We start from the raw sequence: 70,931 nt of genomic DNA, 5'->3' as shown, positions 1-70,931 counted from the left end.
TCACCTGTCAAATTGGAAAGATCAAAGAGCCCATGCCAAGGGGCTGAGTCTGATTAAGATGATTCAATAAAGTACTTGGCATTTGTCTACAGCAAAGCTCTCAATAAATGTCAGGTCTCAGGAGTTGCAAATCAGTATTATTATTTGTATAATTACTTCAGAAGGGGGCTGCTATTTTGCGGTGGAGGGGGCTGTGGCAGGGAGCTGCTTCTTAAAGCAAGTTTTGAGGTTCCTCTGATGTGGAAGGAGAAGCCAGAATAAGAAGACACAGAGGTTGGGGGCCACTGAGCAATGGGACTAACAAACAGCCTCATGACACCCCTCACTGTTACCCAAGGGCCACACACACCACCAAGGAGAGGGTACCCCAGGCTCATCCCACTCACTCAGAAGAGGTCCGGGGTCACATCTCTGCCCTGGTGAGCAAAGCTGGAGCTTGACACCCCAAAAGTGAGTCTGGTTTTATTCTGACAGGTTGCCATGTAGAAATAAACAAAAACGTCGCCAAGAGCCTCTGACGTCTGGGACGATTTCCTTGGGTTGTCCTTCAACTATGTAGAATAAAAAAAGGACAGAAGATGCGATTAAAGCAACGTATGATTCACCATAAATAATAAATCAATAACCACCGGTGATGCACCCATCTCTCTTCAACTGGGTTTAAAACAAAAAATTAAATATAGAACAAAGGAAACTATAAAGGAAATACAAGAAGCAGCAGGAGAGAGATTTTCCTGCTGTTTCTTGCCTTAAAAAAAATACCCTCCAAGGAAATCTGTCTTGGCAGAGGGGGAGGGCCGGGGGGCTGTGTGGGGGGTCGCCATCCAGGCAGGCAGCCGGAGTAACCACTCCCCCGGCGAAGCAGAGTTCGTGCTGTACCACGAAAGGAGGGAACCACCCAGAGCGAGCCCAGCGGCTGCCCCGGGAGAGCCACAGCTTAGGCACCTGGAGTTGGACTCCATGCTCTGCCATGTCACCAGCCTGTGACCTTGGGCTCGGCTGCACCTCCAGGCTCTCCATCTGCAAAATGGGGGACAGTGTCTCCATCCTGCTGGGGCTGTTGGGAGGATGGAATGAGATCTTTCAGAAGGGTCTGGGACCTTGGAAACAATTAGTGAGCTCATTCAGGTCCAAAGCCATTCTGGTCTGAAAAGGTGCCCTCACTGTTGTTCAAAGCAGGCCCTGGGGTGGGCACTTCCCTCGCTGGGTCATACCAGTTTCCATAGCCCCCCACAGTGCACACTGGCACACTTGCTGACCCACAAGGGGTTAAACTCCCAGCCTGCCTGGCTGAGTTCTTACACTGGTATTTTGTTGAGCACCTACTATGTGCATGCCAGGTGAGGCCTCCGTTGGCCTTCTACGCTCTCAGGTTTTCTCTCCCAGGAGATGGCAGAGGAGGGATGGGAGGTGAAGGGGAAGAGAGGACTGCCCAGGGGTTCGGCTTCCCTCTCAGCCACACCACTGTCCTGGGCAACTTCAGCCCCTCCCACGATTTAAATAGCCTCACATCTCCAGTTTTGGATGCCACCCTCTTACTGGCCAAAATTCGTCCCCCTCCCGTATCTGTGCTCTTGACTAAGTGACCATGTAGAGCCCTCCCACACTGACTCCAGGCTCAGCCCCTTGTTTTGGTCAGTGGCATGCTAGCAAAAAGAAGCTTTAAAAGCACTTGCATGGCCCTGGCCGGTTTGGCTCAGCGGTTAGAGCGTCGGCCTGCGGTCCCGAGAGACCCGGGTTCGGTTCCCGCTAAGGGCATATACCTCGGTTGCAGTTTGTCCCCGGCTCTGGTCAGTCGTGCGGGTGGCAGCCACTCGATGTGTCCCTTCACGTCGATGTTTCTCTCTCTCTGTTCCTCTCTCCCCCTCCTACTCTACCTGAACAAAAAATGGAAAAATGTCCTCGGGTGAGGATAAAAAAAAATAAAATAAATAAATAAATAAATAAAAGCACTTGCATGATTATGATCGGGCTTGCTCTTCCTTTGCACCTCTGCAGAGGTCACGAGGACACGCTCGGGCTAGTCTGCTGGAGAATGGGGTGTGTACGGCTGAGCTGTCCCCTCTCACGCCAGGCGGAGCTAGCCTAGATCAGCCGCAGCCCAGCCCACTCCAGGACTTGGAATGAGCCCAGCCAAGATCAACCAAGCCCAGCCCCAGAGCAGCTAAACTCCATGGACGTATGAGCTGAATAAATGTTGACTACTGAAATGCTGAGCTTTAGCGGCTATTTGTTACTCAGCATTATTGTGGTCATAGATAACTGATATGCTCACCAGCTCCTTGGGCCCGACATGTGCTCAGCTAAACACACTTTCTTTGCCCTCATTCTGTCCACTGAAGCCCCATCTCATCACTGAAGGCTCGCACCTTCCACCCAGTGGCCCCAGCCAGAAATCTGGGCTTTTCCCTCAACTTCGTCCTCTTCATCACCCTTCCCACGCCCAGGTGCTGTGCCCTATTTCCACCCCCGAATGTGGAATTGGATTTGTCTCACTCGATCACCTGGTCTCACACTTGGATTCGTCCCATGGCTACCCATTCCTGAACTAGTCTTTCCCAGCCAGACTTGTCCCTGCCAACTGCATATCCACCCATCCCCCTGGGGAGAATTTTCTGAAAGGGAGTCTGCTTGAAACCATCCATGAACAGTGAGAAATGCACGCCAGCCTGGCTCGCATCTCCAGACACATACTCATTTTTTACCGCCTCAGGCAGCCTTCACTGCAACACAGAACTATCACACCCTTCTCCGCGAACACCGTCCTGTTGCAGGACTCTGTGCCTTTGCATATGCTGTTCCCACTGCCAAAATGCTCTTCCTTAACTCTTTTATGTTGGTAATTTCTATAAAACCACTTTATAAATTATTGCAAGTGTCACCTTCCTGGGAAAGTTGCAAGCTGCCAAAGGAAGAGACGCAGCCTCCCAGAGGAAATCCCCTTGACTGCGAGTGGGAGATAATCCACTGTCTTGTTGGAACCCAGGGAAAGCTTGGTTTGGGACTTTGACTTTTGACTTCCACAAGTCCACTGTGCAAAGCACACGCATAGCCCTTGGGGACACAGAGGACTGGTTTTAGATCCCAGCCGTCCCCTCCCTGGCTGGGACTTCAGCTCTCGGGGCCTCAGTGTCACCAAAGGTGCTGGTAGAATGTAAGGGCTGAGGATCCATCAAGCCACTGAGGAATACAAGGGCTCATTGGATCCTCCCCTGACCCCATTTTGCTGGGGAGAAAACTGAAGCTTCAAGAAGTAGAATGAGCCTGGCTGGTGTGGCTCAGTGGGTGAGCATCAATCCATGCACCAGGGGGTCACTGGTTCAATTCCTGGTCAGAGCACATGCCCAGGTAGTGGGCTCGATCCCCAGTAGGGAGCGTGCAGGAGGCAGCAGATCAATGGTTCTCTTTCACATTGATGTTTTTATCTCTCTCTCCCTTCCTCTCTCTTTAAAAATAAATAACTATATATATATATATATATATATATATATTTAATCCTCACCCAAGGACATTTTTCCATTTTTTGTTCAGGTAGAATGGGAAGGAGAGAGAGAGAAATAAAAACATAGATGTGAAAGGGACACATCGAGTGGCTGCCTCTTGCATGACCCAACCAGGGCCGGGGACAAACTGCAACCAAGATACGTGCCCTTAACGGGAACCAAACCCGAGTCTCTCTGGACCGCAGGTTGACGCTCTAACCGCTGAGCCAAACCGGCCAGGGCTAACAATTTATTTTTAAAAAAAGAAGTGGAATGATTTTCCCAAAGCCATGCGAGGGGTGCAGACAGGCCTGGGGTTGGAGATGCACCTCCCCCTCTCAGGAGCAAAGACAGAGCGGCCCCAACCCTCCTACCACCCTCTTTCCTCCTCCCCTAACAAGGTCCCCTCCCCCTGCCTCTTCCAGACTCCGACCAGATAGCCTCCTGTTTCATTCCAGCAGTGCCCTGACCCCGGTCCCTGGGGCCAGCGTTAGATTACAGATAAGGCCCCTGCCAAGCAGGCAGGGGCGAGCCCTCCCCCACACATGACCTCCAAGGGATGGATTCGGGGTGGGGGACAAGGCTGCTGAACTGAGGGAGATAAGAACATAAAAGGCAGCTGGGTGGTGGGGCCCGAGTCAGGAGCCAGCAGACAACCCGGAGCTGGGAACTGGGAGCCGCCATGAGGTGGACTAATCTCAAAGGGGAAATCTGAGGCCCCTGTGGGAAACTGACCAGTCCGCAGCCCACGGGCCCTCAGTGGCCAGTCTGGGCACAGACTCCAACCTCCAGACCCCTGATCCAGGGCTCCTGAGAGCGGTGAGAACAAGCCTCCTGTCCTCTCTACAACCAGGATAGGTGGGCAGCACAGGCATGACTAGACCCATTTTACAGACGGAGAAACTGAGGCCCCAGCCGTCACACCCAAGGTCTCACAGAGAGACAGTGGAGAAGGGCTGAGATATGACGCTGGCTATCCGTCTCCAGGTCAGGGTAGGCATGGACCTTCTTGGGTCCTAAAGCGGCAAGGGGAGAGGGCACAACGGATGGGCAGTAATGTTTGGTGGCACCTACCATGTCCTGGGCACTGGGTTACAAGGTGAGCAGAAGGGCGTGGTCCCCACCTTCTCACAGCTCACAGAGAGGTGGGGGACACAACCACAAGCGGGACGTTGCATTGGGTCTGGAAGGGACAGGGGACCCAGGAGGGTGAGGGTCAGAGAAGCTCATCTCTCTGCATACATCTTGACGGCAGCTCTGTGAGGCAGTCCATGGGCATCACCAGGCCCATTTCACAGATGACTCAGAGGAGCTCAGAGCTGGGGTGGCAACGGAGGCCCCCACCTCGGACTCCCTCTTTCACGCCTTACTGCCCTCCTCGTCCTCAGGACCATCCTGGACTTGGATTCTCTAGATCCTAAAGGCTGGCCCCACGGGAGATGGCAGAGGCCTGGCTGGGCCACCCAGGTCACAGGATGACCAAAAGGCACTAGTTGCCTGAACAGCTCTAAGAGGGTCTCCGCGTGGGGACCAGAATCCAGCTCCCGGGGACAGTGGGGAACTCTGGGTGTGCTGTGAAGGCCGGGAAGGGGGTGTTACCTATGGTGAGTGTGCACACAGTCACACGCGTACACGTGCGCACATGCAATCTCGCAGGCCTTGGAAACAGCTCGTGCTGCTAGACGTCAGGACCGGCACCAAAGTAAACACAGAAATCCAGTTTTCTCCAAAGCACTTGCGACAGGCTCCTGTGGGGCTGAGAAAGCCTCCCATTCCTCGAGCTGTGCGAGGCGCCGGCCCCACAAAATAGCGACTTTCTCAGGCAAGCGCCGCCCAGGCTCAGCCAGCCGGCTCCCACCGTGGTCCACCCTGGCCGCCTGGAGAGGCCTCAGACCGCGGCCCTGGCACGTTCCTTTTCTTTGCGCAGCGGAGACGGGGTCTGGGCGGGGAAGGAACTTGTCCAAGGTCACACAGCCTGCATGTGAATCAAACCCAGGCCCCAGATTCCAGCCACCTCCCGTCAGGCCTCTGGAAAATCATTTCAAGATCCTCCCCACTTCCCTCGACCCTGCTTGCTCTTTGTTGTTGACCTCTCTCCATTTTCTGTCTCTCCCTCCTTCAGCCCTGGGGCCCTCCCTGCTCCTTTCTTCCCTCTCTCCGTCTTCACCTCCTTCTCTGTCTTTCTCCATTTCTCCACTTCCCTGTCCCCCAAACGCTCGTCCATCACCCTCAATTCTCTCCATCTTCCCTTTCTCTCCTGAGACCTCCTGCCCTCTCCCCTGCGCCTTCCTTTCTTACCCACCCACCCCGTCCCCACACTCACCTTCGGAGGGTGCCCTCTGCCTCGCTACCCCCCTCAGCATCAGCCCGGCCTTTGCCAAATCCCCCGGCCCCAGCTCAGGGCCATGGGCCACGCCCACCCAGAGGGACCGGGACCAGCCAGGAAGCTCCTGGGCCTCCTGGGGGGACCACCAGGCCCAGGCCCCCTGGTGTGCAGCCACCACGAAGGAGCCCCCTCCCAGGGCGGGAGCAGCACCTGATGGAGCAGGGGTGAGGCTGGGCGGACATGAGCCCTGATTAAAGCCTGCTCCCCGGCGGCCTGGTTTGCATTACCTCCGCGGCGGCGGCAGGCTGACAGCCGGACGCACTTTTCCAGGGCGCGGGGAAGGGAGCGGAGCGTCTGTGCGCACACATGCGTGGGCTCCGGCCCGGACAGCCCTGTAATGGCTTTCGCATGGAGAAGGAAATAAGCTTCTCCAACCTCCAGCACCGATTTTCCTGTCAAGAGATTTTGGATTCCAAAAAAATTATAATCACAAAGAAAAGGGCTTTGCAGTTTGCACAAAAGGGCCTGGGCCATGTGAAGTCAGACTCTGAAATGGAACCAGAATCCACAGACAATGGGGAGGAAGGAAAAGGGGGCAGGGACCTGAGTGTCTGTCCGAGCAGTGGCCAAGCTCGAGGGGGCTGAAGGACCAACTCACCCCTGTGTCCACCCTCTCCCCAGGGCCCGAGCCCAGATTTTAACATTTGGCTCCTGATCCCAATCCCAGCTCCTTCCCTGTCAGCTGTGATGAGCCCACCAAGCCCTAGCCTCCTCCTGGGTGACGTGGGCCCACGGGCGTCCTTCCTGGGCTGCCGGCAGCACTTGCTGAGCTGAGACACACACACCACTTGGCCGGCGGCTTGAACACCTCCCGGCTGGAGTGAGCTCGTCCTACAAGCGCGCACCCAGATCCCTCCTGGTCTGGCTCTCCTGGTTCTGCTGGGTGACCGTGGGGCCTCCGATATGCAAAACGGGCAGGCAGGACGCTGAGCCCCTCGCCGGCCTAGAGCAGGTCCACAGAGGGGCTCACAGGATTTACCCAGCTGTTCCTGCCTGTTTCACAACTTTCCCTGCTCCTCCTGCCTGGAGGGACCTCCCCTCCCCCGCAGGCCCCAGGGGTATGACTCTTGCTGCAGAAGTCCTCTCTGACCCCAGTGGACCAGGGGCCTCAGACTGCACTCAAGTAGCCCTGAATATTCCCTTTCTGACCCTATTATTTCTATGAAGACTTGCTTAATATTGTCCTGGGACCTTCTAGGCCACAGGATCATAATGGCTGGGAACCCAACCTGCCATGTTTCCCCTGTCCCTGCTGGTGTCCCCAGCACCCCAGTGACAAGTCTAGTGTTAGGAAATTAAATATGCGTAGAGCACCAGTCATGTGCCAGGCACTGTGGCCAGAGCAGAGAATGAATGGATGGATGCGTGGTGGATAGATGGATGAATAAATGGAGGGTAAAAAATAGAAGCTTACAAGGCCCTCGTCCAGGCCTAGGCCAAGCCCTCTCACCAGCCACCTCACTGGAGTCCCACACCCACCCTAGAAGGTAGGCAGGTGCTGTTATTACCCCCATTCTGCAGGTGCGGAAGCTGGGGCCCCGAGAAGCTAGGGGACTTTTCCAAGGCCACGCAGCCAGTGTGGTGGAGGCGGGATTCAGTCCCAGGCTGGTTCTAGAGTCCGGGGGTGCCATCGCTTAGCTCGACTGGAGCCGGCGTGATGGAGAGGCGTGTCTCCCCAACCCCTCTGGACTGTGGGTCCCTGGGGGGCAGGGCTGGCTCCTCTCTGCAAGGGGCGGCGGGAGGGCGGCCGCAGACTCTGCGCGGGGTGGTGTGGGCCCATCTTACAGCTGAGAGGAGTTGTGGACTCAGAGCCTGCTTTGAACCCCCCTCTCCTCCACCCCGCGCAGAGGAGAGGACCACGCACCATCCGTGTGACCTTGGTCGGGCCAGCTCCCCTGGACAATGGGAAGAATGAAGCCTGCACTACAAATTAACGGCCGCAGGTTGCAAATGCACACCTGCCCGGCTCAGGGCTGGGCACACCCAGGGCTCAGCCCCGGGGACCATTTCCGGGGCAGTAGGGGCTCCGCTGGGGAAAGGCTGGCCTCCTGGGCCCAGCCGGCTTCTGGCCTGCATCCAGCCCGGCCGCAGCCGCCAGTCCTCTGGGCTTAATATCCTTGGCGGCTAGGCAGGAATAGCTGCCTTTCAAGAGGGGAACTTTATTTATTCGCCGATGCCAGTCGCGCTCCTGCTATTAGAAATTTCATCGGCTGCTCTGATTTAGGGCTTGCCACGAGCTGCCAATCGCGGCCGCCTCCGGCCCGGCCCGCGGCCCGGCCAGCTTGTTCCGGCTCACAGCGGCAGAAATGAACATTATTTAATTTCCCGCCAGCGGGCAGTGACAGCCGGGCTCCCCCTCCTGCTGGACGTATTTATTTAATCCTTTTTGAAAACAGTGTCTGGGGAGGGAACTGACAGGCAGCTCTGGGGACACTCCTAATCCCTGCGGCCTGGGCAGGTGGGGCCTGGGGACCAGCGCGGGGTGGGGTTCCCCTTGGGAGCATTCTGCTACTCCCCGACCTGGGAGACTGCTCGGGACGGGTCAGCCGTAGGCCCCGCGACCAGCACCCCAGGGTCAGTTTATCTGGGAGGAGATGCCAAGAAGCACCCCCAGGGGAAACCATGCATGTGGTGGTCCCATCAGCTTGCCCGGAAATGATGAGTGACAAGGAGACATGGGCATGAGACCAGCTTCATGAGGCTGCTCATCCTCCTTGCTCATCCTTTCTTCAGGCCTCTGCTCAAATGGCCCCTCCTGTGGGAAGCCCTCCTTGACCACCCCCAAAAAGAGACCTAACCCATCATCACTTGTCATTCAGATTCTTTCTTTCCTAACATTGTCCCGAGCCAAAATTATCCATGTGTTTGTTTGCAGGCTTATTGCCCACAACCTGCTCCCCAAAGAGACGAGAATCTTCCGGAAGCAGGAGGTCATGTCTAAGTCTCTAGTAGAGCCCTTGCACAAAGTAGGTGCACAGCAAATGTTTTTCAAATGGGTAGGAGATGCCTGGCTTATGTAACATTCCGGGCCCTGGGTCATGCGCCCCAGAACCTGGCACCAGGCTAGGCGCTTTACACGAGGCTCCTTTAACCCCACCCCACGCTGGTAGGAAGGTTCTGCGTCCCCCCTTGGCCATGGAAAGCTGGACGCACAGAGATGCCGCATCAGACCCCTGCAGGTCTGCCCGAAGGATACATCTTGCTCCATTTTCCCTGCATCCCCAAAAAGTGATGGAAAAGTTTGCTGGCCCCCACTTCCCAGCTGTGAACTGAGGCCCTCTAGGATACCCCAGGTGTGTGTAGGGGGAACAGATGGGGTCCTTGACCTCATGGAGCCTATTATCCCTTCGGTGCTATAGGAAATCAGTGGAGAAAAGTACTTGAAAGGGCTGAAGCAATCAGAGGGTGCTCCCTGGAAGAGGTGACTATTGTTTTCTTTCATAAACAGTCAAAACAAGATAGATAATAAGTCCCTTGGAGTTTGCGGGAGCTGGAAATTAAAACTATTTGACGACCCGTTAGCCCTGGCAGCATAGCACATAGAAACTATTATGCACAAAATACAAAGCGGACTGAGCATTTCCCTGGGCAACTAATTCAGCACAGAGGCGACTCCGGAGCCTTTGTCTGTGGGACGTGGTGGCAGCAGCAGTCCTGGGAGTGTTAATTGTCTGTGAGTTCTAATAGGTGTAATATTCCCGTGTGTTACATGAGCATTAATTAAGTAACACTGCATTTAGCTCCAAATCATGCAGAAGGCATGTATGGTGTTTGCACAGGCATAAATATCCGCTCAGTTAGCACGCGGCTGGCATGCTTGCTGTCCAGAGGCCCGGGGGGCATTATAGGAGAAATGGGAAGCAGTGGCGACAACGTGGGGGGTAAGGAAAGCCCGCCCCACCCCCTAGGACAAGAGGAAAGAGGAATTGAAGTTAGAGTAGAGCTAGTGGGCTGGGAAGTCAGACAGAGACAGTTTGAATCCCGATACTGTCACTGACTTGCTGTGTGACCTTGGGCAAGTGGTGTGGCCTCTCTGAGCCCCAGTTTTGTTATCTGGAAAACAGTGATCACGGTAGGACCCACCTTATGGAGTGGTTGCGAGAGGTTGGTGGGATGCTACGGAGAAGGAGCTTAGCACAAAGTGCTTCATGATGTGTATGGATGCTGGTGGCCAGGACAGTGAGGTCTAGCCTTCTTTCGTGATTAGATCTGATTCTCCGAATTGGGGTCTGACTCCAGGCGAACGCTCTGTGTGCAGGATGCTCCCGGCAGTGCTGAGCTCTCCCAGGTAGGAGGAGAGCAAGCAGCAGCCCACCAGGAAAGGTATCCTGGGCTTGAAGGGGGTGGAGTTGTCCCAGGATGGGGGAACGGACAAGTCATCCAGTCCCCCTTCCATCTCCTGCAGGGCACGATGTTGGCTTGGTCCCTCTCCTGCTCCGAGCAGCAGTCTGCAAAATGGGCTCATAACCTCAGGCCATCCTCAGACGAGCCGACAGCATGAGACCTTATGGATATAAGAAGGAGGCTGCCATGGAAAATGACACAGGGAATCTGCAGGGCAAGGGGACACCCCAAGGGTCCTCCTTGTCCCCATGGAGCCCTGCTGGGCACATCTGGTCAGCCTGGACAGAGTTCAGTGGGTCCCCCCACACAGCACCACCCCCATTTCAGGACATAGCATCATCAGACCTCTTGCCTCCCTCTCCTTCTGCAGATGGGGGAACGGAGGCCTCGGGAAGGGAAGTGACTCACTCTAGGACACCTTGCCATTTGGTGACAGCCTGAGCCTGGAACCCTCAACTCCTGCCCCGGAACCTCCACTTCATCCTCCTCAAAATCCCCAGGGAGACCCTTAGCCAGAGCCGCAGCCCCCCGCCCCCCACTCTTGGGCGACCAGAGCTATAGATTTTTCCTGTTTTATACACTCACATAGCCGTGTTTTCGCTTTTCCTTTTAAGGGCTTGGGATTCAGGAAAACCAACTCAACGTGCATAATTTGGTAATTATTTCTTGCGTTCATCCTCACGGCCGCGCCTGCATACAGATATTGGAATTTGCATAAAACAATCTTGCCACCAAGTCCACGGCTTCTCAGGAGCAAGACGCCCAGGCGGGGGAGGAGAGGTTCAGGTCGGGTCCACCTGTCCCCTTTCTGTCCTTGGCCGCGAAGGAAGAGAAAGTGAGCCCCAGGTGAGGGAGGGGGCTCGGCACCCACACCCAGGGGAGACAGAGGAAGGTGGGACCCGCTGGGCTTCCAGGGGCGGGAGAAACACCCCATGGCGGCCCGGAACCCTTCCAATTAGTATGCAGCAAGCATCTCGCGCAGAAAGGATTAATGGAGTCTGATGCTTAATATCCTGGAGAACAATTAATTTGCCCACAGTTTTGTCATGGTTGAAAGTCAAACGCTGGAACAGATCGATGCCCGCGCAGCGCGCCGGAGCCCAGAAACCTGGGGCAGGAGCAGAATTTTAATTTTCCCCTCCCGCCCCCCCCCCTCCCAGCACTCCCACTTTCTAATAGTTCTAAAAGCCACTTTATCCGTGTAGGCGCTTGTTGTCTTCGCGACAAAAGTCCGCTGGGAGCCTCCAAAAGCAGAATCCTCCCCGACTTCCATTATGGGATTAAAGCCGCCGGCCCTTCTTGGGGGTCTGACCTCATTTGATTGCAATTGTCCTCCCAGCCCCCCCCCCCCCAGCTGCCCCCTCCTCCCCTGCAGGGCCCCTGATGTCTCGACATTGTCACCAGGACACTTGTTCTGAAAAGATGCCGAGTGAGGTGGGATTTGGTGGGGTGGGGATCTGCTTATTTATTTATTTGCCAGGCTCTCCCCATTTGTTTACCGGAGACGGTGGCTTGGCAAGGAACTTGCCGGCGCGGCGGTGGGCTTGGGAACGCGGAGCGTCAATGGGCTAGAGAGGAGCGCGGGCTTTGTGCAGAACTCATTTCCAGCAGGGCGGGGTGGGTGAGGGGACTCCGACGGTGTGGTCCTGGCCAGAGGTGGTGGGCTTCCTAGGGGACAGGGTGCCGGGGGGAGGTGGCTGAGAAGCCCTCAGATCTGACCCTCCCGCCTTCCAGTTGGAGAGACTGACCGTCAGAGAGGCCAAGGGGGTTGCCCAAGTTCACATGGCGGACGGAGGCCCAGACCTGGTGTCTCCTGATGCCACTGAGCAGTTAACACACCCCCGGGCTGCCATTGAAACCCCAACCCAGGTCCTCACAGCGTGGCCCTGGGCCAGCAGCAGCCCCCTGGAGTTCGTTGGAAATACAGATTCTCAGGCCAGCTTCCTGGGCATGAGACCTGCACTGCTGGTCCCTCGGGGCCTGTGCTCAGAGGGCCCCGGCGCTGCTGTCCCTGTCTTGACATTCTCTCCACCAGTTTTTAAATATTTTTTTTTTTATCCTCACCCGAGGACATTTTTCCATGTTTTGTACAGATAGAGTGGGAGGGAGAGAGAGAGAGAAACATCAACGTGAAGGGACACATCGAGTGGCTGCCACCCGCACGACCATCCAGGGCCGGGGACAAACTGCAACCGAAGTACGCGCCCTTAGCGGGAACCGAACCCGGGTCTCTCCGGACCGCAGGCCGACGCTCTAACCGCTGAGCCAAACTGGCCAGGGCTCGACCAGTTTTTAAACAAGGGGCCCGCATGGTCGATTTGTACTGGGCCCTGCAAGCCAGGTAACTGCTGAATCTGAATCTGAATGTCAACTCTCCCCAAGTGGTCCTGGGCACACTGACGTGCCGATTTAAAGTCCCACGCGCTAACCCCCATTTCAGAGGGCTGGGTGATGCCGTCATCACTCAGAAATTACAATAAAGCCAACAGATGCCACCCACGCTCTCTGCCCCAGGAGAGAGAGCCCGGGCCTCTGACCGCCCCAGGGGGCCAGGCTGGGTCATGGCTGCACGGGCCCTTCCGTCGTGAGGCGACAAGAGGGTCTGTGCTTCGGGAAATTCAAAGTTTGCCTCAATAAAAGCATTCTTTAGAGGCTTCAGAGAAGTTTAGATATGAAAAGACTGTCAGGCTGTCGCCCCATGGCACCCCAGCTCTAGCTCCCGCAATGGCCCTACTGCTGGTAAACCCCTCATGACAAATGAACCCCTGAACCCCACCTGGTGGTCTAGGATCCCGAGGAACCCTGCAAACCAACATCATCTCATTCACGCATGACAATAGCACCCCCCCCCAGGCAAATGTCACTATGCCCATTTCTCAGGTGGGAAAACCGAGGCCCAGAAAGGTGCCGGGACAGGCCCAAGGTCGGACCCTGGACCTCTGTGGCTCCCCACGGCTCCGTCTGCGGTGACGGGTGAGTCACCAACCCCGGGTGAGGGGCATCTCTGCCGCTGGCAAGTCCTGTGGGGAGTGGAAAGGGCCTGTCCCTCGCCCTCCTCTCCTCTGCCTGGGCTGGGACAACCAGCGTGGGGGGGGGTCCCTTAGGTGCCTCCTCTCAGAGCCCCTGCCCTGGGACCGACTCCCAGGACCAGGAAATTGCTGATGTCACCCCGAAGGGGAGGAAGAGGAGGAAGGGGAGGAAGTGGAGGAAGGGGAGGAAGTGGAGGAAGGGGAGGAAGAGGAGGAAGGGGAGGAAGAGGAGGAAGAGGAGGAAGAGAGGAAGGGGAGGAAGAGGAGGAAGAGGAGGAAGGGGAGGAAGAGAGGAAGAGGAGGAAGAGGAGGAAGGGGAGGAAGAGGAGGAAGGGGAGGAAGAGGAGGAAGAGGAGGAAGGGGAGGAAGGGGAGGAAGAGGAGGAAGGGGAGGAAGGGGAGGAAGAGGAGGACGGGGAGGAAGAGAGGAAAGAGAGGAAAGGGAGGAAGGGAGGAAGGGGAGGAAGAGGAGGAAGGGGAGGAAGAGGAGGAAGAGGAGGAATGGGAGGAAGAGGAGGAAGAGGGGACGAGAGAGCAAGGGAGGAAGGGAGGAAGGGAAGGTACGAGGAGGAAGGGGAGGAAAGAGGAGGAAGAGGAGGGAAGGGGAGGACGAGTGAGGAAGAGAGAGGGAGGAAGGAGCGGAAGGGGAGGAAGGATGGAGGAAGAGGAGGAAGGGAGGAAGGGGAGGAAGAGGGAGGAAGGGGAGGAAGGGAGGAAGGAGGAGGAAGAGGAAGGAAGAGGAGGGAAGGGGAGGAAGGGGAGGAAGGAGGAAGGGGAGGAAGAGGAGGAAGGGGAGGGAAGAGGAGGAAGGGGAGGAAGGGGAGGAAGGGGAGGAAGAGGAGGAAGGGGAGGAAGAGGAGGAAGGGGAGGAAGGGGAGGAAGGGAGGAAGAGGAAGGGGAGGAAGGGGAGGAAGGGGAGGACGAGGAGGAAGGGGAGGAAGAGGAGGAAGGGGAGGAAGGGGAGGAAGGGGAGGAAGAGGAGGAAGGGGAGGAAGAGGAGGAAGGGGAGGAAGAGGAGGAAGGGGAGGAAGGGAGGAAGGGAGGAAGAGGAGGAAGGGGAGGAAGGGGAGGAAGGGGAGGAAGGGGAGGAAGAGGAGGAAGGGGAGGAAGAGGAGGAAGGGGAGGAAGAGGAGGAAGGGGAGGAAGAGGAGGAAGGGAGGAAGAGGAGGAAGGGGAGGAAGAGGAGGAAGGGGGAAGAGGAGAAGGGAGGAAGGGGAAGGGGGAAGAGAGGAAGAGGAGGAAGAGGAGGAACGGGGAGGAAGAGGAGGAAGGGGAGGAAGAGGAAGAAGGGGAGGAAGGGGAGGAAGGGGAGGAAGAGGAGGAAGAGAGGAAGAGGGAGAAGAGGAGGAAGGGGAGGAAGGGGAGGAAGAGGAGGAAGGGGAGGAAGAGGAGGAAGAGGAGGAAGGGGAGGAAGGGGAGGAGGGGGAGGAAGAGAGGAAGAGGAGGAAGAGGAGGAAGGGGAGGAAGAGAGAAGAGGAGGAAGAGGAGGAAGGGGAGGAAGAGGAGGAAGGGGGGAAGAGGAGGAAGGGGAGGAAGAGGAGGGAAGAGGAGGAAGGGGGGAAGGGGGAGGAAGGGGAGGAAGAGAGGAAGAGAGGGAAGAGGAGGAAGGGGAAGGGGAAGAGGGAGGAAGGGGAGGAAGAGGAAGAAGGGGAAGGAAGGGGAGGAAGAGGGAGGAAGGGAGGAAGGGGAGGAAGAGGAGGAAGGGGAGGACGAGGAGAAGGGAGGACGAGGAGGAAGAGGAGGAAGGGGAGGAAGGGGAGGAAGGGGAGGAAGAGAGGAAGAGGAGGAAGAGGAGGAAGGGGAGGAAGAGAGGAAGAGGAGGAAGGGGAGGAAGGGGAGGAAGGGGAGGAAGAGAGGAAGAGGAGGAAGAGAGGAAGGGGAGGAAGGGGAGGAAGAGAGGAAGAGGAGGAAGGGGAGGAAGGGGAGGAAGAGGAGGAAGGGGAGGAAGGGGAGGAAGGGGAGGAAGAGAGGAAGAGGAGGAAGAGAGGAAGGGGAGGAAGGGGAGGAAGAGAGGAAGAGGAGGAAGGGAGGAAGGGGAGGAAGAGGAGGAAGGGGAGGAAGGGGAGGAAGGGGTGTTCTAGAAACTGTGTGCTGCTATTGGCTCCATCTCTACATCCTCCAGAATCTGTTGTTCTACCCCAATCCACATAGGAAGAAACTGAGGCCACCTGGCTGGATACTGGCACAGCTGGATCTTGGCCTCACACCTGGCTGCCCCGATGACCGTCCTCAGCAGGTGGGTTTCCCCGTGAAGCTGAATTTCCACGTATTCAGTGTGGTCCCCGTGCCAAGGTCCTCGCTGAGAGTTTTGCATAACCCATGAGGCAGGAGCTGTAAGTAAACCCATTTTACAGGTGCAGACATTGTGTGTGGCTCTGTGTCCACGGCTGGGAAGGCTGAGTCAGGTGCGGACTTGTCTTCTTGGGCACTGGTCCAGGCCCCTTGGGGCCAGACAAACTGTGGGAGACAAACGATCCAGCCAGTCTGACTCCTCCTTCCAGATGAGGCAGTTGAGGACCAGAGAGGGTAAGTAACCTTCCGTGGTCACACAGCCAGTCAGCTGGGACCTCCTGCCTGGCCTAGGAAGCCAGCTCCAGAGTGACCCTGACATGCATGTGTGTCAGGGGACTGGAGAGAGGGGCTCGGGGGTGGGGGATCGCCCAGCTCAGGAAGATGAATCCAGAGGTTTCCTGCAAACACTCCGTGCATAAGTGCTTCCTGAGCCCACGCCAACCTCAGGCTGAGCTCTGTCACCAAGAGTGGACCTCGGGCTCCACGGGGCCAGCCAGGGATGCCTGCAGCATCCAGGGCCACAGCTGGGGCCTGCTCCGTGGACACCAGACATCTGGTTGCTGGCTTCTGGAACCACAGGCGGGCCGTGGGGAGAAAGGCCCTTGGAGGACGCCTCGCTCTGGTCTCCCCAGGAGGCCCCAAGCCTAGATCTGCTCACATGCGCAGGGAGGAAACTTGAACAGAGAGCAGGGAAGAGCGTGAGCGGCGGGTCGCTCTGGGGGCAGGGCGGGTGGTCCTGGCCTCACTGGAGGATGCCGGGCACAGGGTGAGAGCTGGGTGCACGTGGCTCCCCGTGTTCTGACTTCTTAGTAGAAATGCTCACTCTATGGCACAAGCTCCAAGCTCCACTTTTAACACAGAGAGTTTGAGGTCCAGATCAGTGGAGAGCAAACCACTAGGAACGAGGCAGCATGGTGTGCAAACTGAAAATACAAGGGCCTGGGCTCGGCTGGCTGGGGTTCGAATCCCAGCCCCGCCTCTTGCGATCCTGTGTAGTCAGACAGTCTCCTCCTGGACTGAGCCTGGGCTTGCACATCTGTGAAATGGGAATAGCACCAGCCTCACCAGGTCGCCTGATGATCAGACGAGGTGCTGACGGTCACCATTATTATTAGAATTTTCCTCATCCCTGCTGTTGTATTTAAATCGGGCTCTCAGCAGACTGCTGGACTAGGAAGGTCATCTGAGCTGGTCCTTGTCCTGGGGGGGGGGGCCCCAATTTAGCCTGGACTCAGTTTCCCCCACTGCCACATAGGGAGAAGGCCTTGGCCCAGGCGAGTGTGCCCGCCCCGTGAGCCCTCTCCAGAGCCTGCAGAAGAGAAGGAGGCAGCCCCCCCACCCCCCAGGGCAAGGACCGCATTCCTGGGGGAGGGGCGGACAGTCTGGACAGAGACGCCATCCATCTTCCGGGCCTGCCCCACGCGCCAGCACGGTTATTAGCACCGTGAACACCCTGCGTGGCCCTGCAGTCTGGGAGCCGTGTCACTTCCCAGCTGTCTCCCACCGTCGCCCCCAGGTCCCAGGAAGGGAAGCCGTAGAAACGGGGGCCCTGTCTGTCATTCACGGCCCTGGCACGGAGCGTCCCTGTCGAGGTTGTCCAGGAAGAACGTGGGACCCCGGGGTGTAGGTTCAGACCCTGCCTCTGCCTCGTCCTGGCCGCGGGGCCCTCATCTGTCAAGTACGGGTTGCGGTCGGTCTGGCTGGGCACACGCGTGTTCAGGAATCGGAAGGTGTCACGATGGTTATGGAATCGGCAGGAGCTCGAACCGCCACTTTGGTGCCCAGACCCGGGGCAAACTGGGTGTATCCGCTGTGGCAGGTGTCTCCCTCATGCCTCATTCCGACTCAGCAGCTTGGAGGCGCCCCCGGCTGGGCAACCCCAGGCAGAGGGGAGAAGTGGGAAGAACATGAATCCGGACCCAGCCGGGCCCGGGTTCAAGTCGCAGTCCAACCACTGCCAGCCTTGCGACCCTGACTGACCTCTGAGTCAGTGCAAAGCACCCCCACCGCGCAGAGTTTGGGGAACTGAAAGAGGAATAAATTTTTATTAAGTTAATGCATGAACTGTCCTGGAAAACAGCAGGAGCTAAATAAATGCTCACTTGCATCTCTTCATGGTGGAATCAGGCATTTCCTCTTCATTAAAGTAATTTATCTCCTTCTATCTGATAGGGGAAAGATGCACTTTACTCACAGATATTCAGCTTGTACTGTACCCATTTCACAGATGTGTCAGATGGTGCCCAAGTGGGAGGAAGAGGACATGGGGACTCGGGAGTCCCAGGCTGGGGATCCTGGCCCTGCTGTGAATTTGTTCAGTGATCTTGAGCAAGGTTCATCCTGTGAATTTAGGAGGTAGACGTTGCTAATCACGATCATATTCATGTGTGAAAACCATTCCTTGTTTTCTCTTGATTGTGGTCCATGGGCGTCTGAGCCCTAGGCCAGCCACTGGGGACCTCAGACAAATAGACAGTGGTATGCGGGGTGCCCTTTGCAGCCCCCCTCAAGCCAGAATACATGAGCCAGCGACAGAATTTGCGCAGAAACCAAGGATGGCCATGACCCCGGGCAGGTTTCCCTCGCAGATCCATGACTCCAAACGGTCAGCCGCCGTGTGACAAGGACTCACGCCTTCACTCCTTCAAGGGGACAGTGAAGACTTCCAAAGCCACTTTTAGGTTAGACCCCTCCTTTCGTGGTCCTTTCTGAGGGCATCCTGGGAGCGGGGGCTTCTGACGCGAAGCCGCAAACATGTGAGACCAGCAGCACCCCTGGGGAGCGCCCGGCAGAGACCCCTGTCCCGGGAGCTCAGGAATACAAAGCGAGGGGGCAGGTGGCCCCTTGAAGGATGAAGCCACCGAAACTAACACCAGCACAGTCCCATGCCAGATGGGCAGGCGCCCAGTGACCTGTCCTTGGCGGGCGCCCTCCCTCCCAGGCGCGCTTTGTCAGCACTGGGAAGGCAGATAAGGTTCATCTCACATGCCAGTTTCGGGGATCTACTGGTAATGTCTGCCAGGACCACGCGGGTTGAGCTAAGTTTTGCAGTAGGATGTCCAAACACCCTGGTCTCCCCAGGACGATCACACTGAGGCCTGTTGTTCAGACGGTTATTAACCACGTCCTTCCCCCTCTCGGGGGTGTCCTGGTTTGCAGGGTATGTCGTAGGGACACCTTATTTTGACGTCATGTTCAGCTCCAGGGAAATAATTCTGTGATCAACTAGCGATGCCTGCAAGGAGCATAGCCTGGGGAGCGGGGCACGGGAACAAGGCCGCGCGCCCAGGGTCAGAGGCTGCTCTGGGCAACACGCCAGGGGAGCACGTCTTCAGAGGTAGGCACCCCCCAGCCCGATTTCTCATTTCTGGAGGAGAGCCCTGGAGATGGTGCAGTTAAAAATAGGAAGGGAGAGAGAGAGAAATAGTGCAAAAACGAGATAAACTTAGCTAATGTCACTCGGCTTGGATTGAGAAAGCAAGTTCTAATTCAGGACCATTTGCGAGATTATAGGGATGGAAGTGGCTCGTTTTCCCTCGCAAAGGACCACTGGGTGGGCAGAGACTGCAGACAAGGTGCCTTCCAGGCGGGCATGGGCTGTGGGGCTTGCCCCAGAAATCCCAAAGGTATCTTGAGGTCCTTGGGGGTCCGCTTGAGTGGGTGTGAGGGGGTCAACTGTCCTCTTCGGGGAACCGAAATGTTTCCACTCTCAGGGCCCCAGGAACAGCACCCCACAGTCTCTCCTCTCCCCCGACTTCAGCCCCATGCCGGAGGCACCCCCTTGCCTACCACCACCCCAGGCCAGGCCCCAGGCTGGAACTGGAACCTCTGTGTGCAAGAGTGTGCCGCTCAGGTCTCCCGCCCGGGGACAGTGGTGGATCGGCTGCTGCACGTGGACTCTGTCCCACACGCACCAAGGTCACACTCCCCACCAGCTGCTTCAGCCGAGGGTTGAGCCTGTAGGGGATACTGAGGCAGTAACCTATTCCTGAAAGCAGGAGTCTCCTGCTGGGTAACCCCGACTCAAGAAGGCGCCATTGGTCTAGGTGACATTTTCTGAGAACTGCGCAGATGCCCGACACTCTTCCTGCGCGGAGGTCAGATGGCCATCGCCGCCAGGCAGCCCTCCCCAGCTCCTCCCTCTTCCTCCTCTTTCTAGGCCCATCTTTTTTTTTTTTTTAATCCTCACCCAAGGATATTTTTCCATTGATTTTCAGATAGAGTGGGAGGAAGGGAAGGAGGGAGGGAGAGAGAGAAACATCGATGTGAGAGAGACACGTCAATTGGCTGCCTCCCGCATGACCCTGACCAAGGCGGGGGACAAAACTGCAACCGAGGTACGTGCCCTTGACCAGAATCGAACCTGTAACTCTTGGGTCCTCGGGCCAACACCCTCACTGCTGAGCCAGACCACCCAGGCGACGGGCTTCTCAGAGGGTGTGACGGACAGCACAAGGGCGTCCCAAGGATGTTCACGCCCCGAATTCCCAGAACCTGAGAACATGTGGTCTGCAGGGCAAAGGGACGCTGCAAACATGATGAGATTAAGGGTCTTAAGAGGGGGAGACCATCCCGGATGCCATCCCTGCCACCCTCATACTTCTGCTCTCCCCCCTTCCTAGGGTGCTCCCCTGCATTCACCTGTCTCTCTCACACTGGCCGTGTATCTGCTATTGGCCAGGCCAGGAGTGAATGAGACATGCACCCCGCCTGCCAAACACTGGTGGGAAATTACAACTCAGAGAAAGGAAAAAGGGCGCAGTTACGGATAGCTCCCCGGGAAGGGGCTCCAGGCTGAGACTTCAGGAATGAGTGGGAGTGATCCAGAAGACAGGAGGAGAAAGAGTGTTCCGGGCACGGGGAGAGCAGCGGCGTAGGCTCCATGGAAACAGAGGAAGCGTGGTCTTCCTCTGGGCCCACATAGCCCCTGTGTTGCCCCAGTGACAGTGCTCCATCCGGGTTATAATTGCTTGTCTCATGATCATCCCATAGGCTGGGGACCCCTGGAATGGCTGACCTTATCTCAGCCACCTGGGAATGCCCAGTGCGTGGCATGTGGGCACGATTAGATGGAGGTGTAGGGGTGCATGGGACAGGTGAATGCAAGGTGAGTGGGTGGCTGGATGCATGGGGTGAGTGGGTGAACAGATATTGGATGGGAAATGGGTGAGTGGCTGGATGGGCAGCAGGGCAGTCACGAGGTGGATGGATAGATCGGTGGATGAGGAGAAGGTTACATGTTGGGTGGATGAAAAAGTAGGTGAGTGAGTGGATGGTTAGAAGGGACAGGAAAGAAACAGCTCAGTGAATGAATGAAAACCCCAAGGATGTGCTGAAGAGAGAGAACTCTTCTCTCCAAACCTCTCCGATCAGTGTCTCTGCATGCCCAGCATTTCTCGGGCGTACTCCACAGGTGGCCGAAGCGGGAATAAGCCTGGCTCCTCCACTGCTTTCTAAAGCACCCCATTTCCCACCCCACCACCAACAGGACGGGAAGCCCTGTCGTGCTCCCCATGCCTGAGGACCAGGGTCCTGACGCAGACGCCACGGCCACTTAAAATCAGCGGCCTGGGAAAGGACTTGCTAGAGGGTGTTCTCCCAAGCGCTTTCGAGGCAAAATGAGGGGCTCTGCAGAACCGAGGGTAAGGGAGCCCTCTCGGGAAACAGGCGGCAAACGCAAGGAGCCTGGCCCTGGGTTCGGGGATCCAAACCACCAGCCCAAATGGCTTCACCTGAATTTGATCAGTGATGCTCTGGAGCAGCTGTTCATCCAACCACTGACTTATTCATGCCATCAGCCATCTTTCTGTCTACTTGTTTTTCCATCCATCCGTCCGTTCGTCCGTCCATCCATCCATCCATTCATTTGTCCATCTGTCCATCTGTCTGTCCATCCATCTGCCTGTCCATCCATCTGTCTGATGTGTGTTTGGTGCCTGATCCATGCTAGGTGCTGTGCCAGGTACTGAGTGCCATAGAAATGCCATTTGATACCAAGATGCTAAGTCGTTAGAGGCCTATAGCCCAACTTGCCAATCATACCAAACGGGAAAAGGAGGCCCAGAGAAGGGAAGGGGGTGGGGTCTCTTGTTCTCCCATTCCTTCACCCTCAGCACCCCTCTGCCCTCCCACCTAGCAGGACCACCTCAGCTGGCTGGGCTGCCAGGCCACTCGCTGGGCCACTTCCTGTAGCATTTAGCACATTCACAGTCTTTCAACCCAGTTCCCACCAAGGTGTGAATGGCAGTGCTCCTGACCTGGGGTGTTTGCCATGGAAGGTGGAAGCTGCTGGACCCTTGGCCCCTCCAGGGCACAGCCCTCTAGGGTTTCAGACTGAGAAACCTAATTAAGGGAGAATTTGAGACAAGATCTCAGTAAGGGTGGCATGGGGAGGGGGGCTCTGGGAAGCCCCCTTTGCACAACTGCCCGTCTTGGAGAAGAAAGAGCACTGTGGGGTCGGAGTCTGCCACCCTGTGTTGGGCACAGACGTCTCCAGCTCATGCTCCTGTGCACAGCACTTAACAGTTTGCTCAGTGTGGCTGGGCAGACACCCTCATCCCAGCCTGCCATGGTGGAGCTGGCACAAAGCCAAGGCCGGCAGCCACCCTCCTCCCGTCGCCACACAAATCAGTAATGCATTTGTGGGACCCCTTCCTCCCAGAAATACACTCGGTCTGGCAGGACAAGCTTCTGAGATCAAAAGGCAGGAAAAGAGGAGGAAGGAAGGGATGAAGAACTCTGAGCGCCACTATGCATCTAGCTTTGAGCCAGCTGCTGCCACAGACATAACTGTCTTATTCCTCATGACAGCTCTGGGGACTGTTGACCGTGAGGCTGTGAGGAGACTGGAGTTTGGAGTGAAGTCACTTGGTCCAGGTATCACATGAGTTTGTGATCACAAGATCACACCCCCGTCGCCCACCGGACAACCTCAGCATCAGCATCTCCGCTGTGCCTGCACCATCTTCCCGCTCCCACAGACGTCCGTTCCCCACCCACACCAGGAGGGTCTCTGATGCTCCCCAATGGCTCCTTCCCTACTGAGGCCCACGGAGCCCACAGGGCCTGGGTCCGACCTCCATCTGCTCCATGTCCTGCTTCTTTTTCCCTCATTCTCCTTGCTCCAGCCATGTGGCTTCAGTCCTCAAAGGCACCATACTCCTTCCGGCCTCTGGGTCTTGGCACATACGATTCCACCCTCCTGGAGTGCTCTGTCTTCCTCCCACCCCACCCCATCCTATTGCTTATTTAACTGCTTCTCAGTAGTCAGATTTCATCTCATGCATCGCTTCCTCCAGGAGGCCTACCCTGACCACCCAGACGCTCCAGCTCCCCGATTGTGCACACGTGGGAGCTGTCCATGGTGTGCCATACCTCACCCTCTGGACCCACTGAATCCAGCACATCAGGAGTGAACACTACCTTGCCTGTGGACAGCATCTCCTACGTGGGCATCTCTGTTTTCCTGCTTCGGGGTTTTCGGAAGCTGAGATGCATTCTGTGTGCTTTCTCAGAATGTCCCCAGCAATGTTGTCCCCTCGTTGCCCCCTCGTTGCCCACAGTGATGACCAGAACAACAACACACCGTTACTGGACTTTCCTTCCTTCTCCATCTGTCTGTCTGTCTCTCTCTCTGACCCCTCACTTCTGCTTCTTGCACTCACATCTAAATAAATGTCCTGCCCCTACATCTGTGTCTCAGTTCCTGCTTTGGCAGGACCCGAGCTAAGACACTTGGTGAGCCAGCTTTTTCTCCCTGGCCATCCATACTTGCAGGTGCTTGAAGGAGGAGCCTGGATACATTTGGTCATTATAGCATCCCAGTGCCTAGTACTGGGCTAACAGGTGTCCTTGGAAAGAAGGGAGAGAGGATGGGAATAGGAGGGAAGGGAAGGGAAGAAAAGGGAAAGGAAGGGAAGGGAAGGGAGGGAAGAACAGGGGAGGGAAGGGAAGGGAAGGGAAGGGAAGGGAGGGAAGGGAAGGGAAGAGAAGGGAAGGGAACGGGAAGAAGGGAGGGGGAGGGAGGGGAAGGGGAGGGGAGGGAGGGGAGGGGGGGAAGGGAAAGGGAAGGGAGGGGAGGGGGAGGGAGGGGAGGGGAGGGAGGGGAGGGACGGGTAGGGAAAGGGAAGGAAGGGAGGGGATGGGGAGGGGAGGGTTGATTTTTGTGTGAAGTGGTAGATGGGAAGGGACGAAAGGTGTTGATTGGGAATTGGGAAGGGAGGGAGGGAAGGGAAGGAAGGGAAGGGAAAGGGAGGAATGGGAAGGGAAAAAGAGACGGACACGGAAGGGACAAGTAAGAGCAGGAAAGGGAAGGGAGGGGAAGGGACGGGAAGGGAAGGGAAGGGAGGGAAGGGAAGGGAAGGGAAGGGAAGGGAAGGGAAGGAAGGGAAGGGAAGGAAGGGAAGGGAGGGAAGGGAAGGGAAGTGGAGGGAAGGGAAGGGAAGTGGAGGGAAGGGGAGGGAAGGGAAGGGAAGGGAAGGGAAGGGAAGGGAAGGGGAGGGAAAGGAAGGGAAGGAAGGGAAGGGAAGGGAAGTGGAGGGAAGGGAAGGGAAGGGAAGGGAAGGGAAGGGAAGGGAAGGGAAGGAAGGGAAGGGAAGGGAAGGGAAGGGAAGGGAAGGGAAGGGAAGGGAAGGGAAGGGAAGGGAAGGGAAGGGAAGGGAAGGGGGAGGAAGGGAGGGGAGGGGAGGGGAGGGGAGGGAAGGGAAGGGAAGGGAAGAGAAGGGAAGGGAAGGGAAGGGAGGGAAGGGAAGGGAAGGGAAGGGAGGGAAGGGGAGGGAAGGGAAGGGAAGAGCAGGAAAGGGAAGGGAAGAGCAGGAAAGGGAAGGGAAGAGCAGGAAAGGGAAGGGAAGGGAAGAGCAGGGAAGGGAGGGGAGAAGGGAGGGAAGGGAAGGAAGGGAAGGGAAGGGAAGGGAAGGGAAGGGAAGGGAAGGGAAGGAAGGGAAGGGAAGGGAAGGGAAGGGAAGGGGAGGAAGGGAAGGGAAGGAAGGGGAGGGAAGGGAAGGGGAGGGAAGGGAAGGGGAGGGGAGGGGAGGGAGGGGAGGGAAGGGAAGGGGAGGGAAGGGAAGGGAGGAAGGAAGGGAAGGGAAGGGACGGGAAGGGAAGGGGAGGGAAGGGAAGGAAGGGAAGGGAAGGGAAGGGAGGGAAGGGAAGGGGAGGAAGGGAGGGAAGGGAGGGAAGGGAAGGGAGGGAAGGGGAAGGGAAGGGAAGGGAAGGGAAGGGAAGGGAAGGGAAGGGAGGGAAGGGAAGGGGAGGGAAGGGGAGGGAAGGGAAGGGAAGGGAAGGGAAGGGAAGGGAAGGGAAGGGAAGGGAAGGGAAGGGAAGGGAAGGGAAGGGAAGGGAAGGGAAGGGAAGGGAAGGGCCAGGCAGGGAAGGGAAGAAGTGTGCGGGTCTTGAACTCAGGGGTGTCCTGTTTTACATCTGGACATGCCACGCTCTCCAGCATAGCCTGTGTAGTCAGAAGCCCCTTCATGGACTTCTTCCCCATACTTGCCAGGTCACCATTCCACAGACTTTATCCCTGCTTCTCCCATCCACCGCCCTCCATGTACACGCTATGAATTATGTGCGCAGAAGGTCCTGCCTGAGTAGTTTTTGAAAGCCCGTGATAGAAAACTCCACCAGCCATTTCCCTCCGTCTTGACCCCATGAGCAGGTGCACAATGTAATGCCCCTGATTTCCGAGATCTGATTAAACTGTCATAGACGCAGGACAATCTCAATAACTCCTCCGCCTCGGTGAGGCCCAAATTATCCGAGACCCGTGCACACCCAGAGATGCTGTAGATAAGGGCCTGTCAGCATTTCCATTACTGGGCCGTGTTGGGGGTTTTGTTTATTTAAATTGGGTGGATTGGGTGCGCCAGCAAGTGATGGACGGGCTGGGAGCATGGGTGGCAGCTGAGTGAAGAAATGTCGCCTTCACGCCGCCACTTGTTGACGTCATGCATGTCTCGGGCTAGCGGGACGTGGCCTGGTAATGTATGGAAGATGGAGCATGACGTCAGAAGTGGGGGTGGTTGGCCGGAGGGAGTGGGCAGAGGAGCTGCAGGGAGCTGGGGTAAGGGGGAGTCATGGGGAAGACAGTGGGACTATGGGTGGGGGAAATGTCACATCCAAGCTGGGAGTGATTTTGAAGGGGAGTCAGGATGAGTGGCCAAAAGGCAGTAAGGAAAGGAAACAACAGGCTTTGAAAATAACCTCCTGCCAGGCATTTGGGGGCACGATATGTATAAATATGAGCTGGAGCTCACCAGCGGCTTCTCCTGGTTCATAGACCCAAAGTCAAACTCTTGACCATGGCCTGGGAGACACCATGGAATCCAGCTTCAACGCTGCTGGGTCCCCATCTCACTCACTCTGCTCCAGCCACATGGCCACTCAAGTCCATGAATATGCCAAGCTTTCCTACCACAGGGCCTTTGCACAGGCTAAACCCTCCACCTGAAATGCCCTCCCAGCCGGCTCAGTGTAAGTCACTCCTCCAAAGACCACCCCTGATTAGTCAGTTCGAGGCTGCCTCCCCTGCCCGCCCCACTATTACTCACTCTCACACGCATCCTGTCCTGTGCCAACAGAGCAGTTATTGTTCTGGGTAATTATGCACTTGAGTGTTTGTTTATTTGCTTACTGTCTGAACAGGACATATGTTGTTTTTGTTTTCCCATCCTCCCTTCTTTGGAGAAATCTCAGTCCCTTGTCACACATGGTTCCAGTCTGGCCGCCAGTTACAGACTCTACCACCCCCCCAGGCACACTGACTCAGAATGGAGGTTCGGCCCAGGCCTGGACAATCACATCCCATCCCAACCAGAGGGACTGGTCCGAGGAGTGCACATGGGACCCGAGCAAGCCACCAGTGTCCACAGGGCAGAGGTTGTATCATGGTTTTCAACGTGTCCTCAAATTCTTTGACACTGCTTACTCCCAACCAAAGGGGGGGGATCTATTTCTTCTCCCCGCAGATGAGGATGGCCTTTTGCGACTGCCCCAGTGAACAGAGTATGGCAGAAGCTTCTGCACAGCCTCAGACTCTTGGTGACAAAAGAGGACGCAGCTTGCGCCTGGCTATCTCTCAGAACACTCATCTTCGAAACCTGGCCACCATGCTGGGAGGAAGCCCAAGCCGCACATGAGGCCAGATGTTCAGCGTTGCAGCCCCAGCTGAGGTCCCAGCCACCACCCAGCATGGACTGTCACACGGGTCAACAAAGGAGCCTTCGATGCTTCCCACCCCAGCCTTTGAGTGACTGTAGGTGATGCCAAGTGAAGCAGGGACACGTTGTCCCGCTGAGCCTTGCCGGAGTTGCGGGTTTGTGAATAAAATAAACGATGTTTTAAGACATCGGCGTCGAGGTTTGCCATGCAGCAGAAGAGGGGCAGGGAGCTGAGCTGAGGGGATGAGGTGTGGGGACTCGGCAGCCATGCCCCCTGCTCCGGGGACAGAGCCAGTCTTCAGACTGATGCCAAGTGGAGAACAGCAGTGATGGGGACAGGGGGGCAGAGGCTGGGGCTGAGCCTGGGCCCCACAGCTCTTCCTGCAATTCCATGGGGCCACCAGGGGTCCTTCCTGGTGACTGGTAGTAACACGTTCCCCCTGAGCTTGGGTAAGTTGGGGTGAGCTTCTTCTGCCTCCGGTGCCCCGGTTCTCTAGACTGATCCACAGCCGTGGCCCTAGACATGAGCTCTGTGTCGCAGGACCCATTTCTGTTCCGGCCCCTGCTACACCTGCAACACCTGCCTGTTGCTGCCAGGTTTGGTGTTAAGGGTTGACTCTGGAAGGGATGAACCTCTTAAATCTCTCATCACCCTTGTTGTGGGTAGAAGTTACCATCAAGGCTCAGAGACGCAATGGGCTCCTGAGGGGGCTTGGAAAATAAGTCCAGGTGGTGCATGTGAACCCAGGTGATGCCAGAGATGGTTGAAGACACAAAGGGCACCCTTGGGGGGACTGCCAAGGGTCTCACAGGGTCCCCGCGGACAGGACTTCCTGCCTGGGCCAGCTCTTCCTGGCAGCTGCTCTCAGGGACTCGGGGACTCTGCATTTACCTTCGTGGTTACTTGCTCTGCACTAGACTATGAGGCAGGGTCATCACTCTCGTTCCATTCTCCCACCCCCATGTCCCCAACTCCTGGGCACAGAGCCTGCGCATACGTTCTCCCACTGAGTTCTCAGACGTCGCTGCAACACTTTACAGGGATTTGGAAGAGCTGAACTCTCGCCCTCAAGGTCACTGGACCGGTTATCTTTGCTACCTAAACTACCCACAACAGAGTGGCTTCAAACAACAGCACCGAGGATGTCACAGTCCCTGCAGGTCAGCCTCCCAGGTTCACCGAGGCCTCTGCTCAGGGCCTCTCATGGGCCACACTCCAGGCCTCGCTGGGGGCTGTGGTCTCATTTCCAGGCTCGTCTGGGTCGGATGAGCTTTCAAGCTCACTCCCATGGCTGTTGGCAGAAGTTAGCTCCCTGCAGGTTGTTGGACTGGCATCTTGCTTCCTCACTGGCTGTTGGCCAGAGGTCACCCACCCTCCGTTCCTTGCCCCCTGGGCATCTCCAGCCTGGCAGCTTGCTTCATCCAAGTGTGCAAGCTGAGAAGGAGAGAGCAAGCCAGCAAGAAGGGCGCCGCTGTCTTTCAGGACCTCATCTCAGAGTGACTTCTCATCACCTTCGTGACGTTCTCTTCATGCTCTTCCTTCGAGGTGAGTTACAGCCAAGAGGAGGGATTCCGGGGTGTGAAGACCAGAAGGTGGGCCCCTCAGGGCGCATCAGAAACGGCACGCACAGCCACCCCGGTGTAAGGGTTCCGCTCAAGCAGGGTTCTCTCTCAATGCCACAGTCTCTCTGAAAACAAAGAGAGTGTGGACAGACCTCAGCGGGTGGACAGACCTCAGCGGGTGGACAGACCTCAGCGGGTAAGGAGGTACCCGGGAAGCAAGGAGAGTGGAGAGTTCTCTCCGCTCTGTGGAACCCGTGGAAAGCAAAGGCCGGGGTGGGGGTAGAGAGGTAGTCAACCACCAGCTCCTTCAAGCAGCCCCGGCACCAAGCGCACCGGCAGCTCTTCCCAGCTGCCCGGGCTGGCAAGGGGCTGTAGCTGGGGTTCTGGAGAGCTGTAAATACCAGTCAGCTGATCTGGGACACATTTTCTCATTTCTTCCAGCATCTGCAGGCTGCTCGGGGCCAGGAATGCTCCGTTTGGAGGAAGGGCTGTGCAGACTTGCCAGTGGCTGGCTGCTCCCAGTCCTCTGGGCCGTCCCTCTCCCGGCCTTGGGGATCGTAACTGCGAGCTTGATCTTGGCTTAGGGGACAAACGGGAGCAGACTGAATGGAGGTGAGAGGCATGAAAAGTAGTGGTCATTTTAGGATGGGGAAATCCATTCACGCTCTTGTTCTTGAGGCCTCGGGGGCAGAACCAGAGTGAATGTCAACATCGACATTGCCACACTCCCTTCTTTGGCATTTATAATTATAGACTAAGGCCTATTTCCATGTCTGGACTTATCGTTCTTCTTATATGAAATATTATTGACTCGTGCTGTACCATCAACCTGGAGGGTCCTCTGTAAGCTTAGCAAACTCCTACTCAATCCTCAAGACCCCAGCTAAAATGTCCTCTTCCCCTCTGATCTCCCATAGGATATAGTAGCTCTCCTGTCTTGTGATTGCCACATAATAACAAAAGCTAGTATTTATTGAATATCGACTATTTGCCAGGTAGTATACTAAAAACATCATACAATTTAAATAATTTAATCCTCACTTTGACCCATGAGCAGATATTGTGACCTCCATTTTGAAGATGAGGAAATGAGACTCAAAGAGATGAGAACAAGAGGGTGACTTGTCCAAGGTCACTCAGCTAGTTAGTGGCACAGACAGGGTTTAAACCTTGCTCTGGCTTCGGTACGGCCTGGTGCTTAGTTGGTACCTGGAAATGGGTGTGCCCTGTGGGACCCTGAACTCATGGAGAGGGAGGCTGGTCTGAGTTAACTCAGCATCACAGTCTCCCTGCGTTCCCCCTGCCCCCTAGGACCCACCCTCACTCTCAGGGACCCCGGGCCCATTTGTCACACATGACCCTTTCTCTGGCAGAGTTCTGGAGTGGGGTCATCCTGTGATGTGAGCAGTTCTGACACTCTAAGCCACTCCTCAGACCCATGAGGGCACCCAGTGGGACCAGAGCACTGAGGGGGTCCACACAGGGGCTACAGGGACCAGACCCCCAGCTTGGGAGGCGGCGAGGCCCGTGGCAGGGAACGTTTCTTCCAGTGAGTGGGGAGGTTGAGGCAGCGACACGGGGCGGGGGAGAGGAGGGGCAACACTGCCGGAGAGGCACAGAGGGACAGACACAGGGACAGACACAGGGCGGGGACACAGGGCGGGGACAGAGACAGAAATATTGCGAAGGAGACAGAGGAAGAGAGAAATGCCAAGGGAGAGATAGAGACAGAGGCGGAGAGCGAGCAGGAAAGATGAGACATGGGAAAAGATGAGAGGACAGACGAGGAAACCTGAGACAGAACCGTGTAGGGAAGGACAGACGGAGAGGGTCACAGGCCCCATGGGACAGAAGACAGACATGCAGACACAGACAGCAACAGGGAGACCGAGAGGGAGATGGAGAGACAGAGAGAGAAAAACGGGGGTCAAGGACCCCGAAGGGGAAAGAGACCGTGACAGAGGCAGGTGACAGTCACAAGAGGGGAGCGGACCCTGGGCTGCTGCCGCATCACCCTCACTGTCTCCTGCACAAACAGCTTTGTTGGCCAAACCACCTGGGTGGAGCCTGGGCTGCGATCTCTTTCGTGTGGCAACTGTTGCCATGTGGAGAGACACCCCGTCTAAATAATCCCACATTTCCCTCCTCCCCCAGCTCCCTCTTGGCAAGCTGGGGCCAACGTGAGCGCGCTGCTCCTCCGTGGAGGGGGAGGGGGCGAGGGGGGCGCAGGACTCGTCTCCCCCAAGTCTGGAAAAATAAAGTGTTCCTCTGCCTTTTGCTTTTTCCCTATCACAGCCAACCCCATCACATGTCCCAGGCATTTTTTTTTTTTTAAGGAAAACAAGTCTTTTGAGACAGCGGTGACCCGGCGGTGATAAGGAGGAGGTTCACCTGAGAGTGTTATCAGCTCTCCACGGCTGCCCGGCCTCAGCTTTCTCATTTCGATGAGGAGGCCGGGGAAATTGGATGCAACCCGCTGGCCGTCCTCTGATGAGCTCCCTGCAGCCGGGCCTGCAAGGGCACGTCCTGGCCAGGCCCTCGGAGGTCGGGGTGCTGGGAAGCGGGGTGGGCTGGAGGGCTGGGGGGCTGCAATTTTTCGGCGTGAATTTTCTTCTTTCTTTTTCTACTTTCTCCGCTTCCCTTCTGGCCTTGCCTGGTCTCTGCCTCCTCGCTCAGGGCTGGGCAGGGACCGTGCTGGGTGAGGCCGGTCGCCCACCGAGGACAGCTGAGCAGCACAAGCTCACTGTGGACAAGGCACTTCCTCGGGCTCAGCGCCTCCCTCCAGCGCCTTCCCCCCTTTCAGTATCAGATGCTGGCAGCCTGACGCGGTCAAGGACCAGAGAGTAAATATTTTCAGCGCCGCAGGCCACGCGGTGTCTGTCGCAGCTGCTCACTGTCATCGCCGCCCAGCAGTAGCGCGGACGCCCACGGACACGTGCGCGCGGCGTTCCCACGAACTTGTTCACGAAGGCGGGGCAGGTGGGATCAGGCCGCGGGCTGCAGTTTCCCGACCCCCGACCGGAGCTCCAGCTGGAAGCAGGACCCTGGACTCATGATCACACCTGCCCGGGCACCCACTGCGGGCCAGGCTCTGGGCTGCAAAGGGACCTACACAGGAGCTCTGCCCCCTCAAGGAGCGGCAGCTTCGCGGGGGAGACAGATGTGACGTAAGAGGCCATGATGTGAGAGAGGGTTTGGGGCTCAACCAGAGACCGCGGGCCTGGGGCTGGCTGGGAGGGTGATCCAACATCTCAAACCCACCGTGGTCTTTAGAGAGCCCAGACCTGCGAAGAGGACACCCATCCGGGCGGTGCTTGCCGTGCCAGACACTCCCCATCCTCCACCCGCAGGCTGGGAAGTAGGAGGGGCCCAGGTTCGGAGGAGAGAGACTCCAAAGTCACCGCCCGGCCCAGGACAGGACTGGGGCTGGGGTTCTGAGAGGCCAGACTCAGGCCCCTTTCCAATATAGCTCAGCCTGAGTTCTTGAAATTATGTTTCTGCCTTTTCTGTCTTCCTTGTCTGTTGTTCCTTGTCTGTTTCTCTCTGTCAGATAGATGATAGATAGATAGATAGATAGATAGATAGATAGATAGATAGATAGATGATTGATACATAGATAGATGATAGATAGATAGATAGATAGATAGATAGATAGATAGATAGATGATAGATAGATAGATAGATAGATAGATAGATAGATGATAGATAGATGATTGATACATAGATAGATAGATAGATAGATAGATAGATCGATAGATAGACAGACAGATAGATAGATGATAGATAGTTTTTTCAGGAGGGAACAAGGAAAGAAAGGAGAGAGACAGAGATGGAAAGACATACACACATTAACAAAAAACAACAGCTATCTGTGTGTCTCTCTTTCAGTCTGTCCCTTCCTCACCCTCCCTCCTTTCTCCTCTCCTCTTGAAAAACAATTCACAACTTCAGTTTACCAAGGTGGACCTTTCTCAGACAAGGCGCTCCTGATGAGTGCAGAGCCCCTCCCCCCCCCAAGAAGGATGCCCCACCCACTCTGTGTCTGCCCACCCATGCTGGGGAAGCCCTGGTCCCACTGGGCTATGTCGAGAAGGTGGATACGGGGCAGCTTGGCGAGGGGCCAGGCTCTGCTGGAAGGAGCTGGGAGACGGGGTCTCCGGGCTTGGAGGAGCGGGTCCCAGGTGCCCTTCCCCAGCCATCAGGGCCGGCGGCGGAGGCAGACGTGTCTAGGGCACCAGGCTGGGCGGAGGTGGGGACCCCTGAAGACCTTCCTCCCTGAGCCTCTGCAGTAGCCAGCAGGCACGCACTAGTAGCATCCCGTCTTGCTGGTGAGGAGCTAAGGTGTAGGGCTACCCAGCTAGAGTCACCGACTCCGGGACAGGAAGGGGCCATGCCAGGGTTCAAACCAGGGTGGCTCCAGAATTCCGGCTTGTAATCAGGGTCCTCGTCACCTCATCCCAGCCCCTTCCCAAGTTGTTGCTGGGTCTTCACATCCATAGGGCCGGTGATCCAGACAGAAGTGACAGAAGTAGTGTAGTTTACACATAGACGCACACACATACACACTAGAGACACCCACATGGGCACACAAAAGCACGCACATAGGAATGCACACACAGGCATGTATATGAACACACACTAGCATGTGTGCACACATGCAGGCACGCACACATGTGCACACTCAGGCATACACATATGCTCACACATGCACACATGTGCACACGCTCAATGTTCCAAGCAGGCACACTGAGTCTCTCTGACCCCAGTATGAGGAGGGGATGGTTTGCAGACCTTTCTTTCTGTGTCTGTTCCACACTAGAGATTCCATCGAGGATGGAAAAAAGCAAAAATCCTAGAATCCAGGTCAGTCCCCAAGACCTGAATCTCCGATTCGACCTCAATACCTCAGGCCAGCAGGTGGGGGTCCTTGGGGTATTTTGGAGTTATCCAGTTCAACCTCCATTTTACAGAACTTTCTCCCGAGTCTAGTCCCTCCACCCCAGTGCCAGGCAGCTCACAAAATCAGCAGGATCCCGTTTGGCAAGCCACGTGGCTTGAAGAAAGCCCCTTTCCCTCCCTGTGCCTCAGTTTACACAACCACAAACAGGGTTGTAGTCCCCCCACCACCCACCACCCTTGTCTCTGCCACTATGAGGCTTAAACGGCGATGTTCATGTTGTACCGGTCTCCCGAAGAGGGGAACACGTGATAGTCATTTGCTTCCTGGGGCCTTCCACCCCAAAGCCAGCACAGCGTCTCCTCCATGGACCCGCGGAGCCAGAGCGCTGGATCCTGGGACACCGGCTCTGAAACAAGGCCTGGGCGACAGCTGCCCTGTCTCCAGCCCCACGTGGCCCGCCCAGCCCCCACAGGTGAGTGGTCCCTGGCCAGGAGCCCCCAGGACCGTGACTTCTCAGGAAGTGCTGGGACGGGGGTCACGTCACGGGGGCGTCGCTGTGACGGGCTGGCTGCCAGCACACATGGGAACAGCGTGTGGGAACGCGGCAGGACAGGACTCTGGGCCAAGAGCTCAAGTGGATTTCTGACGTCGCCATCCCCTCCTGTGTTATTGCCAGCAAGCCTCCACGCTTCCCTGAGCCTCAGTTTCCCCAGTTTTCCAACAGGAGATGAGTGTGCCAACCTCTGCAGGCTGTTGTGAGGGTAAAATCCACAAGCAGGGGCTGTCCCCAAAACAAGAGTCATTAAACAGCGTGACTATTTATTTCAGCCAAACCATTCTATAGACAGGAAAGGGTAGGCCCAGAGAGGGGAGGTCACTGGCCCAAGGTCACAGAGCATGCAAAACCAAGCCCACGTCATCTCATATCAACTCGTATTCAGGGTAAGGACAGAAACTGCCCGGTCAATATGGGGGACCCAGTACAGGGAGCACCCCATTTCTGTCCCTCAACAAAATACGTCAAGCCCACTGGGCATTGAATTAACTTCTCCTTTTGCAAATGATTCCCCAACAGAAAATTCCTCCAGAGACAAGGAGAAATATTTCCCCCAAACCTATTTACTTTTCAAATTTCAGTTGCCATAACAACTCGGCACAACTATTTATGTGAAGTCTTTGCTTTCCAAGTCTTACAGAGCATCACACTCTGCAGAGAGTTCAACTCAGCCCTTTCAATAACAACACATTTTTTCAATCAATTTGAGTCTGGGATTTTTTTTTTTTCTATAAACACACATAAAATATGTTGTGCAAAACTTTTCAAAGCTAACAGGGAAACGCCGCATCTTATAGACCCGTTTCTCTCTCGTTGCTCCCGATAGACACTTCCTGAAGCAGGATCGTGACAAAACGGCTGGGCAGCTTGCTTTCTCAAACTTTATTGAATTGTTTCCACTCCTGGTCACCTGTGGAGTGCTCAGCGTCCGCAGGGGTCCTGCCGAGGGGTCCCAAACACCAGTTTCAGCTCAGGCCCGGCCCGATCGGGCTGTGTCCTTGGAAAGCCAGCCCAGGTCTGTGGCCCGGGAAGGGACATATTTGGTCCAGCTGACACCCCGCTCAAAACTGGGGGTGGAGCTCTCCCAGGCAGGGACCCAGGGTCTGAGACATCCTGCAAATGCCTTGGGTCATGGCAGCCGCAGGCTTGGATTTTCAGAGACCATCCCTGTTTCAGATTTTCTGTTCCAGGCTCCTTCTAAGCCTCCGTACAAGCTGTTCCCTTTGCCTAGAATTTCCTTTGTCAACCTGTCAAGTTGACACATAAGGGCCTGTGCTTGGTTTAATGCTGTACTTGAAATTCTTAATTATTTTTGAACAAAAGGCCCCGCATTTTCATTTTGCAACTTACCCCGTAAATTCCATAGCGATTCGCCCAGGCTCTACTGCAGTGCACTGCGGTGATCAAGTCATGAAATCTCAGACAACCCTTTGAAGCAGGCACTGCTGTGATCTCTATTTTACAAGTGAGGAAACTGAGTCCCGAGAGTCCGCAGGTCATTGCCATCCCCATGGTCCCATACAAGTCGTTTTGCATTAGGTCTTGTTTCAATGCTTAACACTTGTCCTGTGTTACTTCATTTAATCCTCTCGATAGCCCTGTGAGATGGAAACTGTGATGATCCTCATTTTCCAAAGGCTCAAAGAGGTTAAGTCACTTGCTCAATATTGCACAGCAAGTGGAGAAGCCATGCTTTCCTCAGAGGCCCAGCATCTCTTCCCTAAATGCCGGAAACAGCTTGCTCAACATACGTCCTGACCTCTAGGTCCTGAGACCCATCTCAGCAGGTCAGCCACACCATCCCTCTCCCTTCACCTGACTTCCGGTCATGCCAGTTTCTGGGTGCAAATCTTCCTATGGCTCCCAGTGCTCTCAAGAAGCATCTAATCTCCTTAGCCTGACCATTGAGACCCTCAATGATATGACCTCTGCTGACCTCCACAGCCTCAGTGTCCATCTCACTGCTGGTGGCGCTTATGCCCTCCAGACTGTCTGTAGTTAAATTTCTGCACACACCAGGCTGCTTTTTGAATTATCCATTAGAGACCACTGGTTCCCTACTCAGAGCCTGGCATGCAGGCTCTCTAGAAACACTAGCTGGACTGAACCAACCTGCCCAGCTGGAGCCCATCAGGACAGAGCCCAGGCCATCTGGGTGGCATCCTTGATGCTTCCTCTCCCTCACCCCATAGCCAAGATGCTAACTCCTCAGAGTCCCTCCAATTTAGTTTCCTCTCTCTGTCCCCTGCCAGTACCCCAGCAAAGGCCACCAGTATTGCTCACACAAACACTTGCCCCACCTTCTCCCCAACTTGTCTGCCTCCGGTCTGCGGCCAATTCTTCAAACTCCAGCTGGAGAAACATTTTAAAAACACAGATCAAAACATTTTACTCTCTGCTTAACACCTGCCATTCTCAAAATGAAATCTAAAAAGCTAGCAATGCCGAGTGGCCGCCATATCTGACCCTGATGACCACACCGGCCCTGTCTCCACACTACCAACCACACTGAGCCATTTCAGGCTATGGCTCCATCAGCCGTTCTTCCTGGCTTGGCTGCCTCAACCCTATTCGTCCACTTCGGCCTCAGCTCTTCTTCTGGAGGCTTCCCCTGACCACTGCCCCTCCCCTCAAAACGAAGCCGGGCTCCTCCTGAGCTCCCACATCCCTCCTTTGTTCCCCATCAAAACACTGGTCTGCGTGTCTGCCCCGGTCCCCCACATCGAAGGTGAGCTTTCTGAGGGCAGAGGTCATATTTTGTTCCTTGATATGCTTCCCATGCTTGGAACATAGAAAATGTTCAATCAGCAAGTGCAGGGAAAGTGGGTGGGTGGATAGGTGGATGAATGGATGGACGAGTGGATGATAAGTAAATGGATGGGTCGGTGGATGGGTGGATGAGGTGATGGATGGATGGATGGATGGATGGATGGATGGATGGATGATAAGTAAATGGATGGGTCGGTGGATGGGTGGATGAGGTGATGGATGGATGGATGGATGGATGGATGGATGGATGGATGGATAAACAGATAGATGGATAGTTGCTGAATTGAGTAGATAGTAAATGAATGGGTGAGTAGGGCGGGGTGGTTTGGTAGATGGATGGATGAGTGGGAGGTTGGATGGATGATTGATGGATGGATGAATGATGGATGAGCTGAGTGGATAATAAATGAATAAATTGGTGGGTGGATGGCTGGATGGATAGCTAGAAGGGTGGACAAATGTATAGGTAAATAAAAGAAGGCCCAGGAGCCCTCTTGTAATAGTTAATATTTGGATGGTAGCGTACTTAAAGTTCTTAGCACACAGTAGGCCGGCAATAAATGTGTATTGAATTAATGGTTAAATCAATGTCAAACAGCAGCTGGTCATCAACCCTCCATGAGCACCTGTTTTTCCTCTTATTTGTTTTATTCTCTCCCACCTCCATCCTCCTCAATCCCTAGACATCTCCCATTGTCTGCTGCAGTTACCACATGACTCACATGGCCAAGTTCCCCAGATCCGTGCCTGCACATTAATTATTGAGTGATATAATCCAAATTTATCTAATGAATTAATAATAGGCCATAGGGATATTTTAATAATGAAATACTTGGAGTTATGTTTTGATAATTACAGCAGGCTTCCATAATTATACCATGGCTGTGAAAATAATATCAAAATCAATTAGGTGGTGCTTCATGACACCCCAGAGCACCCCCTCAAAGCTTCGATGGGTAGACCCATCAGGATCAGGGAGATCAACTTCTCTCTGCACCAGCTGGAGTCTGGGGGTCAAGACCTTCACAGGATTATAGAGGTGAGGAGGGGTTCCAGGGAAGAGATATCACTGAAATACATCAGACGCTGAGTCGGAAAGTGCCGTCACGGTCAACAGAAGAAGCCTCTGTTTATACCGGTGAGAAGACGGAAGCTCAGAGAGGAACTGTGACCCCTTAAGTCAGCCTCAACATGGAGGGCCTGCACAGCATCCCTGGACTCCTTGTCCAGTGCTCTCTTGGCCTGGACCACGCACATGTCCTCCTCTGCCCTCACAAAGCCCTCAGTGGTCTGTCTGAGCCCTGGCCATGCCTCTTGTGTCAACCCCTCTGACTCCCCCTGTGTGCTGAACTCTGACCCCCTCTGCCTGTGCCTGTGCTGAGCACTCTGTGAAGGTGCTGTCCCCGCCCCGCCTCAGCCTCTGATGTCTGCCTAGCAAAGTCCTCCCAGCAGGGATGACTCCCTCCGTCCTGCCCTCAAGGGCCATCCCTACATAAGGATTGCTCACCTGTCTCCCCTAAAAGACCGGGAGCTCCTTAAAACCAAGGACAAGTTCATTTTGTCTCCCTGGGATGTTAACACGGGGCCTGACAGTGAACGCACCGTACAGGTTTCTTCGAGGCCAGATGGTGGAAGGAGAGGGAGAAGAGGGGAAAGAAGGAAAATAAACAAGGAAGGTTCGATCTGGAGTCATTTCCAGATTGTGTTTAACCAAGGCCACCAAGAGGACATTTGGGCTTAAACATGTTGGTTTAGGGACATCTCAGTGGATATGTAAGCAACACTAAAATTGGATACATTAAAGCAAGAGACATATTTTCAGGGGGACAGAGAATGTTAATGAGAGTAGATAGGCAGATTCTAAACCAACTCTCTCTCTCTCTCTCTCTCTCTCTCTCTCTCTCACACACACACACACACACACACACACACACACACACACACACAGAGTCAAAAAAAGAAGCCTGGGCTATTGACCCTGAGGTCCTCCTCTAAAGATGTGTCCTCAAGAAGGCACTTGAACTCGTCACAGACTCTGCCCCAAATGGGTCCCCTGTGCAGAGCTGACGAGCGGCAGCTGGGGCTGGGACCAGCGTGATTAAGATCTGTTTCTTCAGACCCTGTGTGGATGCCACCACCAGTGACCACAGAGCCATGGTCAAGCTGCAGGGGCCTGGCCGGCTTGGCCATCTCTGCCGTCTATGAGTCAGCGGTAGGGTTTGGCAGGAGGCTAAGGGCAGGAGGAGTTGGTGAAGTTAAAGCATCCTCACCTCCACTCCCTGTCCCCTTCCTCCACCACTCCTCTTTCAAGCAGGTTCTGGGGATTCTACCTCTGACTTTAACCGGAGAAGCACCTTAACATTGCAGTTAAAAAAAACAAAAACAAAACAGATTCTAGAGCCAGACTTTCAGGGTTCGAACTCCAGCATGGCCACTTACACTGTAGGCTGTTGGGCAAGTCTCTTCGCCTCTCTGTGCCTCGGCCCCCTTGAAGGAAATGAATGAGCTGATTTACATCAAGCCCTGGATTAGGGCCTCTCTGTTCTTACCTGCTCTGCTAAGAACACCTTGATTTGCAACACCTTCCTTCACTTCCAATGTGGACTGGATCGCTCCGGCCATGCCCCAGTGCAAGAACTTGGGCTGCCCCTCATAACTAGCCAATCAGCAGAATCCATTAGTCCAGCTATAATGATTGGTTAAGATCAAGCCTTTGACTCAAGCCAACCAATCAGAGCTAAGGAGGGTCAGCATCAACAAATATTAGCCAGCATTGGCTACGTTCTTGTAACAAATGTTGACTTCCCCGGAGGGAGCTGAGTCCCACTGAGCAGTGGAAGAGATAGTGTAACGAAACGGTCTGGGTTCCTTGGGCAGAGACCAGAGACCCGCGCCCTTCCCTCTACAGTCCCAGCAGGGCCAGGTTGGATGCCTTCATTCTCGAGTCCTCTAAATGCCCTCTGCTCTCTCCGGTTCTAGGAAGAAGTTAATTAAACAAGTGATTCTGAGCTTGGTCCTTGAGCTTGGTTCGAATCCCAGCGCCAATCTTCCCTTCCTGGTCTAGCTGGCCCTTATCCCTCACTCCTCAGTTTCTTCACCTGGAACATGGAAATGGCCAAGGACCTGACCTTGAGAAAATTCTGGGAATTCAGTGAAGTCAGGCACACCCAGGGCCTGGCACAAAGGTGAGACTCCGGAAGAGATGCCAGCCGTTGATAATGTGCCCGGTACTGCCTTCTCTTGTATCTGGCTCTTAACAGTCTGTCTGCTGCCAGACTGGGCTCCTCAGGCAGGGCCCACGCTCATGATCATGCACTCCCAGCACACTGAGCAAGGCGGGCGCGGGGCGGGAGGGAACGAGTGAATGAACAGAGGGAGGGAGACGAGAAAAGCACATGTCTCTTTATGACACTGCCCCAGACTCAGAGAGTTCAGTATGGGAGACAGAAGACCAGCCTCCAGCCCTTCACGCACTAGGGACAGAGCCCAGAGAGAGGTTGTGACTTCCCCAGGGTCACACAGCACATCATGGCTGGATAGACTGCAGCAGAGAGAGCCTCCCCTAAACCCCCAGACATCCTGCTTCCTGCCGCACGGAGCCCTCACCCAGTCTCCTCTCCCCCTGAGGCCAAGCCCAGCAGGGTGCCTCTTCCTGTCTGGGGAGGACAGCACCCCCAAGCCAGGTGCTCCCCCAGGTGTCTCCTTCCCCAAACAGGCTGCGCCTCATCAGTAAATATCCTGGGGCCTCCAGGCCGGAAGGAAGGATCGAGGTGAATCAGGGCCAGGTGGGGAGAAGGCTGGGGGTGGAGGTGGGGGGACTTCTCTGTGAGTCAGGAAAACAAGCTTCTCTCCAAATACTATCAGGAATCTCTTGGCCTGAACTCAAGTATGCAAGACGGGCGAACGTTAGTTTCCTGTACCTGAGCTTGCAGGACTGAGGCCGAGGTAGCTAGGTCCGATCCCACCTGCCACTGAGCTCACATCCTGGGGACGGGGGGGGGGGGGGGACCATGGCGCTCGGCTTCCACTTTGCTTCTCTTCTGACTGCGCCCCTCATCGGGGGAGCCTCTGTCTAGTGGGGTGGAGGAGAGTCACTGGTTACCAGTTCTTTCCAATCTATGGTTTATATCCCAGGTTCTGACTTTCAAAGTGATCTTCCCCAGAATTATCACTTCCTCCTGCAGGTGATCCGTGCAGAGGGCTTCCCTGCCCCTGGGGCGGGAAAGGGGGGCGACAGGGATGCCAACGTGTCCAGGAGCACCCTCGTCCTGACTGCCTAGCGTGGGGACCGCAGATGCACCAAGACAAGAACTGCAGCACAGGGGTGGAGAGGATCGAGCAAGACTCTCGTGCGGGCAGCTGGGCTCCATCCTGCTGGGGACTCGGGGAGCCATGGGAGTCCGGCCGGGAGCGTCCCACCCACGGAGGGAGGGAGCTGGGGCATTTATCCTCCAAGTCCTATAGGGGCTGCCGTTGGCCGAAGGGTACTTCCAGGTAGGTTTGCTCCCTGGGCCTTCATTGGGTAGGACTGGCGGTCGGAAGCCCTGGGCTGGGCCTGCCTGAGGATGGTGAGAGCCAGGGGTAGTGGGCACCAAGGGTGCCTGCTCCCTTCACACCACTAATGACGTGGCTCCGGCCCGGCCACAGAGCTCCATCATTTGCACATCCTCTCCCACAGGCCGGACGGCGTGGCTAGCATCACTTCTGCCCCCAGACTACCAGCCAGGAAGTTGAGACCTGCACCAGGGGAACACGTGTCTCCTTAGCAAGTGCCAAAAGGGGGCCGTATACCCAGGGCTTTGTCCTCCAAATCCAAGAGAACTGCTCTGGAGTTAGCCCAGGTCCTGGGTTCAAATTGCAGTCAGACTCCCCTTGGCTTCACCATGCCCAGCTATAGCCTTCTCTTTACCCTCGGTTTTGTCATCTGCAAAGTGGGGACAAGATCAGCCCCCTCACAAAGCTGCTGTGAGGCTCCCATGAGCTCATATGCATAGAAAGGTTGTGAGCCAGGCCCAGCACCGTCGGGGCTCAGGTACTGTTTGGCTTTGCCCTGCTGCTGAGTGACTCGGCAAACTTCAATAGGGCGCCTGCGGCTCTTCCCTTGTTCAGGCCTCGTGCCCCATGGGAACGAGACAGGCTGAGCCCCCCTGGTGAGAGGCAGGCAGGTAAAAAGAGCATCCAGCAACTCCTGGAGGACCACAGCCCCTGAGTGGAGGCCCAGGGAAGCCCAAGAAGAGTAGGGGTGGATGGGGAGGTCAGCAGAGGCCAGGAGGCGGGCTGTGGAAGTAGGCTGGAATGGGAGTCGCATGGAAGGTTGAAAGTTAGCGCCCGCCCGGTGTGGCTCAGCGGCTGAGCATCGACCCATGCACCAAGAGATCGCCGGTTCGATTCCTGATCAGGGCACATGCCCTGGTTGTGGGCCAAATCCCCAGTGAGGGGCACACAGGAGGCAGCCTATCGATATCTCTCATTGATGTTTCATTTTTTCTTATCCTCACCCGAGGACATTTTCCCACTTTTTTTGTTCAGGTAGAGTGGGAGGGAGAAAGAGGAAGAGAGAGAGAGAGAAACATTGATGTGAAAGGGACACATCGAGTGGCTGCCTCCTTCAAGCCCCAACCAGGGCCGGGGACAAACTGCAACCGAGGTACGTGCCCTTAGCGGGAACTGAACCCGGGTCTCTCTGGACCGCAGGCCGACGCTCTAACCGCTGAGCCAAACCGGCCAGGGCTCTCATCGATGTTTCTATCTCTCTCTCCCTCTTCCTTCCTCTCTCTCTCAAATCAATAAAGGGAAAAAAAAGGTGGAAAGCTAGGAGTGGCAGGATCAGATGTTTAATCTCCCTCCGCTGCTACGCGGCTGCCATTGGAGCTGTGCAGGGAAGGCCACGTGTTGTTAGAGATGAGACGAGACGGCCCGGCCTGGGATGGGGCAGTGAGCCCCCCGCTGGGTCCTTGGGGAGGCAGGGAGGAGTCAAGGACAGCCTCCTCGGGAGGCTGGGGCCGAGTCCAGCCCATCCCAGGACTTCAGCCAAGCCTTCCCGGGCTGTCCCACCACCAAAGCTCCCCGCGTGGCTCCCCACAGCTGCCCGTCCCTCGGGGTTGTGGCTGTGGCCCCAGCTCCGTCATCTCTAACCGGTTGGGGCCCCACACGTGTCTTTCATCAGCAGACTTGCGGACAATTCCTCTGGTTGAGCCCAGAGACCAGCTCCTGCTGAGAAAAACCTGGAGGCCTACAGAGTAAACAGCCCCCACACCGAGCCCGTGCCTCGTGAACATGCAGATAAATGACCATGGGAAGGACCTTGGAGATGCACCCACTCGGCCCCCAGGCTCTGCGGAGGAGCTCGGAACCATTTATTTATTATCTGATGGAGGGATCCACCTGCCTGGCTCTGTCCCCTCCCACCCATGAGCGGGGATGAGCTGTGAACACAGGAGACAGGCGGGAGGCTTCTCGGCAGAGGGAGTGCGGAGGGGCCCTCAAGTCAGAAAGTGGCTCCAGCCCAGAGAAACGCGTTGAGAGGTCACTGCAGACACATGTCCCTAGGACGGGAGGGTTCAGGATAACTTTAGCTGCATTCCTCACTGTATCGGGTTGTTTTGCTTTGCGTTGATTTTGGGCAGCTTTCTCCAGGGGTCCACAAGGGAAGGCAGGGAAGATTCCTCCATTTGCGGAACTTCGGGTGAATCGCCCCGCGCCCTGCTGGATGCCAGATGCAGGGCATGGGGCTTCTGGGAGGCTGTGGGATGTGACTACAGTGGGCACCTGCCCTGTGCCTGCAGCCACACGGGGAAGGAGGGCAGGAGGCTGAGCGCCTGGGACAGGCAGACCCAAGTGCTTGGCACAGTGGAGGAGGAGAGGGGGAGGGAAAGAGCTGCAAAGGGTAAACTGAGGCCCAGGGAGGTCGGGTGACAGCCAGGAACTCCGATTACCCGGTTCTCAGCTTTTTCCTCCCCTTCTTTCTTTTCTGTTGTTCACTTTTACCTATTTATTTACATCGTGATAGTTGCTCATTCAAAAACTGTAAAAGGAGCCACGCTGAAATGTGTCCCTTCTGGCTGCACAACTTTGCCAGTGTGTTTAACAGTACTGTGCCCTACAAGTGGGGTGAGTATATGCTGCGTGAGTGACATCTCCATACGGCTGCCGAAAACAGCAACACGCCTCCGGCGCGCCCCGCCCCGCGCCAGGACCCACAGAAAACGGGACTCCGTTCCCCTAGCCCTGCACCCCACCCCTCCGACTTCTTCCTAGGGTGTCGCTGGCTCCCCAACCATTTTTCCTTCTGCTCCTACTCCTCTGGTTTTGTCTCTGCCTGGAGGTTCTCCTCAAATTTTATTTTTAAACAAGAGCTTTTTTTTTTTTTTTTTTAAAGCTTAAAAGAAGTTTTATTGATGATCGAATACATTAAAGAATGGAGAGAAGACACGCATCTCCCACACAGAATTCCAAAACACACGTGGCGTTCCTCTGCCCCAGGAAGGGGAGGGGACTCCCCAGCACTTCAACACGGGGTGCGCGGGGTGACTTGCTTTCAAAGAGCAGCATGTGTAAGTGCTTCATTTCTTTTCATGACTTGGAAACAGAAGGAGGCGCCCTGGCCGGTTTGGCTCAGAGGTTAGGGCGTCGGCCCACAGACCGGAGAGTCCCGGGTTCGGTTCCCACTAAGGGCATGTACCTTGGTTGCAGTCTGTCCCCAGCCCTGGTTGGGGTCGTGTGGGTGGCAACCAGTCCATGTGTCTCTCTCACATGGAAGTTTCTCTTTCTCCCTCTTCCCCCCCTCCCCCCTCTATTTGAAGATAAATGCACAAATGTCCTCTGGTGAGGATTTAAAACCAAGAAGAAAACCAGAGGAGGGGAGTGGTAGAGGCCCTGGCAAGGTTACCTCGGCTAAGTGATCAAAGGCAGCACCATGGGCGAGAAGTCGGGGTGACAGCAGGCACCTTGCTATTCTGCAGTCTTTCCACGATCCCAGTCTGTGCAGCAGAAAAACATCCGCCAAATCCAAACAGAGGGACATTCTACAAGGCACCTGACCCATACTCTTCAAAACTGTCAGGGTCACCCAAAACAGGGACGGGCAGAGAGACGGTGGCAGCTCAGAGGAGCCTAGGAAGACGTGAGGGCAAAATGTCGTGGGGGGTCCTGGACAGGGTCCTGGAACGGAAAGAGGATCTGGGTAAAACCTAGAGAAATGCAAAACACACCTGGACTTCAGTTAGGAGGAACGCATCCATACTGGCTACTGAGTTGAGACAAACGTACCAGGAGAATGGAAGGGGTTAACAATGGGGAAGCTGAGGGGAGGGTATGCAAAAACTCTGCATTGTCTTCGCAACTTTTTTGTAAACCTAAAACTATTCTGAAAGCAAACATTTATTTAAATGTAAAAAAAAAAAAAGCTTTATTGGGATATAATTCACATACCATTTACTGTGCAGAATTTAATTATGTTTAATAGACTCACAGATATGTGCAAACATCACCACAGCCAATTTTAGAATATTTTTATCATCCCAAAAAGAAACTTCATACCACTTAGCTATCACCCTCCTCTCCAGCCCCTGACAACCACTAATTTACTTTCTGCCTCTATAGATTTCCCTATTCTGGACATTTTACAGAAATAGAATCATACACTATGTGGCCTTCGTGTCTGACTCCTTTCCCTTGGCATGATGTTTTCAAGGTCCATCACGTTGTGGCACCTGTCCGTACTTCATTCCTTTTCACGACTAGATAATATTCCTTTGTGTGGATAGACCAGTGTTGGTTCATCTATTCATCCATTAATGGATATGCAGGTTGTTTGCACGTTTCAGTTATTGTGAGTAATGCTACTATGAACATGTGTGGATACGTTTTTGTGTGAATGTATGTTTTCATTCTTCTTCGGTAGGTACCCAGGAGTGCCATGGTCGGGTCATGTGGCAACCCAAGGTACAATCATTCGAGCAACTGCTGGGCTCTTCTCCAAAGCAGTTGAACCTTTTTTTCTGTCATTCCCACTCTCTTCCGGGTTTCAGAGGTCCCTTTAATGAGCCACTGGCTCACACACGCCATCTCATTGAATTCTCGCCCCAACGTGGAGAGCAGGTGGGCACGACTATCGCCCCATCGTCCAGATGAGGAAACTGAGGCTCAGAGAGGTGAAGCTGCTTGTCCAGGTCACTCAGCCTGTGTCCCAGGATCCCGGCCAACTACCTGGTCTCAAACTACACCACCAAGGACCTGAGGTTTTAGAGGCTGAGATGAAACAAGGGGACTGTGGTAACTCTGAGGCCAAGGGGACCCTCCCCCCTGTTCTGGACAGGTGATCCTGGAAGAGCATTTGCCCTGGGGCTCAGAGGGCTGAACAGGAAAGCCCTCGGGGCTGTAACTGGAGAGGCCAGGTCTTGAGGCTCTGCTGGGGCAGGAGAAAAACACAAAGGGTCCTTTGTCCTGCCCATTGTTAGACTTGCTGCGCCCCTGGACCAGCAAGGGGCACGCTGGGTCTGCAGAGCAGCTGGACTGTCTCAGGTTCTCCGAGGGGCCTCCTGGGATGGACCGGAGGATTCATTGGGGGGGGGGGGATTGGGGGCTTAAGGCATTCAATGTATGGGAAACTGTTCCCCTGACTTTTTTCACTTTCCTTTTGTCCTTGATGTAAAGTCACCAGGCACACGCCAGAAGGGAGCTGCAGCAGCCCCAGCTCCTATCCTGAGCTCGCAGCTCTGTCTAGAGCTTCTGGGGATCTTTCCAGCAAGTTTTCTTGCTTGTTTACAAAACTGTGCGCGTGTGCATGTGTGGTCTTTTCCTCGACTGACGGTCGCGTTCAATATGCACGCGGTGTTCTCACTGCGCCGTGCCGCAGAACAGCCCGGAGGAGCACGGGAGCCGGTCTTCCTTCTTCCCGGAGACCGCGCTGGGCCCGCACAGAGGCCGCAGCATCCTTTGTTGGGTCGGTCTGTTTACGTTTCCTCAGTCTCTGCTACTCCAGGAAGTGCTGAAGTGCTGTCTTGCACACGCATCTTTGCACACGCGTGTGCAGACGTGCTGGGGGTCCTTTCTGAGGGATGACATCCCTGGGCCATAGGAGCTGTGCTTTGGCTTTGCTTTTCCCTGGGGGTGGCTCAGCGTACCCCCCCGGCGAGGCTGGGGACAGCCTGAGGCCCAGAGCCCCGCCAGCACGGGATGTCATCAGCCATTTCATTTTCCTTTACCGTAGACAAAGGGGAAACACGCACACCCGAGAACGTGTCAGAGTCCAGCTCAACAGATTTCCACAAGGTCAGCACCCCACGTGACCAGCACCCAGAACATTCTCAGCCTCTAAAACCTGCTGGCCAAGCCCCTCCCCGCATCACCTGGATTCTCGGGTGGGTCCACGGTGGGCTTTTGATTCATTCAAGTGCCTCTTCCCTCTCTCCCCTGCACAGGTCACTCCAGTGCCACCAGAAGCCTATGCCAGGAACCTTAAAAACTAAAATGCCACCCGCCCCCCGCTTTGTCGTTCAAGAAAAATAAATCGGTCAAAACAAAGGTCGTCAAACAACACTCCATGGGCCCAACCATTTTTAAATGGTTGTAAAAAACTAAAAGAAAAATTCATAGCACATAAACGCTTTATCAGATTTAAATTTCAGCGCCCATAAATAAAGTCTCACTGGAACACAGGCACACCCCTCATCTACGTGTTGTCTCTGACTGATGTCTCATTACAACAGCAGAATGAAGTCGTTGCTACAGTGGCCACAGCGCTGAAAATATTTACTAGCTGGTCCTTGGCAGAAAATGTTTGCTAACCATAAGCTAAAGCATCATCACTCACAGGGTAGGGAAGGATGCTGTTTTATTTGGGGACTAACGCTGCAATGGAACCCCAAGTCATCTGTCTCCAGGGCCCGCAGTGGGGTGGGGCTGTGGCAGGAACCTGTGTAGGACATGCTGTAGCCTGGACTCGGGCAAGGCAGCAAGGATGGAGAAGAGACAATGAACTTGAGGAAGTCTTAGCGTCGCACCAGCAGGACTGGCTGGTAGATGTGCAGACAGGAGGAGGGGAGAGGGGAGGGTGCAGGAACTGGGGGTGAGGCATGTATTAGCCTCCATCACCCCAGGAGTCATCTCATCCTGTGCATGGTGCAATGGTCCAGAACGCGTTTAACCAAGGAAAGGGGAGAAGGGAGAGGAAACAATAGAGTTGATTGCAAGAGGGACAAGACCCTGCATGACCAGCACGGGGGTGGCCATCTGTGCTTGGCACCAAAGGGGAAGCTCCCAGGACATTTCAGAATCACCTCGCCCAGGAGTCCATCGAATTGAACTCTGAGTTGTCCGTGTGGAATTAATGAGTGATGCCAATGGATGTTTTCAGAGGTTTCTGTCTTGAGTTCTTCTGGCTTTGGGGTGGAGAAAGTACATACAGGCCCCTGATTCAAGTCTGCAGTCGAATCCTGGTTATATCACATAGAAACCCCAAGTGAGTCTCTTCATGCCTCGCAGCCTCGGTTTTCCCATCTGTGAAATGGGACCACAATCCTGACCTTTCAGAACTGCTAGGAAGAGTAAAGGAGACATTGTGTGTGAGGTGTCAGCCCATAGGAGCCACAGCCCAAATGCCAGACCCCTCATGGGCCCCCCGAAGTCTCCCTAAATGGGCAGCCATGAGTCCTGTGATTTGGCTGATTTGGAGAGTTTCCACCCGAAGAGTTTAATTCCGCACGAACAGAGGGAGACACTGCAGGGTTTGGGAGACACCAGTTATGACTCTGAGTGATGCCACCTCAAACACTTACTGTCATAAAGGAAGTTATTCAAACACAATCAATTAGGCGCCCATATTAGCATATTTTTCATTGTAGTACAGCCGGAAAGAGGAGATGCTGGAGACTGTTTATTGCTGTTCTGAGCTAATATTTGTTAAAGTGATTAATATGTTGTTCAAACATCTGTGGCAGGTGTGGCAGGCGTTATTTATCTCCACCGCAGGAGCCTGGAGGGGTGAGGGGTGGGAGCCACTGGATGAGGGGCAGCAGATAGGGGCCTGGGGGCCGCGGGGGACTGCGCCTCCTCCCTCCCCTGCTCAGGCCTTGTACCTTCCGTCGTCCCCTGTGTGCTCCACTGTCAACTTCCCCCTCTACTGACCATTCCCATCAGCAGCAAGGACATCTCCCCCAAAGCAAATGAAGACCCCACACCCCTTCTCTGCCCGCTCCTGGAACACCCCCCCGCCCACATCTATTCTGACAGCTTCCTTCTTCCCTCCAAAGCCAAACTTTCCAAAGGAACTCTTTGCCCTCCCCAGCTCCATCATTCACCTTCCAGTCCCTGCTTCGGAATTCATTATGAAATATTAAAAGCCTATACAGAACCTTCTAGAATAGCACCCTCCAAAAGAACTTTCTATAATGTTGGAAATAGTCTATGTCCGCCCTGTCCAATACAACAGCTAAGGTGGCTATTGAGCACTTGAAGTGTGGCTCATGTGACTGAGAACTTTTTATTTGATTTATTTTCCATTAATCTACATGTACATTTAAGTAACCATAGCTAGTGGCCACCGTCACGAGACACTCAGCACAGGACGATGACCGAATGAACACCGGCATCCCCCTGCCCATCAGCCTTACCAAATGTCTACATTTTGCCGTATCTGCTCCAAACGTTTTAAGTAATTAAATGTTATGGATCTGATCCCCTTTTTTCTCTGCTGAGTTAACCACGGTTTTGAACTTGGGATTTATCTTCTCCATTCACGTTTTAATGATTTTGCTGTATAGAGATGGAGTCATCAGCAACGTGCAGCAACATTTTACCACCTCAGATGCATGGTAACGTGGTCTACACATCTTTCTGCAACTGTTTTCCCCATTGACACAGCACTGGTTCGTTTTCACTGTTGTATAGTATTCCACGGTGTGAGCCAACTTTCCTTTTGTTTTCAGTTATCTATTGAGGAATGTTTGTTACTCACAACACTCAGACTTCTCAGAACACGTCCCTTTGGGCAACAGGTTAATATTTCTAAAGGATATTCACCAAGAAGCAACAGTTAGCTCAGGTTATTAACATTAACTTTACTAGATACCCCAGGCGGCTCTCCAATATGGTTGTACCAACTTACACTCCCACCAGCAGCAGAGAATAGGGTGGTATCATGTGACTGTTTCAGTTTGGATTTTCTGGTGACTAGTGAGGTTAAACATTGTTCATGACTATCAGCCACTCGGGTTTTCTCTTGAGAGCTGTCTGGTCATGCGCATTGCCTATTTTTCTACTGGGTGGCTAGTGTCTTTCTTATTGATTTCCAAAAGCTCTTTTCATATTATGGATTTAATCTTGTCTATGTGTTTAGATATCTTTTTCTAGTTTTTGTCTTATTTTTTTTTAACTTGATTATGATGAGTTTGAAATGAAGTTTTTAATTTTAAGGTAGTCAGATTTACCCATCTTTTTCTTTAGGGTTTATGATTTTGGTGCTAGGATTAGACATCTTCCGTCCAGCTGGTGTGGCTCAGTGGACTGAGCATCATCCCATGGACTGAGAGGTTCTGGTTTGATCCCCAGTCAGGGCACATGCCAGGTTGCGGGCTCAATCCCCAGTAGGGGGCGTGCACGAGGCAGCCGATGGATGCTTCTCTCTCACATCAATGTTTCTATCTCTCTCTCCCTAAAAAAAATCAATAAAAACTTTTTTTTAAAAAAGAGACATCTTCCTTTATCCAATGTTATAGACATCCTATATTTCCATCTGGAAAGTTTTAATTTTTTTTTGTATTAGATCTTTAATTCATCTTGAATTTAACTGTTTACGTCTATATGTGTTATACAGCTTGGAAACTAACATGATATTGTTTATATTACATGTCTATGCTGTATAACAGTTATGCACGAAGCTGATTATGTAAAACAACCCACATTTATTATCTCACCGTTTCTGTGCACCGAGTCTGGGCACAGCTTAGCTAGAGCTTCTGCGCACTGTGACTCAGCGCTACAGTCTAGGTGTTAGCTGGGCTGGGTCCTCCTCAGAGGCTTAACTGGAGAAGGATCCACATTCAAGCTCCTCGGGTTGTTGGCAGAATTGATTTCTGTGAATCCATAGTATTTATGGAAGGCTGTTTCTTCAAAGACAGAAACTGGGGAGACCGGGAGGGAGGGTGGGAGGAAGAGAGAGAGAGAGAGAGAGAGAGAGAGAGAGATGGAGTTTTATACAATGTAAGGTATTCAAGGGAGTGACCTCCTGTCCCCTTAGTCATATTCTATTGGACAGAAGCAAGTCACCTGTCCTGCCCACACTCAAGGGAAGGGGACTACCCAAGGGCCTGAGTACCAGGAGGTGGGGTCCTGGGGACCTCAGGCTGTCTGCCATATTCTGCACATGGACCATCACTTTGCAGAATTCTTCAAGACTTTATATTTTTGGAGCAGTTTAGGTTCGCAGCAAAACTTAGTGGAAAGTACAGAGATGTCCCATATGCCTCCTGCCCTCGCATGCCTAGCCGCCCTGATTACCGATCTCCCCCACCAGAGTGGGACATTCGTTACAGCGGATGAAGCTACATCGACACATTGTCCGCCAAAGTCCACAGTCTACCTTAGGCTTCCCCCGTGGTGTTGAACATTCTATTTGTTTACACAAATGGACAATGACATGTCTCTGTCACCGTGTTAGCATTCAGAGTACTTCCCCTGCCCTAAACCTCTCCTGTGCTTTGCCTGTTCATTCCACCCTCCCCCAATTCCCGGCAGCCACTGATCTTTTCACCGTCTCCATGGTTTTGACTTTTCCACAGTGTCATAAAGTTGGAATCGTATAGGATGTCGCCTTTGCAGATTGGCTTCTTTCACTCTGTGATAACATTGACAGTTCCTCCGTGTCTTTTCATGGTTTGATAGCTCATTTCTTTTTGTGCTGGATGATCTCCACCAGCCTCTTCTGTAGATGGTCCACCCTTCTCTGCCGACTGGTACTGCCTCCTTCATCACGCGTGACGTTTTCACAGACTCGAAGCCTGTCTCTGGGCTCTCTGGTTATCGTCTCTGTTCCAGTGGTCTTCCTGTCCCTCCGTCACTGACCGTGCCCTGGTTAGGGGCCACCAATGTTCTCCATGCTGCTCAGTTCTATCAGGCCTTTCCAGACCTCAGCCCATTAGGCCCCTCAGAGGTATCGTGTCCTGTAGACATCTCCTTCTCTCTTGAATCATTCTCCCCAGGTTTGAGGCCCCTTGTCATGGTCTCCTCCTACCTGACACGTGTCCCTCCTAACTGACATGGGAGGGGGGTCCTTCACTCTATTTTCAGAGCCTACATAGTCTCCTTTACTCATGGAACTAAATCCCGTCATTGGGTTGAGATGCTCAACCCCATCCCAGGATGAAGTCCCCGTAAGTGTCGCTGGTGGCTTGTTAAACTCCATGTGGGAGATTCCTGACCATCTCAGGCTCAACACACCCACACAGAACTGCAGCTTAATTCTACCCCCACCCCCACCACAAAAGCCTGCACCCCCATCGTCCTCCAGCTATAAAGATGGATCTTCCCTCCCCTCTGGCTCTCTCCTCATCCCGTTGAAATCCATCATGGGCCTGACCTCCTCCCTCCACCTTCTCCGCTCCCACCCTGCCCGAGTCACTGTCACCTCTCATGTGAGTGTCTCCAGTAGCCCCCACTTCCATTCCTGCCCTCCACAGTCAATTCTCCACACGGCGGCCAGAGTAATATTTCCAAAAACATAAATCATTTCACATCATCCCCCCACTTAAAACCCTTTCCATGGCTTCCCACTGCTCTTGGAATAGGATCCAGACTCCGCAACGTGGCCTCAATCAATAGTGGGCTGTCACCTCCTCTCTAACCCCATCCATCACCACCGCCCCCCACTCACTCCCCCCTCGCCGGACTGTGAAGATGATCTGATTATTTCTCTAAGGGGGAGACTTTGGGGTGGTCCAAGTGGTCTGGGGGGAAAGGTGCCAAATTTCCCCTCTGAGTGGCAGGGCCTGGGCAGGACCACGAGCCCCAAGGAGGTCAGGTTAAACAGCACTATTTACTTTAGTCCTCTCCAAAGTGTATTTTGGTGGCGGGAGAGAGTTATGAATAAGCTCTTAATTCCAGCGAGGGCGTGGGTCAGCTCTCCGACAGCGGCGTTTATTGACATTCGTGTCTGAGCCCTGCCTGGTGCCCGATCTGAGGGGCCCGTCTGTGCGCGGGGCTGGCGGCCCCAGCTCACCTGAATGGGGGCCGGGCCTACCTGTGGGCTCTCTCCAAATTGGCACCAGGGTATCACTTTTTCCACGGGCCCTGCTGGAGATCCAGGGGCGTGTGCATCTGGGAGGACTGTGCTCAGCTGGGAGGGGCCCACGCCCGGGACCCATGCCCCAGGCCCAGGAAAGCCCAGGAGCCAGATGCCACCCATGAAACTAGGCGGGTGGGAGGTCGACCAGTTGTTTGAAGAGTTGTCACCTGTCTGTTTATGTTTTCACTGGGCTGAGAGAATCCTTGGGGGCCCGGAGGGAGCAAGCTGGGCTCGTGAGTCCACTGGCTCTATGGCTTGAAGCCAGGCGGGTTCCCCTGTCAGGCCTCAGTTTCCCCATTTGCCCTATATCTCTTTATTCTGTAGACGGAGTTGAAAGCACAGTTGATGGCATCCTAGGGCCTTACAGGAGACGGTGACATTTTTGAAAAGGAATATTTGAGAGCACTTTCTCAGGTGGGAATCAGAAGTTCAGAGAGGGCAATTCATACAGCGTTCTTGAAAGGACAAAACTGGAGTTGGAGACAGAATAGTGATTGCCTGGGGTGGGGGCAGGGTGGGGGACAGGCCCAGCCGTAAGGGGCAGCAGGAGGGTGCTCCTCCTCGGTGGTAGAGCGGTTCTGTAGCTTGACCGTGGGGACAGTCAAGGGCATCTGTACCTGGCATTGAGCTGCACACGACACACACAAGTTCACGTGCAAACTGATGGAAGCTCAGTAGGCCCTGTGGTCTAGTCAACAAGGTCAGTTTCCCGGTTTGGAGACTGTGCCGTATCTATGCAAGATGTTGCCACTGGGGACAATGGGAAAAAGTGGCACAGGACACTTTGCATTATTTTTGCAACTTCTCTTGAGTCTATAATTGTAAAATACAAAGGTTAAAAGAAAAGTTCAGCCCTGGTCGGGTGGCTCAGTTGGTTGGAACATTGTCCCATGCACCAAAATGTTGTGGGTTCGATTCCTGGTCAGGATACATAACTAGGTTGCGCGTTGAATCCTCGGTCGGGGTGTGTAGGGAGGCCATCGATAGGTGTTTCTCTCTCACATCGATGTCTCTCTCTCCCTTCCTCTCTCTAAAATCAATGAACATATCCTCGGGTGAAGATTCAAAAAGACAAGTTCAGAAAAGGTGATTCATGTGCCGAAGAGCACAAGCAAATTGCGAACCAGGCTCTTTCTCCTCTTCCACAGAAAGACAGAGCAGGATATACAGCCAGCAAAATATAGATGAGCACAGCGATGGGATGAGAGTAGGAATCACTGTAACAAGAGCCGCCGCAATAATGCGACAGCTTCTATTTCTTGAGGATGGCCCTCAGGCCAGGTACCTTGCAGACAGCTTTACATATACTATTCCCACTCCCCACGATAGCCCGCCAAGGTCACCCCCATTGTACAGGTGGGAAACTGCGGCACAATCCCAAGGTCACACACATCGAAGTGATAAAGGCTGGTTCTAAACCTTCCGGCTCCATCCTCCATCTGGGTCCCCACCAGAGGTCCCAACCCCAAGGGCCTTTGCCCTCACCCCGTGTCTCCCTTTGAAACTCTCAAGTAAAACATGACAGCCAGGCTGCAGCGCGAGCCTCATGCCCAGCACCAGCTTCTCGGGCCTGTCCACTCTCTGAGAGGGGCTGCCCAAGGTAGGACAGCGATGACCCTGCTGCGGGGTCTGGGCCGCTAGGCAGGGGCAGCTCATCCCGTTTCATCCTCGCCCAGGGGCCATCCCGCTGGCGGTCAAGGGCCAGGACATGGGGGTGTCCAAATAAATAGATGAGCCAGTGGCCATGCGGTGCAGCTGCTAGGGGGCCATAACCGCAGGACAGGCCATGCCCAAGAGAAGCATTGGCCTGGGATCCCGAGGCCACGGGTCCGAGTCACCAGTCTGCCACCGGGAGCTGGGGGCTTGGGCTGAACACCCTCGCTGGGCCTCAGTTCTGGGGGACCCTCCTGCTCAGCTCTCACACCTCCTCTGGGTGGGGGTGTTTCTAGCAACTCGGTCATCCTGACCCATCCATGCAAGTGGGTGGCCCTCTCCTGCTGAGTGGGACCCTATAATAGTGTTTTGTGGCTGCCATACCAATGACCACAGAACAGGTGGCTTGCAAAAACACCAGTTCATTCGCTCATAGTTCTGGGGCCGGAAATATGGAATCGAGGTGTCAGCGGGGAGCACTCCCCGCAAAGGCTCCAGGGCAGGGTCCTCGCTGCCTCTTCCAGCTTCTGGTGGCTCGGGTGTTCCCCGGCCTGTGGCAGCGTCTCTCCAGTCTGTACCTCCGTCTTCATTTGGCTTCTCCTCTCTTCCACCTGCTTCTTCTCTATGTGCCTTACAAGAACACTTGTCATTGGATGTAGGGCTCACCTGGATAACCAAGGATGATCTCACCTCAAGGTCTTTAATTACATCTGCAAGCACTCTTTGTCCAAATAAGTTCATAATCACAGGTTCCAGGGGTTAAGATGTGGACACATCTTTTGGGGGATCCTTCCACCCACCCAGACCCTTTGCATCAATCATACTGCAGACGGGAAGAGATCAGGACATTCTCCTGCTTCGACCCTAAGGCCTTGCCACCCTGACCTGGCCTCCGCTTTCTGTGGTCCCTGTGCCTTCTGCTCCTGCCCCAGGGCCTTTACACATGCTACTTCCTTAGGCTGGGACACTGCTTCCCCTACTTGTCACTGATTCTTTCCTGATCTCTCAGCTCAGATGCAACTTCCTGAGAGCTACTCCTCCAAAGTCTCATGCTGGGCCAAACACCCGCTACAAATCCTTATAATACTCAGGCCTCCTTCTTTGTAGAACTCCTCATGGTTGTAATTCAAGCTTCATTGTGGGATTCTTTGATTTGTGTTGGCGGGCAGGGTTGACATCTCCATCGGGCACAAGAGATAGTGCTTAGGGCCCTGACTATGTTCAGAGTACCACAAAGATGTTCTCATTTTATTTTAATCAGAAGAAAAATATGAATATAATCCACCCTGAAAACAACAGTCATAAAATATAATTTTAATGCTTGTTATAGATGGAAGGGGCCCACGAAGGTCAAGGACTGGGGCTCATGAAGGTCATTCTGCTGCTCTGTGAGCAAGGACCATGCTCCCCGCACCTGGCACATAGCAGGTGCTCAGTAAATGTGTACAACTACAGGGAAGAGGGGACACGAGCGGACCCTAACACAGCAGAGAGGACAACTCCAAGACCTGGGTTCAAACCCATTTTCCTCCTTATTTGCACTTGCTCTTGGGCAAATCGCCTCCCTTATGTAGGCTTATTTCTCCAGCTGTAAAATAAAAACAACCACCCTCGCCCTCTTGATTTATCTCACTCATTTCTTCTGCTCAAGAGACACACGGCCATGTCCCAGCCTGGTGTGGTGGTCGGCTCGTGAGCGAGGGTCGTCGCAGGCATTTATCACGAGCTAACAGCACACCAGGCACCGGGCTTGGCCGTCATCACAGCCTCTCAGTGTCCTGTGACGGGTGCTCTGTGCTCTGGGGTTGTCCCCATTTTACAGATGAGAGATTGAAGTTCAGAAAGAAAAGACTCCGTGAGCAGTCACTTAGCTGGATGGTGGTCACGGATCCAGACGTGGATCACTCAGCCAGCACGTGGCCCCTGGGTCAGAGAGTGGCCGTGAGGGGACTCAGCCGGCGAGCAGTGGGCGGGGACTCAGAGGACATCAGTCTCTCTGCAGAGGACGTGTGCTGACGCCAGCGTGGAGGGCTAGACAGGCCCTGGACACCACGAATGTCAGGCTCCACTACTGAGGGGCAGTAGATGGAGAGAGAGCGGGTGAACCCACCCTCCTCAGAAACATCCACTTTGAAATAAGCGTCTAGATCCCAGTGTTTGTCACAAACGACGGTGTGAGGACCTCAGAAAAACTGCAGAATCTGTACTCGGCTTTGGAGAGAGAAGGTGGGGAAAAGCGCTCAGGCAAAAAGGCCACAGGAGGAAGGTCTAGCAGACGGCAGGTGCATGGGGAGGAAGAGGAGGTGAGGCTGTCTTCTCCCTAGAACGTCCCCAAAGCCCTGGTTTCTTCCCTGTAGTGAGCTGGACACACAGGAGGGCCGGAGGCAGCACGGAAGCCACGCGTGTAGTGGTGAGCGCCCATGCAGGGGTCCCAGAAACCCAGGCTCATCCCAGCTTTGCTTCTTACTTGCTGTGTGGCCTCAGGCAAATCACTTCCCTCTCTGAGCCTCGGTTTCCTCATTTGTGAAAGGGGGTCAACGTTAGATTTCCTTTTGTGGCTCATTGGGAACAGTGACTCAGCCAGAGGCCTGGAATACACCAGTCAATGCTCTTTCTCACCTGTTACCCAGGTCGAAGGATGATTAGACATCCTGGCCTATGATGAAGGTGGACATCTCAGAAGGGGCTCAGGAGGGTAATGTAGGAGTTTATAGAAAAAGACGTCAAGGACTATGAAGAAAATAAGAGAGATGGTAGGGACTGGGGCAATGAGGACAGATGGCACCGTAGTTGAGGTGGCCAGGAAAGCCTTGAAGTGAGATCTGAGTGGCAAGAGCTAGTCTGAGGGCAATGTGACCCAGCAGAGGAAACAGCTGGGCCAGAGGCCCTGAGGTGAGGAAGTCTTGGGTGTTTCCAAGAAACAGAAGAAAGATCAGTGTGACTGCAGCAGAGAGATGGGGCAGGGCTGGTGAGGGCTGAGGTTACCCAGAGTTACCCGGAGGCCGCGTCATGAGAGACGTTAGCCTGGAGTTGGGTGGATTCTGTTCCAAGGGCATTGAAGAGATCCGAAGGTCTGAGACCTGCTGTCAACGTGCTTTGATCCTGAGGAGAATAGTTTGAAAAGCACCAGAATAGAATGTGGGCGACGAGGGGAAGGCGGATGCCATCATGCTGGTGACATGTGAAGGTGCCTGGACTTGGGAAGAAGGGCAGTTTTTGGAGACGTGATGGAGGGGCCTGGGACAAGATGTGCTGGTAGCTGGTGTTCCAGTTGTCCACAGTGTGCAGCAAAGCGCCCACGCCTCAGCGGCAACCCTTTATTCCGCATGATTCCGTGAGTCAGCAGTTCAAGCTTGTCTCTGCTCCACACAGTGTCACAGGATCCTACTCGCCGGGCTGCATTCAGCTGGGAAGTCCGGGAAGGCTCCACCCACATGCCTGAGGCTGCGGGCTGGCTATTGATGGGGGCATCTTGGTCCCCAGTAGGTGGCCTGTCTGTGCAGCAGGAGAGCTGGGCTTCCTCCCGTGGGAGCTCGGAGCAGCACCCAGTTGAAGTGGAAGCTGCCAGGTCTCTTAAGGCCTCAGCCCAGAACCCTCCCTTCCCCAGAGTCACTTCCGCCACATTCTGTTGTCTAAAGTGAGCCCCAGGGCTGAGGCCAGCACTGAGGGTGGGGAAATAGACCCCCCCTCCTGACAGGAGAGGCAGCAGGCAAGGGGAGAATTCACAGCAACCAGATTTGCCAACAACTGGCACAGACGGGAGGAGGGTGAATGGGAGAAGGACTCAGGACATCTCCAGGGGTTTGAGCCACTGGGCAGAAGTGATGCCGTCAGTGGGGATGAGAGGGACTGCGGGAGAAACAGGCAAATGGTGGAGAAGAGAAAGGGTTCTGCCTGGGCTCTGCTGATGCTGAGCTGGGCCCCTGGGCATCCACCTTCACCACCAGGGCTGCCTGTGGGAGGGGAGGGAGCTTCTTCTTTTAGCTCCTCCCACGCGCAGTGATGCCGAGAGTGAGGTATGATTAGCCCCGTTCTAGAGATCAAAGAGTGTGAGGCTCAGAGAGGTGAAGAGTGTTTGCCTCTGTCACACAGCAATTTAGTCTCAGGGCTGGGATTTGAACCTTGGACGAGAAACAGGAATCTTCTTCTTGCTCACCATGGACCCAAAAGGCTGGCTGGGAAATGTCCTTATTACAATAGAAACATGGCGTTTGTGGAGGACTCAGGCATTGCTAAGTGTTCATCCCAACGACCAACCCTGCAGGGTAGGCGCTGTTATTGTCTGCATTTTACAAAGGCAACCGGGGCTCAGAGAGGGGAAGTGACTTTGCCAAGGTCACACAGCAATCATGCCCGAGATAGGCCTCGAAGCCAGGCCTCCCTGACCCCAAAGCCCAGCTTTCACTCGTCCCCCTTAACTGTCTGCCATCTTCGACGCAACCTGGGACTCAACCTGGTAACCCAAGGACCTTCACCCAAGGATCCACACTAGAAGTTGGCAAACCACAGCCGAATCCATCCTACTGTCTCCTCTGAAAATAAAGTTTTATTGGAACACAGCTACACTCATGTGTTCCGTCTTGTCCGATTGATTTCGGGGTCCAGTGGCAGAGTTAAGTAGCCAGATACTGACGAACCTAAAATATTTACTCTCTGGCCCCTTCCAGGAGCCCTTTGCCGAGCCCTGATCCAGGCGGAAGACGCCGGATTCCGACTGCTCGTGAGGAGAATGGCACTCAAAGGAGGGGCCGCTCCGCCGAGGCCCCCGCCTCGGGCCCTGACCGGTGAGCGGTGGAGCCCGCCAGACAGTGTCTGGGAGGTGGGGCCCAGGCAGGTCCTCCTTGGAGGGAGGCCAGGGAAGCTGGGGACCCCTTGCCTGCTGAAGAATCTTCTCGTCTAGCTGGGGCCGGGAAAAGCCAGACCTTGCCTCTCTGACTTTTCAACCCAGCTCCTTCCAAGGCTGCGGCAGATTCTAGAAAATGTAGCCTCTGACCTTCTAAGTCACCAGGGCCCTCCAGTCCCCAAGGGAGCCCCGTTTGCTACCACTTGGAATAGAAGGGAAAGTCGGTGAGAAACCCAATCCGGGGTATCGGATGGGCGGCGAGGCCTGTCCCCCAGGCCAGATCCCTTTCCTCTGTGCCCAGTGCCGGCCCAGCACCAGGCAGATCCTCCCGGCTGAAAATAAAAGTCCTTCCAATGTTGCAGGGGTTCCGAAGACTTCTTTTTTTTTAAGTAACCCCCCCCCCCAAACAGGGGCTTTTCAAGCCACACACAGACTGAATCAAGCTCCATTTGTTTCCAGAAGGCCGAGGGGCAGCGGTTTGGAAAAAAGAACCTTCTCTGAAACTCACGGGGAGGCGAAGGCAGGGTCAGAGGGCACATTCCTATTGCTAAGATGCATTGACAAGCGCCCGGCCCCCCCTGGCTCTGCCCGGGGAAGGGGGGGCCTCCGAGCCGTGTCTCGTTCTCCGGAGCTGGCCACAAAGACGGAAGGGCAAACCCTCCTCCCTTGCTAGGCCCCCACCTCCCGAACATTTGCCAAAAGAGAATCGCAGGTCTCTGGAAGGAACGGAGCAGGGACGGTTAGCCAAGAGGCTTTTTCCTTTTTGGCTGGTTTGGTTTGTTGAGTTTTGCCCTGAAGCTGGAATCAGGGCCGGGGGCGCTGGGGAGGGACTCGAACAATGGGAAAGGCTGGGTTCTTCTTGACTGTGTGCCAGAGGGGAGTGGGCGTGACTGGGCTCCCGGTGAGGCCGGTCCTGGCGAGGACTGGGCGGGCCGTCCACACCTCTCTGAGACCCGGTTTCTTTGGCATCGACTGGGACCTGCTCCCTGGGTTTGGACAATCTGCTAAGACGGTGACAGAGGGTGAGGAACACCTGTGTGGTGACAGAGAGGTGCTCCAAAATGCTGGAAGTGGAGGGTGCAGGGCATCTGCAGGGGCTAGTGGGAGGCGGATGGGCTGCAGTGGGCACAGCTGGGCAGAGAAGAGGGCGAACGGGGGCAGGGAGGGACTCTGAGCTGGAAAGAGGTCACGGTCAAGCCTGAGCCATGAGTCCAACCAACAGGAAGAAACTCAGAGACAGAGAGCATTTTGTCCAACACCCTCTCTAGAGGGGAAACTGAGGCAGGGGGCACACAGGGCAAGTCGATGCGTGAGCTCCTGGGGTCCCCTGACACCCCGCCAGCAGTTTGCTCTCCTCGCTTCCTCTGGGAGGCAGCTCGGCCGCAGGCCTTGGTCCCCTCCTTTGAAGGGGACAGGCACATCCTCTGGCGGTGGAAAAGGGGGACCCCTTAATGTGAGCAATGAGGAAAGAAAGCTTGCTTCTGCCCACAGAGGACAAGGACTCAGCCAGTGTGTCTTGGCCTTGGCTGGGGCTCAAGGAAGTGTGGGAAACATGGCAGAAGATGATAGTCCACTGCACAGCATGAACTCGCGGGGAGGGAACCTGTGGTGGGGTCCCTCGGGTTGGGGCAGCGAGCGACATCTCAGCTCCGCATCCCCAGCCCCATGTCCCCATAGGCAGCAGGTCCCCATCAGCGACCCCTGGGCTGGCAGAGGGAAAAGCAAGCGGCAGGCAGGCAGCGAGTCTGAGACACGCTTCCCGCGCGTTGGGCTGTCCACCTGCTTTGGGGGACTTCATTGTCCTGACAACCCTCCAGGTTATTAGGAGGGTTATTTTAGAAACTACTGAAAACCAGTAGTTTTCAGGCTGACAGACTGGGGAGGGGGTTCGAAGCTGGGCCTTCCAGACCCAGGTTCTCAGACACGCGACAGATGGAAGCTACCTTGGCCACTGGGAGCCTCCGTTTCCCCTCAGCCTGCCCCATGGCCCTTCTGAGAGTCCAAGCTCTAGGGCAGCGGTGAGCTGGCAAAGCCACCGCAGTCTGGCTCCCATTCCTCTTCCTGTCCCCGGCCCTGCCTGCTTCATGCCTCACTTACAACCAGGTGACCAAGGATTTCCTCCAACAATGGGACGTTTCGAACTGCGCAAAATAAACTCGCTGACAATATTTAGAGACTGAGTCCATGTGCTTGGGGGGAGGGGTACAGCGCTCCTCTGGGGCCTGGAAACCCCCGGGACCAATGAGACACCTAGTTTCAGCCAGCAGGGTAGGAAATGACCAGAAGGCCCGACAGGAGGTAAGCCCAGCCTGTGGTTCCTTCCTGCGCGTCACGGCACATGTGTCCCCCGCACGGCGCCTGGCTCACTACACGCAGGTGGCCCCCAGAGCTTGTAGAGAAGGACCAGCCACTCCTCAGGGTCCTTACGTCACTGCTGCTCCCCTGCACACGACACACCTGTGTCCTGATCAAGCCAACCCACCTGCCGGCTTGACCCAAGCCTCCGCCTCTGTTCCTACCTGTCCGTCAGTCCTCCGTCCTCCCACCAGAACCGGTGGTGCTCTGGTGCTGCTGGAGGTGGCTCCGTCCTCTTCAGTCCCCATCGGCTCTTTCCGGGCCTCCGCCGGTGGGGACGATCACAGTTCCACACACTGGGCTGGTGGGGTCCCATGACGGGAAAGTGGAACTCGCTCCTGGATGGCTCTGGGGATCAGGGGAGTCTGATGATGGCAGAGCACCAGGGGGAGTGTGGAGGTGACACCCCGAAAGACAGCTTCACCGGCACGTGCAAATGAGAGGCAGCGTCCACAGCCTTCACAGCCTGCTAGATGCCTTCTCTTCAGGAGGGCTCCCTGGCTCTTCCGAGCAGCCTGGCAAGGTGGGGAGGGCAGAGCTTCTCATCCCCAGTCCACAGATGAGGATCCTGAGTTCAGAGTGGACCAGGGCTAAGCTGAGAAGGAGGCTGGGCAGGAGACAGAGGTCCGGCTGGTGGGGAGCAAATGCAGACTCCACTACAGATTAGCTGTGCAACCTTCAGCCAATAGCTTAACCTCCTTGCGCCTCAGTTTCTTTATCTGCCAAATGGGGATACTAATAAATCCCTACTTCCTGGGGCTAGTATAAGGATAACATGAGTTGATAAACATAGAGCACGTAGGACAGGCCCTGGCACATGCCTAGCAGGAGAACTGGTGTCTCTTATCATCATCATCTCATTATCATCATCATCATCTCAGCTCGCAGCCAACCGGCACCGGGACCTGCGGTAAGGCCCTGTTCCCTCTGCGCCCCAGCTTCCCGCTGGTAGGACAGTCCTCGAAGATCTCTGTGTGTCCAAAACCCCTGCTTCCACACTCAATGCGCAGGTCAGAACATGGGGGGACAATGGTTCCGCAGAAGCCCGCCTTCCCCTTGCTGTGTCTCCGTGTCCCCAGCGGTCAGGTGAGGAGGTGGGGCAGAGAGCAATCTGAGAAGCACAGAGCCCAGGCGCTTTGTGGGGCTCCAGGGGGAACTGAGTCACCAGCCTCAAGTGTCCTCCTGTGGTGTCCGGGGCCCGAGGCCAGGCAGGGGTGGAAGGGGTTAACTGCTCACAGGCCAGGTGAAGGGAACCCTGTGTGCTGTGTCCTGACCCCAGTTCCAGCAGCCAGAGCCCTGGAGAGCAGGGACCCCATGTTTGCATTGGCAGCTGGGCCAGACGGTGGGAGGAATCAACGCTCTGCTGAGCCTGGAAAAGTCGGCTCATCCTGCAGCCGGGCCAGGCAGGCCTTGCTGGGGTCCCCGCTCCACCGCCCGCTACCCCATTACCTAAGCCCCACACAAGACATGACTGCACGGCCCGGGAGTGAGGGGCAGAAGCAGCTCAGACAGGGCGGCCATTCACGGAGCCACCCAGCCCGGCGCAGACACGCTCTGAGTGGGGCCTGCAGCGGGGACTCTTCCCCTCACCCATCCACTCAGAGGCCGTGGGGCCAGGCAGGGAGGACACCTGACCACCTTGGGGGCGGGACAAGCCTGGCAGGTGCCCCACAGAGCTCGTGGCCTAGAGGGAAACATGCCGTAATGGGGGGAATGAGGCCGGAGTGAATCAGGGGAAGGACCGCGCTCCCTCCCCAGCCCGCGAAAGAACGCTCAGCAGAGGCCTTTGGGAAGCTGAGGCTGAGCCCGGTAGGAGGTGTCCAGCTTTGGGGAGGACCACAGAAGTCGAAAAGGGACATTCGGCCTGGCTCTTGAAAGACAGAGAGGAGTGGCCCCATCAGACAACGGAGGGGAAGGTAGTCCAGGTAGAGGGGGCTCCATGGGCAAAGGCTTGGCCATGTGAGGTCGTCAGGGGATTGGAGCACCCCTGAGGTATCAGGTGATGTTTTTGCATGAATGGGGGGGTTCCCCTGCGGTAACAGCCACAGTCCCCTCCTCAGGCGAGGCTGTGAGACACTGTGGCTTGAGCAGCAGACTCAGGGTCAGGACTCCTGGGGGTGAACCAGACCTCAAACAAGCCAATTTGCCTTGCCTCAGTTTTCACATCTGTAAGATGGGCACAACCAATGGGTTGCTGGTAAGGTGGCCTGTTCCTGATCCAAGGTAAGCCCTCACGAATGCGTGGCCCTCCTTTCTGTGAGATTCTGGGTCTCCCTCCCAGAGGCACTGTGTGGGGGGTAGTTCTGCTCCGTAGAAAGACTCCCCTTGCCTCTCTGGCCCTCAATTGCCCCATCTGTAAAGTCCAGCCATGGGGGTGCTGCCTCACTGGGGTAGCATGGATGAAATGAGCTAGCCCAGAACCATCTTGGGGGTTTCGGTCCCTGGAGCGCTGGGCCCCACCCAGCAAGCTGTCACTCAGAGTTCGCATTTCTGATGAGTCCCCAGGTGACACCAGAGCTGCTGGCGGGGCTCACACGTCGAGGACCACTGGTCTGGTGCGCGCACAGGCTGAACACGATGCCTTGCACCTGGCACCGTTCTCTCAAATGAGTAGCTCTGGTCATGCTACTTACAAAGAATAATAGTGATGCTATTCCTCTTCCTGCTAGTGTGGACACAGGCCTGGGATTTGATTCGAACACTTGTGCCCAGGGTTTGCCAGCCCCAGGCCCCAGGCTGGTGTCATAGCTCCGGGTCAGCCAAGGCAGTCCCCAGCCTCCCAGGGCTGCCCCAGCTGGCCTGCTGGCACCCCCAGTTCTGACCTTGCAGGCAAGAAGGAGGCAAAACAATTCGCTGCTGGGAAGATGTGAGTTGCACTCCGGCCCCACCCCCTCCCACCTGCCGCGCCATCCCCCCATCCTTGCCCTCAACCTCCTACTCCCCCAAAGACCTCTGAAAAGAAATCTGAGCTGTCCCTTTTATCTCTCTTTCCCTTTGTCCTGCCCAGAGTGGGGCTGTCATTGGAGCCATCTCCTGTGCCCAGACAGGCTCAGAGACTCTCCCCAGAGCCATTCCTTGAGCTCCCGCCTTCCCCTAGGTCATGTGCCAACCACTAAGGAGATTCAGGCATTGATACTCTCCTCCAGGGCAAAAGCCAGCTTGCTGGGGCTGCACATGACAGTCTGGGCCCCAGGTAACACGCTCAGGAGGCTCAGGGCCAAACCGGGAAGGAAAATGCATGATGAGAACAGAATGTAAGGCAGTAGGGAGTGGTGGGGACTATGGCAAATTGTAGCATACAGGCCCTGCCTGTAAGAGGCTATTCAGCTCCAGCTGGTCATGGCCATGCAGGAATGTGGAACCAGACCGCCCAGTTCTTCTTAGTTCTTTGAGAGAGGCTAGAAATTAATTTTTTTCTTTAAGTTGCTGACTTCCTAAACCCTACAAGGGCCAAATGAAAAATATATGAGGACTGCAGTTGTTTGTGACTCTACTCTAGGGTAGCGTGTCTGGAAGACCAGGAATCCCACAAAATAGTCTTTGGTTAAAGGGTCCCTTGGTCAATGCTGCTGGGCAACAGGCATTTTTAATCCCCTCTGGGGGGTCCCAGTGGGCATTAGCACATTAAAGGCTCTGAAAAGGTTTGCAGGAAAGAGACCTGATTAACTTTGCAAAGCCCAGGAGGCCATTCCTGCCCCACACTGTCTTGAGACCTAGCCCCTCACAGAGCTGTGACCTCTGCCATGTGCTCATCATTTCAAAGGTTCACAGGCCCCTTGAGGTTCATCTAAGCCCTGAGCTGGGAACCTTCTTTCATCTGAGCCAACAATCGTTGTGGAGACTGTTCTGGGCCAGGCCCGGTGTGAGCTCTGGGGACCCAGTAGTGACCTGACAGTCACGTGTGCCTGCCCTGCCAGGCGGAATCCACACCTAGTGGCTTCTTGTGTCCCTAGATTTGCTCCCACCAACAACTCCAGCCTTCCCATCACACATATAAAACCGTTACCAGTCCAAAGCAGGGACTGATGGAAAGTCTCAGAGACCTGAGGTCAGCCCAGTGATGTTGTGAATATATTGACTGGGTGCCTACTATGTCCAGGAACTGAGCTCAGTGCTGGGGACACAGCTATGAAAAAGAGAGACCCCGAGAGCTGTCCCCTATCATTATAAGGGCTTCAGTGGAGAGAAGGAGACAGAGGGAAAAAAACAAAGTGCAAGTGAGAATAATGGGGGAGGGGGCCTTAAATGATTCTTAAATGTTTTTAAGTTTCATGAAGGACATAAACGACTGAAACAGAAAATACAATGGGTTGGGAAAACTGTTAATACGATGGTCAAGGAAGTTCTACCTAAGAAGATGGTATTTATACTGAGACCTAAAGGGCAGGAAAAAAATAATCAGGAAAAAGTTTTCTAGATGGAGAGCACCTCATGAGCAAAGGCCCTGAGGCAGGAAAGGGCAATAATCACAGAGAAAAGTGGCCTAAGATGAGATTGAAGAGGTCAGAAGGGCTCATATCTGGCAGCGGCTGCAGGCTGTATGTATCAGTTAGCTAGTGCTGCCTAACAAACAGCCCCCAAACTTGCTGTAAGAATTTATATGAGAGCTACCATCTATGATTATAGCTCACACTTCTAAGGGTCAGCTGGAGGTGGCTCTGCTCTATGTTGGGCTTGGTTCCACGTGTCTGGTCCTCCTGGGATCAGAGGGCTAACCTAGGCACGTCCTTCTCGTAGGGATAGCAGAAGCATGAGGCAGTGACTGAGAACTGCAAGATTTCTTGAGGCCCAGACTTGGCATTGACACACTGCTACACTTCTGTTCCTAATGGAGTCACGTGGCTACCCTCAAAGGTGGGAAAGACATCCCACCAAGAGTGTGAGAGCAGAGCAAGACAGAAAGAGAGGCGGTGGTCTGATGAGGATGGTGACCATGAGGTGGAGAAAAGGAGCTGAATTCCATCGCCATTTAGGGGCAGAATGAACAGAAATGTTGTTGACGGTTTGGACATGAGGAAGGAAAAGGCAGAATGGACTCTGGCTTCCAGATTTGCCCCGGAGTGACGGGTGGATGAGCGAGAGTGTGGGAAGCAAGAGTGGCTAGGCGTGGGGGCTCGCCCTAACCTCCTCTGGCCCCCCGCTTACTCATCTTTACCATGAGAGCTGAGAGGAACCCCACCCCCAAGTAGCCCAGAACTCTCTTCACCCCCACCCCTGCGAGAGCCCAAGATTCCTGCACCCATGTGCAGTGAACACCGGCCGGCCCTCCGTGATGTACGACCCCCACGGCTCACAGCCAGGCTGCCCTGGGATGATGTGTTGCTACCATCCATCACCGCCTGACGGGCACCCAGCGCCGGACTTCAGCAGCTGCCCTTCACCGGGACACTTCATTATAAAGGCCTGAAATTTCCCCCACCGGCCTGGGAAATAAAGGCTTTGTTTACCAATGGCAAGTTGGGAGGTCCCCAGGGGAGAGCTGATAGATCAGAGCAACCTGGCAGAGGCAGTGCGGATCTGCAGCCTGATGGGGGGCCAGAGGTTTTGGGGAGCTGTCACCTCCACTGCCCCCAGCCCTGCTCGCCAGTTCTTCACAGGAATATTGATCCCGAAGCTCCATGTCACCTTCCCACCGGTGCTGCATTTGAAGCTGCCTCCAGCCGACTCCATCGCGGCAGAGGCTCTGGGCTTGCCAGCCCCTCCAACCACGCTGGGGCGCATGGATCGCAGGGGTGTAGCGGCGGGTACGGCAGCACACAAATGGGACCCCTCGGGTTCATCTAGCCCACTGGCTCTCCAAGTGTGGTCCCCAGACCAGCAGCCCCAGCCTCCCTCTGCAGCCAGTTAGAAATGCACATTCCGGGCCCCATCCCTAGCTAATGAGCCAGCAGCAATCAATTGCTGGGAATGGACCCAGCCATCTGTTTTAACAAGCCCTCCAGGGGACTCGGTGCATATTCAAGTTTCAGAGCCACTGATGAGCTCACCCCCAGCCCCCACATACGCCCCTGGACCGCTGAGGCTCTGGAGGAGACAGCTTGATTTGCCCAGGCGACCTGAAGGCAGGGGCAGCAGGACATTGGACCCAGGTTTCCACACTGCCCAGAGCCCCGTGTGCAACCCCAGGCTGAGGATGGGTCTTTCCAAACTTCTGCTTTCTCTTCTCTGAAGTGGAGTTAAGAATGCTAACCTTGCCTTGGCCGGTCTGGCTCAGCGGCTAGAGCATCGGCCCGCGGACTGGAGAGACCCGGGTTCAGTTCCTGCTAAGGGTACCTCGGTTGCAGTTTGGCCCCGGCCCTGGCCCCGGTGGGGGTCATGTGGGTGGCGACCACTCAATGTGTCTCTCTCACATCGATGTTTCTCTCTTGCTCTTCCCCCATCTCTCCCTCCTGCTCTATCTGAGGATAGATGCAAAATTGTCCGGGTGAGGATATAAAAAAAAAAAAATGCTCACCTTGTAACTGGTGGCCAGGCAGGGTTAGATGAGGAATGCTCCTGATGCCCAGATGCTCGATGTATGTGAGCCCTTCCCTGGTCTCCCCACACCCAGGCACTTGCCACTTTCTTGCTGCTCCCTCCCATCTGCACAGGAGGGTCCTCCCAGCATTCCACCTGCTGCAGGAACGTGGCTAGCCCTTGCCCATGCCCAGCTCCAGGCCAGGTCACAAGCTGTGCCAGGCCAGATGGCATCTGAAATATTTCCGAGCAAGGGTCCCTTCTTCCCACGCATCCTCTAGCCTCCTTCCTGAGGTGGAAAACATTGGGAGTTTCCAGAGTTAGGGGGAGGGCTCCCAGAAGTACAGAGACCAGAAAGGAGACGGCAGCCTGGGCACGGCCCGGGCACCTCTGGGAACAGTCTCGGGAGCCCTGGCCGGCTTGCCTCACAGACCGCAGGCACGCAGGGCCATCGCAGGCTTACCTTCACAGTCGCCGTCTCTTTGGCCCCTCACCCGATCTTGAGGTGCAGGGAAGACTCCACAGCTCATTGGCACCAGACCCCGGGTCCATCTGGCTCCCCGACATCCAAGGCTCTTTCCACCAAGGAGCTGAAGATGGAGAACAGGGGTTCCTGGGTGTGTCAGACCCTGAAACAGGGCCTGCAGGAGGAGGGACAGAGGTAGTCGCTGAATTTGGTCTTTTCCAGGTGACAGGTCCAAGAAATGTCCTCTTCCAGATCTAACCTCCTCAGGACGTGGGGGGACCATGGTCAGGGTCGATCCTTGAGAGCTTTGCCAGTCTGTGGAAGCAGCAGCCACTGGGCAGCCTTAAGGGGGTGACTCTCCCTCTGGGACTCAGTCTCTTAGTTGTGCAGCCAGAGGACGGGACAAAGCCATCCTGTAGGTCTCCACCAGCGCTGCAACATGAGTCCCTTTGTGAGGTGACAATAACCCAACACCCACCTACAAAGTGCCAGGCACACAGCAGGTGCCTACTAAGTGCCGAAAGGCTCAGGGAGTGACATGGAGCAGCCTGCCGGCCCCGGCCCCTTAGCCCGTCTGTCTCCCCCTGCCCCCACCGCCTCGCACTGGAAGTGCCGTCTACATCCCTGCTTTGGGCCTCACTCACCAGGGAACCTCCTCTTTAGCAGCAATGGCTTGTTGAGCCCTGAAAGGTCAGCTCCCTCACCGCCGGCCAGCCCAGAAAGTGGCTGCAAAGCACCGACCTTGCACAACTGCAGGCTCTTAATGATCCGGGCTCTCCGTCTGCTCCTGCTCCCCACTCCCAGGCTTGGGAAAGACCCGGCCTCCCAGAAGCCCCTTGAGCAGGGCTTGAGAGGGACCGGATTTCTGCTGACATCCCCAGACTAGCAAACCTTCCGTATATGGCGACTGCCTCCCCCAAGCCCGAACGGGGTGACCCAACCTCACTGCTGCATGGAGGACGGGGAAGGGGGCTGGGGGGCAGCACAGTGCATGGTGGGAGTTTAGCCAGTCCTTGCAGGAAGAGGGGAGAAGGAAGGGAGGAGGCAGTGATCTGGGGGCTTCCTCCTTGGGATGGCCATGCCCCCTTTTATCAGTTAGTGCTCTTGCTCTTGGCTTTCCGAAAACCAAACTCCAACTGGCCTCTTTTTAAAAAGGACAGAGAAGGGATAGCCCTGGACAGTTTGGCTCAGCGGTTGGAGCGTCGGCCTATGGACCAGAGTCCCGGGTTCGGTTCCCACTAGGGGCATGCACCAAAAAAATAACTAAATAAAAATAAAATAAATAAAATAAAAAGGACAGACAAGGGATATACACAGAATTTGGAAGGGAGGGACGTGATGGAAATGCTATATATCCTGATGGTGAAGGAAGTTACATGACTGTATGTGCTTGTCACAGTGCATGGAACTGTGCACCAGAGCCTGTGAATTTTCCTGTAAGTACATTAACCCCAATAAACCTAACCCCTCTCCAAAAACAGAAAAAGAAAGAAAGAAAAATAACTATTAATTATGTATTGAAGTATCCGGGGTTGGTTCTGCTTTCAGGCAAGGCTTGATCCAGCATCTCAAGTCTCCAGGGTCCCAGTTTATCTGTCTCTCTACTCTGCCTTCGGTGGTGCTGATTTCTCTCCCACATCCCTCTCCCTCTCCCTCTCCCTCTCCCTCTCCCTCTCCCTCTCCCACATCCCTCTCCCTCTCCCTCTCCCTCTCCCACATCCCTCTCCCTCTCCCTCTCCCACTCCCTCTCCCACATCCCTCTCCCTCTCCCTCTCCCTCTCCCTCTCCCACATCCCTCTCCCACATCCCTCTCCCTCTCCCTCTCCCTCTCCCTCTCCCACATCCCTCTCCCACATCCCTCTCCCTCTCCCTCTCCCTCTCCCTCTCCACTACACCCAGATTCACCAGGGTGCCCTGTAAGGTACCCAGAAGTCCCAGTTGGCCACATGTATCTCAGGTAGTACACCCTTACTTCTCACTCTCAAGTGGGAAAGAGAGGAAGTGTGTCTCTTCCGGAAACCCCAGGAAACACCCCCTTGCATCTCATTGGCTCTTTGAGGGCCAGCTCACCATAGTGAGCGCCTGAACCAATGACTAGGCATTGGGGGTGGAAAGTGCTGATGGATTTAAGCCACTCAGGGGCCTCTGTGGCATGGAGGATGAGGTCCATACCACCCCAACCACAGGGCTGAGAGTGGGAGAGGGGTGTTACCCCAAAAGTAACACCAAATCAGCCTGGGATGGGGGGAAAGGACAAATGCTCATTACACTGCCATTCAGGGAACTGCCAACTCCCAAACTTCCATGTTACTCAGGGAAGCCCCTCCCCTTCCCGCCGGCCTCTTGTAACACGGTCCCCCCGCAGGGCCCGTCAGCCCCTTTCCCTGTGCGGGGGGCACTCTGGCC

The sequence above is a fragment of the Molossus molossus genome, unplaced genomic scaffold (assembly GCF_014108415.1).
Source record: "Molossus molossus isolate mMolMol1 unplaced genomic scaffold, mMolMol1.p scaffold_m16_p_22, whole genome shotgun sequence".
Lineage (NCBI taxonomy): Eukaryota > Metazoa > Chordata > Mammalia > Chiroptera > Molossidae > Molossus > Molossus molossus.
The sequence above is the reverse complement of the archived record's forward strand: the minus strand, read 5'-3'. Positions refer to the sequence as shown.